The sequence below is a fragment of the Phyllobates terribilis genome, unplaced genomic scaffold (assembly GCF_046119375.1).
Source record: "Phyllobates terribilis strain yellow unplaced genomic scaffold, ASM4611937v1 Scaffold_142__1_contigs__length_4687701, whole genome shotgun sequence".
Classification (NCBI taxonomy): domain Eukaryota; kingdom Metazoa; phylum Chordata; class Amphibia; order Anura; family Dendrobatidae; genus Phyllobates; species Phyllobates terribilis.
In genome coordinates this window covers 3,243,889-3,315,977 of record NW_027362902.1, presented here as the reverse complement: position 1 = coordinate 3,315,977, position 72,089 = coordinate 3,243,889, and the positions used below count along the sequence as shown (strand labels likewise).

General features: G+C 46.4%; 1 protein-coding gene across 1 annotated transcript; it reads right to left on the bottom strand.

Moving 5' to 3' along the window:
- Positions 1-30,894: 30,894 nt before the first annotated feature.
- Positions 30,895-51,009, bottom strand: LOC141205567 (SH3 domain-containing kinase-binding protein 1-like). The gene is made up of 7 exons (XM_073664136.1): positions 50,976-51,009; positions 50,797-50,902; positions 50,709-50,712; positions 41,705-41,830; positions 39,793-40,046; positions 36,719-36,782; positions 30,895-30,936 (listed from the first exon to the last, which is right to left on the bottom strand). The coding sequence occupies exons 1-7, from the start codon at positions 51,007-51,009 to the stop codon at positions 30,895-30,897; spliced, it is 630 nt and encodes a 209-aa protein (XP_073520237.1).
- Between the last annotated feature and the right edge of the window lie 21,080 nt (positions 51,010-72,089).

The window sequence follows — 72,089 nt, the reverse complement described above, 5'->3', positions numbered from 1 at the left end:
ATGGTCACCACCACCAGTGAAACTCTGGGACAAAGCATCAGCCTTGACATTTTTGACCTCTGGATGAAAAGTGACAACAAAATTGAACCTAGTAAAAAACATGGACCATCTGGCTTGCCTACGGTTGAGACGTTTAGCTGACTGGATATATGACACGTTCTTATGGTCAGTAATAACAGTAATAGGATGGACAGCCCCCTCCATCCAATGTCGCTATTCATCGAACGCCAATTTGATCGCCAAAAGTTCCCTATTACCCACGTCATAATTTCTCTCAGCCGAAGACATTTTTTTTTAGAAAAGAAGGCGCATGGACGCCATTTACCAGGGGACGAATCCTGAGACAACACAGCCCCAACCCCGACATCAGACACATCAATAAAGAGTTGAGAAACATCGGGTTGAATGAGTATAGGTGCAGTGGCAAAATGATTCTTTAAGGAAGAAAAAGCCTGGATGGAAGAATCCGACTATTTGGAAAAATCAGACCCCTTCTTAGTCATGTCAGTAAGGGGTTTCACAGTAACAGAGTGATTCTGGATGAATTTCCGGTAAAAATTAGTAAAGCCCAGAAAACGTTGTAGAGCCTTCAGGTTCTCGGGACGTTCCCAGTCAAGGACTGCATGGATCTTCTCCGGATCCATCCGAAAATCCGAAGATGACAACAAGTACCCCAAAAACTGCACCTCCTGAACAGCGAAAACACATTTTTCTAGTCTAGCTTAAAGTTTGCTATCCCTTAATATCTGGAGTACCTGCTCAACATGCCCCTGATGAGTCTCAAAATCAGTGGAGTAAAGCAAAATATCGTCCAGATAGACCACCACAAACCTCCCTATCAAATGATGGAAAATATCATTTATGAAATTCTGGAATACCGCAGGTGCATTGGCCAAACCAAAAGGCATAACCAGACTCTCGAAATGTCCTTCCGGGGTATTGAACGCTGTTTTTCATCCGTCCCCTTCTCTGTTTCTAACCAGGTTGTAGGCTCCCCTTAAATCTAACTTGGAGAATACCTTAGCTCCCACAACCTGGCTGAACAAATCAGGAATCAGAGGAAGAGGGTATGGATCATCGATGGTAATTTGATTTAATTCCTGGAAATCTAAACAGGGACGTAGACCGCCATCTTTTTTCTTCACAAAGAAACCTGTAGCCACGGGTTAAGATGAGGGTCTGATATGTCCCTTCTCCAGACTTTCCGCAATGAAATCCTTCATGGCTTGTCTCTCAGGGCCAGAAAGATTATACAGTCTGGACTTCGGTAGTTTAGCTCCGGGGGTCAGGTTAATAGGACAGTCATAAGCACGATGAGGGGGCAAATACTGACATCCCCTCTCAGAAAAAACATCCTCAAAACCAGACAGAAAAGCAGGTAATATTTCCATAGAGACAGTAGCAAGGGAAATATCTAGACAGTTGTCATGGCAGTAATCTCCCCATTCAATAATCTCCCCAGTTTGCCAATCAACCAACGGATTATGTTTAACAAGCCAAGGGATACCCAAGACAATCAGTGTGGGAAGATTGTCCAGAACATAGCAAGGGATGATTTCACAATGAACTGACCCCACACTCACTTTTACATTATGTACAATCTGAGTAAATGCTCTCTCTGCAAGGGTCGCCAAGTTGATGGCGAAAATGGAAATAGGTTTATCTAAAGTACAGCAAGCAAGACCATGAGTTTTCACAAACTCAGCATCCAAAATGATGACTCCGGCTCCACTGTCAGCAAACACAGAAATTTTTTCCCCACAAAAAAAAACATGCCTTTTTTCTTGTGAATCTCCGGGGAGATGTATGATGCAGATACACCCCCTTACTGCATGGGTTCTTCCACCTCCCCCAATACTGGTTCACCCCAGACCGCTCCCCTGGCAGAGATACACAACCCCAACAAGAAGGCCCCGGAGAAGGTGGTCTCACCTGTCAATCCCGAAGGCGTCTATAAAGACGTATGGCCAAAGACATGGCAGCCTCCAAGGACTGAGGGGTTTCATATACTGCCAAGGCATCTTTCAACCTTTCAGTAAGCTCCTTACAAAATTGACTTCTAAGGGCTGAGTCATTCCATTTGGAATCCGTTGCCCATCTGCGGAATTCCGAACTGAATGTTTCCACTGACCTATTTCCCTGCTTAAGGCGACGTAGCCTAGACTCAGCCAAGGCGACTCGGTCAAGGTCATCATCAATGAGGGCCAGAGCCCCGAAAAACCCCTCCACAGACTGGAGACAAACAGAGTCCTGCGGTAAAGAAAACGCCCATGACTGAGGATCTCCCTGTAATAGAGATATCACAATACCAATCCGTAGCTCCTCATTACTAGAGGAGTAAGGATGAAGTTTAAAGTATAATTTGCATGCCTCCTTAAATACAAAAAAATGTATCCCTACCTCCTGAAACCTGTCCAGGAGGACAACCTTGGGTTCAGGCTGGACCGGCCTACCTGCAGAGACCCTCAGATTGGCGACCTGTAATCGCTGATGCTGCTGCTAAACCTCACAGCGGAAGTCATTCACCTCCAGAGACAGACTGTGAAACTGCTCTGCGAGCTCTGCAACTGAACCCGTACGAAGAGAGAAAGGAAAAAAAAAGGTCCACGCCCAAAAACACACAGAGAAAGAAAAAAAAAAAGGCAGATTTTTTTTTTCCTTTTCAAAACGTGCTCGGCCGGTGATAATGTCGTGCCTGGTGTGGGAAAGACTAGTGCAACACAAAAGGAAAAGTGAAAGGGAGCCCAGATTCTTAGCTTTAGACGACTCCAGACAAATGAACACACGGCCTCAAGCTCCAGAGAGGATGAAGTACCGCTCTTGCTAAAGCCTCACAAGTAGTAATGAATATCGCCGGCACCTCCCTCTCAGACACAGCAGTTAATTATACACCCACACGAGGGAGATAATTAGCCAGAGGGAGGTAGCTGCTGGGTCCTAGAGACAGCCAGCCTCTAGCAAGTTGTCTGTAATGCCAAATGTAGAGATCTCCTGCAACCAACTGCAGGGCGACTGTCTGTCACCTCTGACACACCCATGACACTCGCTCTCAATACTGTGTCCGCATACATTTTCCCCTTGCTCCTCATACTATGTCCACACTCATCCCCCCACTAACCATACTGTGTCTGCACCAACCCCACACACAGTAAATGCCCTCACACACACAGCAAATACCCCCCTACAAGCAGTAAATACACCCCCCAGGCAGTAAATATCCCCCTGCAGTAAAACCCCTCTGAGGCAGTAAACCTCTGACTGGCACCATGCTTGACCCGAGCCTCAGTAATAACAGGGCACTCCCTGTAAATGTCTGAAATAAAATTACATTGAATATTAATTGAACAAAATGTACAGCAGTCCTTTAAATCTCCGTATGCCACTCTAAAGAAAATCATTATACATAACCGCATATTTAAATAACCCTCCACAGGAGCACAATTATGATCCCTAAGGTGTCATTTGTCATTAGAGATGCCTCATATGGTCGTCAGCTAGAACATTGAAAAAATGTTGGGACATCTGAAATGTAATCCCTCTTAAATGGGAAATGTATACTATCAACCTTCCATTTATCCTGTTGCCTATAGTTATACTGACCTATTCTGTAATATGTGTGTAGATATTGTAATCTTTTGGCAACTTTACCTGCATATAAATATACTTATACGTTTTTCTGTGCTACAGCGCTATGTGCTGCTTGGTCTGGAATACGTGAGCTGCGGGGACTTTAACACCTTCCTACTGACGAAGGGGCGGCTTGACATCCCCAGCGCAAGGTACATTTTATGTTACCTACAATCCTGATCATAACTGTACATAAATGTCTAGGGTTGGTTCTGCTCACTTCGGTGCTGTATTATATGCCTTTGGGTTCTGGTGCTTTTTATATCAAAAATATTGTAGACTGCAGCGACAGAAACCTGAGTGGCTTCATTATTCATCAGTGGGATCTGGCAGGATTTGTTGTATGTCCTGTATATAGTTATCTTGTTCTGGTTGATCATGTAGATAATATTGGCTGGATCTTGGTGTTTCTTGTCTTCTCCTCGGGAAGCTACACTCATTCATGTCTTTCTGTCAGATTCTATGCCGCTGAACTGGTCTGTGGAATCCAGTACCTCCACTCCAAGGGCGTCATCCACAGAGACCTCAAGCCCGAGAACATCCTGGTGGCTGAAACGGGCCATATTAAGATCACAGATTTCGGTCTCGCAATTGACAACATGCATGGAGACTGAACAGCCACCGAATACGCTGGAACACCGGGCTACATGGCTCCTGAGGTGCAGACAATAGTGCTTTCCTATTTAATTTTCACAAAAATTATAGTCCATGGGGTGTTAACATTTTGACCTTTCTGTTCTCTCTTCCATGATAGATTTTTCCTGGCAAGGAGTATAACGCTGGAGTAGACTGGTATTCTTTTGGTGTCATCTTAAAAGATATGGTTACCAGTGAGTGTACGTTCCATCTGACACTCGATGAGGCATCCTCCGGCATTGATGACATCATTAAACAGGTCAGTATAATTCCAAGTTATTAGTACTAGGGGTTGTATAATATTCATTTAAATGGTGATGTCGTGAGAATTTTTTATTGTCTCTACCACTTACCTTCATGGGTTTTACTTTATTGTTTTTAGCTCCTACAGAAAGATCCAGCCAGACGCTTAGGAGTCCATGGTAACATCAGAGAGCAGGTGTTTTTCCAGTGTATTGACTGGGTCTCTGTGGAAGCCCTGAAAGTGCCTCCACCACACATCCCTGTAATAAGTATATGTCCAGATCACATTGCACCATCATCTCTGCATAGGGGAAACAATGATGGGTAGAGAACACTTATTGAAAGCTTATAGTTGTTTCTATCATTTTTTGGTGTTGACTTTCTGTTGAGTATTATTTACCGCTGACACTAACATTGTTAAACCAACATCATCCAGAGCTGCTGGTCCTGGTCTGATGGTTCAGATCATTTCACTTTTCACTTTCAAGTTAATGTGGACATCATCCTTCTCCAGAAGGATTAAGATTTTGGCAATTTTAGTGCAGTTTAAAACCAGGAATGTGATAAAAAGTCATATTCTTAATGTTATGATTCTTTTTTTGTTTTATAGCCAACTAAAGCTCATCACCGTTCTCGACCACACCATCTGGAGAAATTAGAAGCAGCGGAGGCCAAAAAGTCACCTCTATCAGCAAAGGACCAGGCCATGTTCAAGGGATTTTCTTTTGTCAACATGGAAACCCTTGACAAGACACCAGCTCCATAGTCACCAGAGAGAGCTGTCTTCCTCAGCCTCCAGAAGACCTTGAAGAACCGAAGAGTGAACATCACTGATCATCTGGAAAAACTGCTGGAATGAAGATAACCATGGACACAACACTGAGGGACCCCAAAGACAGACTCTAAAGATGGAGAAGCCAGATATTGTAATCATATGCTGGCGGTAAGTATAAGCGCCACAACACCTGCGCTTCACTATAATCATAGACATGTGCAGAACTTTTTACACTAACCGGTAATTGGATTTTCCTCTTGCTCATGACAGCTCCATCTTTCGGTGCTGTCTTGGGCTGAGAAGAAATAACATGTTGTGCGATGGCCGGCTATTAAGGGGAGGAAGGAGGCCGGATTTTTTTTTTAAACAAACATCATTGCACATGTCTATGATCATTTTTACCATTACCGGTAGTAAGATTTCCTCACACTCATGAAAAAGCTGTCATGGGTGTTGGGAAAAGGTGTGTAATGGCCGGCTATTAAGGGGAGGAAGGAGGCCGGATTTTTTTTTTTTTTTTACAGGTGAGCATAAAGATGACAGTGGATCCCAGTGGAAGAAAGAGATGCCAGCAGATCTACTCATATGCTGGCATAAGTATATGTAGCACCCTGAGGATTCGGCTGCTACAGGGGTATTGCACCTCAACCCAGAGGTGTGATATTCCACTCCCGGGTAAGGATGGAGAGTGGAACTGAGCTCGGTAGGCTGCATGCACTACACACATCCCATTTCCGAGGAACAGGCCGACGGTACTCCCACTTAGAAATGTGCAGGTACGACCGAGTCTGTTCCTGGCTGGAGTGGGAGGGGGGTGGTACATCCCATGTAGTGTAGGGGCAGATAGGGGGAGCAGCCTGGGTAAAGTTAGGAGCTCATTGGGTGCTGGTCACCTGAGCTCACACATAGAGGGTGTATATAAGGTGGGCACCAACTAGAATCAGGGTCAGACGCAGAGAGTCAGATGCAGAGAGGATCAGCTGCAGAAAACAAGTTAGGAGAGGAGAGAAGAAAGACCAAGACCCAGAGTGAGAGAGGAGAAAAGAGAAAGACCCAGAGCACAGAAGAGAAGGGACCCAAGAACCCAAATCAGAGCACCGGGTGAGGAGTCAGCATCAGGGTACCGGAACCCAAGCTGGTGGGGGTAAAAACAATCCCCAGCCAGAGACCGGAGACCGTGGGCAGTGTCTGTCACGGTCACCCACCACATTCACCCCGAAGGCACACCACATGAAGGGTCAGGGAACCCAGGGCCAAGGGTGTCCCAACAGAAGGCCCGAGGGAGCTGGACCTAGGTGGATCACTGGTGGGGACGGCTGAAGAAAGGACAGAGGGAGAGCTCAGGGCCACGCTCCGGACTTGTTTGGGGGTTGGCTGGATCCAGGACCTGGTGGACGCAGCACGGCTCGGGTGGTCACTAGCAGCTGGAGTGACCAGTACAACATCTGCAGTAAGTAAACACCCTTAACTGCACAACCCGACTCTGTCTTCACTGCCGTCTGCACTACACCACCACAACCCCCATCCTCTGCGCCTGTCCCCTCTGAGGCTATACCCCTCCCGTTGGGGGTTATCCCACCAAGCTGCGCACCCACCATCAGCCTCAGCGGACCCTGCTGCAGCGGCGGCCACAGTGACCGCATCACAACGGGTGGCGTAGTCGACACAAAAGAACTTTAGTAACATCTGTAGAACTGCCACATCACACTGAGCTTGACGCCCTGGGCACGGGACCGGGTCACAGCCGCTCGGAGACTACAACCCCCCCCATCTGATCCGGTGCCGGGTATTCCCCTCAAAAAGGAATATGTCCCAGGGGGCGCGTCAACTTTGGCGTAGTCGGCAGGATTACGTGCCCGCAACACCCGGGTACTGCGTGCCTGAAGAAAAGTGCAAGTTTACCTCAGAAAGAAGTCTCCCGCCGGTTCCGGAGGGTCCACGCCATCGGACTCCATCACCAGTCGTTTCCCGCCGATTGTCCGCCATTTCCAACTTGTTCCCGCCATCTGCAGAGTTTCCCGCCACTGGGCGACGCTTCCCGCCAAAACCGCAGATTTCCCGCCTTGGAAGGGCAGCGGACGCCATTATGGGCGTGCCAAAGGAGGGCAAGAGGCCACCTCCCATCGTGGGCCGGGACAGAAAATGGCGCCAAAAGTGGAAACCGCCCCCACCAACAGGGACTGTGATGCTGGAGGTGTCTGTCAGCGTGAAAGAACTACCCCTGGAGCTGACAGTCACCGAGTTGCCCCGGGACCGCCCTCGAAGTGGGAGGAGACGAAAGAAAAGAACGAAGATGGGTGCCGCCTGGAGCAGTCTGGAGCGAGCGCACCCGGAGGCAAGAAGTCTAACGAGGAGTAGCGGAGAAGCTTACCCGGATATGGAGAAAAAGCAGAACAGCACCGGCCCGCTGGCCAGGAGTCTGCTAAAGACCGAGGAAGGAGAGCAGAGCAGCACCGGCCCGCTGGCCAGGAGCCTGCTGGAAGAAGAGCAGAGCAGCACCGACCCGTTGGTCAGGAGCCTGCTGGACACCACGACCCCACTAGGCCTAGTGGAGGTCCTTGCACAGCTCCCCCGAGACCGGGAGTGTGCACAGACTGCCCTGGAGGGCCTCGCACGGAGGATGGCCCGGGTGCAGCGCGAGATACTGGCGGAGTGGAGCCGGGAGATGACCCAGCAAGCTGAGACCAGTCAACGGAGCACGCTACCCTGGAAGAGGAAGCAGACCGCCTCTGAGGATGGCGCGGGAGGACCCAAGGCCGGAGACGGCGCCGAGAAGGGAGCCGAACGCATGGAGGCAGGTAAAGGGGACGCCTATACCCCAAGCCGTGACACCGCTCAACTGCCCCAGCTCCCCGTCGCAGAGCCCGAAAGTCCCCCTGCTGTGCCCGTAGCCGCCATGTCACCGCTATGGACTAGGCCCCGACCGGACGCCGCCGCAGCGACCCCTGTGACGTCACGCGCTTCGATCCGGAGCGTGACAAAGCAGGAATTACCACCAGCCTGGTCGCAAGGCCTAGTACCCCCGGGCGCCGCATCACCAACAGCGCCCCCTACCTCCGCGGAGCCTCCGGCCTGGCCGCAAGGCCAGGTAGCCCAGGGCGCCGCCGTCCTAACGGTGCCCTTCACCTTCCAGGTGCCCCAGGCCTGGCCGCAAGGCCTGGGCAACCCGGGCGCCACCACCACCGCGCCCGCACCCGCAATACCAAGGGTGCCACACCTGGGGGAGGACCTGTTCAGCCAGCTCACATGGCCGGACGGGCGGCCCTTCATCTGACCCGAAGGATACCATGAGCTGGAACGGCAGCAGAGACTAAGACCCCTGGATGAACCCCTGATTCCGGCTCCGAAGCCCGTGGCACGGATCTCGCCCCCGCTAGCGGAAGCACAGTTTGAGTGGGACCCCACCGGAGAAGATTTAATGGGGTTCACTCAGGAAACTCGGGCAGTCGCCGCTGAGCGTACTGAGTGTTGTCGTCAGCAGCTAGCAGAGTTTACGAGAGAACGGGAGGAGAGGCGGGTCAGAGAACAACAGGCCCAAATCCGGAGCGCGGAGCAGAAGAGCCGGACTAGGAGGAACCCCCGTGCAGCGCACTGTCCCCGCACCATCGGGACGGTGATAAAGTTCAACCCGCAGCATGGGTGGGGCTTTATTCGGGACCGTAACAACCGCGGTGACGTTTTTGTGACCCGCAGAGACGTCGAGTCCCATCTGCCGGAGGGGCACAGAGGTCGTGACCTCTACGTCGGAGACGAGGTCACCTTCACCCGGCACAAGTGTGCCAAAGGACCTTATGCCCTCCACGTACACCGCCTGACGGAGGAGGAGTTGCGGTGCGAGGAGGAGGAGCAAGAGGACCCGGACGGGTCTGAAGTAACAACCAGCTGTAAGCAAAGAGCAGGAGGAAGACGCCGTTGAGTGCGGCAGAGAAGTGATGTAAATAGTTACCCGACCGGGTACCAAAGAAACTGTTGATATATATATATATAGTCCCCGTTGGGACCAGCTGAGTGAACTGTTTACCCGTTAACCCCTTCATCCTACAGGCTGAGGACTGTGAGCAGCCATTCCCTTCCCTCTACCTGGCCGAGGACTGAGAGCGGCCAACTTCCCCTGTAAATAGTTGCGCGTCCTAAAGCGCCCCCTACCGGTTTTATAGAAAACCAGATTTTCAAAGAGACTGTCGCACTTTTCCCGGACACACGGTGCACAGTGTCCGGAGGAGGAACCGGAAACAGGAGACGACGAGAAAGTTTTATCTGCTAAGATATGTTATTTATATAATGTTTTTTATATGTTTTATATGTTTATATGAAAAAAAAAAAAAATTTTGTATGTTTTGGTGTTTTTGTCTTACAGCCCGAGGACGTGCTGTGATTTACCAGGGGGGAATGTAGCACCCTGAGGATTCGGCTGCTACAGGGGTATTGCACCTCAACCCAGAGGTGTGATATTCCACTCCCGGGTAAGGATGGAGAGTGGAACTGAGCTCGGTAGGCTGCATGCACTACACACATCCCATTTCCGAGGAACAGGCCGACGGTACTCCCACTTAGAAATGTGCAGGTACGACCGAGTCTGTTCCTGGCTGGAGTGGGAGGGGGGTGGTACATCCCATGTAGTGTAGGGGCAGATAGGGGGAGCAGCCTGGGTAAAGTTAGGAGCTCATTGGGTGCTGGTCACCTGAGCTCACACATAGAGGGTGTATATAAGGTGGGCACCAACTAGAATCAGGGTCAGACGCAGAGAGTCAGATGCAGAGAGGATCAGCTGCAGAAAACAAGTTAGGAGAGGAGAGAAGAAAGACCAAGACCCAGAGTGAGAGAGGAGAAAAGAGAAAGACCCAGAGCACAGAAGAGAAGGGACCCAAGAACCCAAATCAGAGCACCGGGTGAGGAGTCAGCATCAGGGTACCGGAACCCAAGCTGGTGGGGGTAAAAACAATCCCCAGCCAGAGACCGGAGACCGTGGGCAGTGTCTGTCACGGTCACCCACCACATTCACCCCGAAGGCACACCACATGAAGGGTCAGGGAACCCAGGGCCAAGGGTGTCCCAACAGAAGGCCCGAGGGAGCTGGACCTAGGTGGATCACTGGTGGGGACGGCTGAAGAAAGGACAGAGGGAGAGCTCAGGGCCACGCTCCGGACTTGTTTGGGGGTTGGCTGGATCCAGGACCTGGTGGACGCAGCACGGCTCGGGTGGTCACTAGCAGCTGGAGTGACCAGTACAACATCTGCAGTAAGTAAACACCCTTAACTGCACAACCCGACTCTGTCTTCACTGCCGTCTGCACTACACCACCACAACCCCCATCCTCTGCGCCTGTCCCCTCTGAGGCTATACCCCTCCCGTTGGGGGTTATCCCACCAAGCTGCGCACCCACCATCAGCCTCAGCGGACCCTGCTGCAGCGGCGGCCACAGTGACCGCATCACAACGGGTGGCGTAGTCGACACAAAAGAACTTTAGTAACATCTGTAGAACTGCCACATCACACTGAGCTTGACGCCCTGGGCACGGGACCGGGTCACAGCCGCTCGGAGACTACAACCCCCCCCATCTGATCCGGTGCCGGGTATTCCCCTCAAAAAGGAATATGTCCCAGGGGGCGCGTCATATAAGCGCCACAACACCTGCACTTCACTATAATCATAGACATGTGCAGAACTTTTTACACTAACCGGTAATTGGATTTTCCTCTTGCTCATGACAGCTCCATCTTTTGGTGCTGTCTTGGGCTGAGAAGAAATAACATGGTGTGCGATGGCCGGCTATTAAGGGGAGGAGGAGGCCGGATTTTTTTTTTTAAACAAACATCATTGCACATGTCTATGATCATTTTTACCATTACCGGTAGTAAGATTTCCTCACACTCATGAAAAAGCTGTCATGGGTGTTGGGAAAAGGTGTGTGATGGCCGGCTATTAAGGGGAGGAAGGAGGCCGGATTTTTTTTTATGCAGCTGAGCATAAAGTTGACAGCGGATCCCAATGGAAGACATCGAAGATAAAGGAGTCAGCAGATCTACTCATAAACTGGCGGTAAGTATATGCATCACAATATCTGCACTCCATTATAATCATACCTATACGCAGAACATTTTACACTGTCAGTCAGTGCCGGTGCGCGGTTAGAGCAGCCGATTACTATGTACTGAGCAGTGACTGAAGCCGCGTCGGCTTTATTAAGATCTGGGCCCCAGTCACTCACAGCCGCAGCTACTTACACTGTATGGCCGCAGCAGAGTGGGCTGGCCTCATCTGACATCAGTGACGTCAGACACTGCCGACCCGCTCTTTGTTCCCAAGCTGCCGGCGCTCCCTGGTTCTTGCGGCACAATAGGAGTTGAGGGCCCCAAAGTGATGAGGTGCACGCACACACCCACTCGTAAAAAGAGGGTGCAGCTATGCCAACTGGTGCAGTAACAGAAGAATCTGCGGAAACACGGTCCAGTACCATGTCACCAAAGAGTCCTTCTCACAAAATGCTCCCTCCCACTGTTTTTATGGAGATGGAAGAAGAGCCAATGCCTTCATGTTCATGTTCCATTTTAGAACATGTATATGAAGGACAATCTTGCTGCCAAAGTGCAGATGTAATGCAGTTGCCGGAATGCAACGCACAGAGACACAAGGCAGGGACAGTCAGAGATGATTATAAACAGTTTATGTATATATAAAACAGGTATTTTGAACAAGGGGATAGCAACAAGGGTATTGAACGGTAATTTGAAATATTAGCAAAATACGAAGTCTCTCAAAGTAATGTGGTGCACCCAGTCAGGGGAGTCACCACGTCAGTTCTTTATCTCTATATATGGCTCTAGCGAGGGTCACCGGTTATTCCCGCTAGGCCGCAAGTCTTTTCCGGACAAAATCAATTAAAGCAAGTTTAGCTTCTTCCGCCCCAACTGTTCCCCTCCCAACCTGAGTACCTAAACCCAACTGGCCCCGGTACCGTGAGTGAACAGAAGAAGTGACGGCCCTGTTCACGTATGCAGCTCTTCTGCTTTCACTGGCGTGACTTTCCTGGCTCAGCAGTCTCTCAACTCCTCTCTTCCTGGCCGTTGGAGGCAGTCTCTCAAGCCGGGGATATGGGGGTCCAGACCTCGTCTGTCGGCGGGCGACGTCGGGTTCCGCGAACTCACTCAGCACCACAAGCAGGTTCCGACTCTTCTCAGTAGGTACAGAACTCGGGTCTCATCGGTGAGGGATCTGGAGCTCATTCACCGGCGTCCGGCTATGGCACCTGGCAGGCCTCCGGCTTAGGCCTGCCACGCGGGGCTTCTCAGCATGGAGGAAGCACGTCTGCTCCTCTCTGCTGCTTGGCGCCAAAAACTCCTCAGGCTTGGCGCGGTGGCCTCTTATCTCCAGGAACTCCTTCCTGGAGGTCACCTGACCGGGTCCAGCGTCTAAATCTGTTCTCTCTTCACCTTCTCTTGTATATCTTGGTTCCGCTTGACTGTGTCTGGCCAGCAGATGCCAGTCTCTCTCCATCTTTGAAGCATCATGTCAGAGTTCTCTTAAAGGCTCTCTTGCCTCTACTACATTCCTCCCTCCTTTTTGTTCGCCAGTCCTCGGGCAAGTGGATTTCTTGCAGGATTGACGTCTCTTTCTAGACAATGCAAGTTCAGACAGGAGCTGGGCACACTCCTGCGTTTTCTGTTGGATCTGAGACCAGATAAACTCTTCTTGAGCATACCGATTAGGAGGAATTCCGGCATTAGCCCGCTCAGTTCTGCGGGGCTCCTCCTGCGGAGGTGACTCCGGGATATCCGATGAATCAACCTCTGGGGATTGCAAGTCACTTCTTGATTCATTCTGGGTCCCACTCGGGGTTGGCATCGACGGTTCTGACAGGCCCAACTGCATTGTGGCCCATCCTTCTTCATCCCCCAAGGTTCCGGTATGCGGCACCTCAGCCAATTTGTTTGAAGGCCCAACTTCGTTACAGGCCTCTGGTTCAGAAGAGCAAGGTCGCAGCATATTACGGTGCAACACCCTGGGTGTCGCAGCATCATCCCCTTCGGGCCTGACCTCGTAGACTGGGTTGTCGGGGTGAATTTTCTTCACCACCCAATATGGTATCGCCTCCCAATGATGGTCCAGTTTACTCCCAAATCGTTTGGCCCTGACCAGCACACGGTCTCCTGGCTGGAGTGATCCACCTGAGGTCGGGGGCCGATCTGCATGCTCTACTTCCTGAAACTTCTGAGAGACCAATCTTCTCACCGTATGAAGCCGGCGCTTGTGCTCTCGAATCCAGGTACTTGGGCTACTGCCCGGGCCGGAGTCTTCTGAGTCTAGCTCTGGTTCAGTAATTTCTCGTCCACTCCATCCAAACAGCAACATGTAAGGGGTGTAGCCAGTAGTCGCATGAACTCGATTATTATACACCCACACCAGTTCGGAAACAAATTCGGGCCACTTCATCTTTTTGTCCGCTTCCAGCATTCGCAACATTTGCAACAGGGTTCGGTTGAAGCACTCGCATGCGCCGTTCCCTTGAGGGTGGTAAGACGTTGTTCGGGATCGGTCGATCCCATAGATACGGTATAGTTCATCCATCACTCGTCCTTGGAAGCAGGCCCCTTGGTCAGAATGTATTCGCTTCGGACACCCATAAATCCGGATGAAATCCTGACAGATGGCCTTAGCTGCGGCTTCTGCTGTCTGGTCTTTGGTAGGCTTCAATACTGCGAACTTGGTAAAGTGATCAGTCATTACCAGTGTCCGTAACCATTGTATGAAGTTCCGATCATCAGATAGTCAATCATCAGGACTTCCAAGGGTGCAGAAGTTCGGATGGCCGGAATGGGAGCCCTTTGTTCCGGGGGTTTGCTCAACTCACACTGGCAACATGTTCGGCTGACCCCTTCAACTTCTTGCCGCAGTTGAGGCCAATACACCAGCCATTGCAACCACTGAAAGGTCTTCTCCACACAGAAGTGAGCACCTCTTCTATGAGCCTCCTTGGCTAGCTGTGTTACCAGCAGCTCTTGAACTACTACCTGCCAGGTAACATCAAACTCTCGAGGTAGCTGGATTCTTCGGCATAGCAAGCCATCCTTCAGGAAGAGCCTCTCCCACTGGCCTAGGATTTGTAGGGTAGTTGGTAGGGAAGCGGCCCTGGCCTCCTGGTCGGGTCTTTGACCAAGGGCGACCCATTCTCTCAGCTTTGCCAGCTCTGGGTTGGATTGTTGCAGAAGTATCCACTCGTCTCTTGAGCGGCCCAGGATTTGAGTGGGCCTCAGCTCCTCTCTCGTCTCCTGGGCATCGACCACAGCAGCAGCAAACTGGCTGAAATCCGGAATCTCGTCACGTTCTAGCTCCTCATCTCTATCCCTCTTCGAGCCCGTCTGAGTAACCCGGGACAGGGCATCTGCATGAGTGTTCAGAGCCTTGGACTGATAGGCGATCTTATACTGGTATTTGGACATCCTTGCGACCCACCGCTACTCTAGCGCGCCCAGCTTGGCGTTCTCCAAGTGGGCCAAAGGGTTGTTATCTGTCCGCACTTGCACTTCTGACCCCCACAAGTACTCAGCAAATTTCTCGGTCATGGCCCACACCAGTGCCAGTAGCTCCAGCTTGAACGAACTGTAGTTGTCCGGATTCTTCTCCGTATCGCGGAGCGACCTGCTGGCATACGCAATCACCCGCTCTTTTCCTCCTTGCACTTGAGCCAGCACTGCTCCCAGTCCATGCAAGCTTCCATCAGTGTACAACATGAAAGGCTGCGAAAAGTCAGCATAGGCCAGAATTGGGGCATCCGTTAGCGCCATTTTCAATGCTCGGAATGCCTCTTCTTGTCGTGGGCCCCACTGAATGGGCTGCCGCTTGGCTCCCCCAGCTGTTCCTCTCAGCAATTCATTGAGCGGGATCGCAATCTTAGCGAAGTCTTTAATGAATCTGCGGTAGTATCCAGCGAGCCCCAGGAATGCCCTCAGTTCTCTTAGATTGGCGGGTGTGGGCCACTTCTGCACGGCAGCTACTTTCTCCGCAGTGGGGTACACTCCCTCACTGAACACAGTGTGCCCCAGATATTCAATTTCCTGCTTGAAGAGACGACACTTACGAGTCTTAATCTTCAGGCCGTGCCTCCGAAGCCGTTCTAACACTTGTTCCAGTCGGCGAAGATGATCTTCCAACGTAGCGGAATAGATAATGATATCGTCCAGATATATTAAAGTGGCTTCAAAGTTGAGGTCCCCCAAGCATCTCTCCATCAGTCTTTGGAAGGTTCCCGGCGCATTTGTTAGCCCGAATGGCATCCGATTGAACTCAAACAGGCCCATAGGGAGAAGAAAAGCTGTCTTCGGACGATCCTTCTCAGCTACTGGGACCTGCCAATAGCCACTGGCCAGGTCGAGGGAAGAGAAGAACTTGGGGCATCCTAGCGCAGATAGAGACTCTTCAATTCGGGGGAGTGGATAGGAGTCCCGTACTGTACAGGCATTCAGCTTCCGATAGTCTACACAGAATCTCAGGGTACCATCCTTCTTTCGGACCAGCACGATAGGAGCCGCCCAAGGACTCTGACTTTCGCGGATTACGCCGTTCCGCAACATGTGGGCCAACAGCTCTTTCACCTCCTGGTACATTTGAGGCGGGATCTGCCAATATCTCTCTCGAATGGGAGCAGTATTTCCGGTGGGTATTTCGTGCTGAATGTCCCGAGTGCACCCGAAATCGTCTTCATGTTGTGCAAACACTCCATGATATCGCTGTAGAAGTTGTTCGATCTGCCTTACTTGTCCAGCAGAAAACTCAGTAAGATTAGCCTCCATTTTCTCCAAGAGGTGGCGCCCAGCCAACGGTTCTCTTCCATTCTCTTGGCTGTTGAGGGACACCTACAGGGTCCATAGCTCTCCTTCCACAGGTGCCAGCCCTATAGTGTCAGCTCTGGTAAGGGCCTCTGGCATTATACAGACTCACGCCACCTCTTGTCGGGGCAAAAACTGTAAACTCGTGCCACTTAGATTGATGCAACGCACGGGCACTCGACCCTGCCGCACGGTGGCCAGGGTCCGAGCAACTTGGAGTCCTGAGGGCGCTTCCTCTCCCTCCACTGGTTCAATTTGAATGTCCACGCCCACTAAGGACACATGTTCCAGCACTGGTAAAGTGAGTACAGTCTGTCCCACTGGCAGTGTCATTGTGGCTTCAGGTGGTATCGATACCTTACCAAGGTACTGAGAGGTAGTGGGCAATTTTTGAATTTGACTGACCCGCACGAGATGCTGGAATACTCTCTTGTTAGCTGGGTCACGAGTGGCGCGGTCCAGTTGTTTTTGTTACAGCCCTCGGCCAGGAACTGTCCGACCTCCTTCAGCACATTCATGCCCAGGGTTACAATGGGCCCATCGCCTTTGGGCCCTGTGGTCAGTACTATCCCCTTCCGACCGAGGTCCTTTCCACATGCTCGGACAGACATCCATACTACTCCCGCTACTGGGATAGGTAGTTGATTAGCAGCCACCAGCTTGACAGTGGGATCCTGCCAGGAACAAGCAACTTCAGGAAAGTGGCTTTGGAAATACGCCTCAGGCATAGTGGTCACCTGAGACCCAGTGTCCATTAGGCAGTGGATCCGCTGCCCATTAAATTCAGCCCAGATAATGGGCCTCTCGGAGACAATGTCTTCAGAACTCCCTCTTCCACTCTCTGAATCTCGAGACCCCACAGTATGCTCCACAGCCGTGGGGCATCTTAGTTTAACGGCTGCCCCCGCCTCCTCCTTTCTCGGTTTGGACAGTCTTTGGAGATATGCCCCCTTCCAACACTCTGGTCCTCATTCTACCGATAGGTCGGGTACATGATGTGTTGGGGCCTGGTAGGAACGTCTTTCTCGCTCTGGTCTCCGCCCATGTGGGGCAGTAGGATGCATCAGCAAGGAGGCAGTAGGGGCCTTTCTAATAGTGTTCAGCTCACCCCGAATATCTCGAATTTCCTGACGTATCTCCCGTACCCAGTCAGGCTCCTTGTTGGTGAATCCAGGGGTAATTGCTTCATGACTTCTAACTGTGGCTTTGAGAACAGGAACTTCTTTCTCCAGGACTCTAGCTTCAGCCCCTACCTCCAGGAAGCCCAGATCAGGGCTCAAACGCAGCCGCTCCTTCAAGATCTGCCTCAGGAAAGGGTCTTTCAAGCCAGCAATCAGTTGGTCACGCAACACTTCATCCAATGGTCCCAGTCCTTGGTTCCCATCTCGAGCCTTCTTAGTGATATGGGCCGTCACTTCCTGTAATGCATTAACATATTGATTTATGGTCTCATTTTCCCCTTGGACCCGCTGAAACAACCGTAGGCGCAAGTGTCCCAGATCTGTGGTGTCACCGTGCATGTCCTCTAGGATTTTTATCACTTTGTCCACGGTGTCATGGTCCCCAGGTGGGCGGTACATCGCAGTTTGCCGGGCCTCCCCATCAAGGGTTAGGAGGGCCAGTTCCGCCTGGGCTGGGGGATTGAGGGGATAAATACGTAGCATACTTCTCAGTCTTTCTACCCAGTCCCACAGTGACATGCCATCCGCCGTGAATTTGGGAAGATGATTGAGCATAGCCCCCAGGGGTATATGGTTCCGGCCAGCCCCAGCCCCAGACTGATCTGCCATCTCTGCGTCTGAATGTTGCATCCTGCCGACTACGCCAAATGTAATGCAGGTGCCGGAATGCAACGCACAGAGACACAAGGCAGGGACAGTCAGAGATGATTATAAACAGTTTATGTATATATAAAACATGTATTTTGAGCAAGGGGATAACAACAAGGGTATTGAACGGTAATTTGATATATTAGCAAAATACGAAGTCTCTCAAAGTAATGTGGTGCACCCAGTCAGGGGAGTCACCACGTCAGTTCTTTATCTCTGTATATGGCTCTAGTTGGGGTCACCAGTTATTCCCACTAGGCCGCAAGTCTTTTCCGGACAAAATCAATTAAAGCAAGTTTAGCTTCTTTCGCCCCAACTGTTCCCCTCCCAACCTGAGTACCTAAACCCAACTGGCCCCGGTACCGTGAGTGAACAGAAGAAGTGAAGGCCCTGTTCACGTATGCAGCTCTTCTGCTTTCACTGGCGTGACTTTCCTGGCTCAGCAGTCTCTCAACTCCTCTCTTCCTGGCTGTTGGAGGCAGTCTCTCAAGCCGGGGATAGGGGGGTCCAGACCTCGTCTGTCGGCGGGCGACGTCGGGTTCCGCGAACTCACTCAGCACCGCAAGCAGGTTCCGACTCTCCTCAGTAGGTACAGCACTTGGGTCACATCTGTGAGGGATCCGAAGGTCATCCACCGCTGCCCGGCTATGGCACCTGGCAGGCCTCCGGCTTAGGCCTGCCACGCAGGTCTTCTCAGCATGCAGGGAGCACGTCAGCTCCTCTCTGCTGCTTGGCGCCAAAAACTCCTCAGGCTTGGCGCGCTGGCCTCTTATCTCCAGGAACTCCTTCCTGGAAGTCACCTGACCGGGTCCAGCATCTAAATCTGCTCTCTCTTCAACTTCTCTTGTATATCTTGGTTCCGCTTGACTGTGTCTGGACAGCAGATGGCAATCTCTCTCCATCTTTGAAGCATCATGTAAGAGTTCTCTTAAAGGCTCTCTCGCCTCTACTACACAGAGTCGTTTTCTTCAGAGGAGTGCATTCATGTAACATTACAAGGAGAAGAAATCGATTGGAAAGACCCAGCAATGTGGCCAGATGTCATCATGGACAAGGAAAGGGAGAAGATTGTATTTTCAGGGCTTTCTAATAACGAAGTATTGAAGCAGATAGTACAATCTCTGCCTAAGGATGTTGATGACCGTTCTTTTAGTGACTTTCTCCTATATGCCAAGTCATCTAATGGGCGTGAACATTTTTTCAGGGATTGGCTAACATGGAGCCCAAGTAAGAAAGCAATGTATTGTGTAGCGTGCATGGCATTTTCTGTTGATCAGAGAATCAAGAGTGGGAGCAGACTTTATCGTAAAGAAGGTTTTAATCCTTTGGTTTTCAAATGGAATCGCCTGTACCTCAAGTTACCAGAGCATGAACATATTGCACAGAACAGGAAGCACTACTGGAGTTGGAGAACCCTCCAAAATGCCCTAGGTGGCCATGCTGTTGACTTTGAGATGCAATGAAGTTTAGCGAAGGAAGCGGAGAAGCTCGTGACTCTTCTAGAAAGACTTTTGGATGCGACACTGCAATTAGGTTAATGCAACATGGCTTTCAGGGGAATATTGCAGAGAATTTGAGATCTACATAACGGCAATTTTCTTGGAACTTTGGAAATCCTGTCACAATATGACAGTGTACTAAAAGAGCATCTAGAAAATTCAAGGTTAGTCAAGAAAAGCAAAAAAATTCCAGCTCATTATCTATCTTGGACAATACAAAATAAATTTATAAATATTTATAGAAAACATGTCCTGGATGCCATATTTTCAGATAGGAAAGAAGCTATTTATTTTTATTTGTGATGCTACTTCAGATGTCTCACGCACTGAACAGAGCGTTGTACTTTTGAGGTATGTCTCCAGAGAGACATACATTTTTTTTTCAGAAGACACGAGAAGAAATTGAGGACATGGTTATATCAAGACTGAATGAGCATGCCATTGACCTAAAAACTGCAGAGGCCAGGTATATGATAAAGGAGCAAACATGTCTGGTAGGATTAAAGGTGTAAGGGCCAAAATTCTAGTGAAATTTCCAAGGGCTCTCTTTTGTCTTTGTACTGCCCATTCTATAAACTTTGTGGGTGTTCATGCTGTTGCAAGCTGTCCTGAAATGAAGACTTTTTGGAAGCCTAAACCGGCTATACATTCTGTTTAGCAACGGTCTTCCAACTTGATGCAGTTGGAAGGCCTTTACATGGTCTAAGTGACACCCGGTGGAGCTCAAGAATAGAGGCTGCCAAGCATTTTGAAGTTTTTTGATGAAGTTCTTTCTTACGGAAAACTTACAAATGATGCACATTCAGAAGCTGAAGATGTCTAAGACTATTTATTGTCTTTCAGGGCAGTGATTTTAGCAACATTTTGGGTAAAAGTTCTTACGACTTTTGAGGAGAGAAAAAAAATACTACAATCTAGATGTCTCTTTTGGAAGTTGGAGCTGCCAACCTTAAACCTCTCTCTGAAGAAACGATATTACTCAGGGAAAAGTGTCCCACTCTGCTTTCTGAAGCTGGTTTGGTAGCAGATTCCAGATTGCAAAGGACCTATTGAATGCTCAACAATAATGCCAAAGAAAGTCAAAGCATCATGAAGCTGCAAATCCTGAAGAGCACTTCAAAGCTAATGGCCTTCTTGTGGCAATGGACACTATAATTTCTCATTTTCACCAGCGCCTCAGATCAATGGAATATGTCTGCAAGTTGTTTGCTCCAGTTCTTAAGGTGAGGACAATTAGTGAAAAAAAATCTGGTGGCATCCACTGAAGAATTGATCTCTGCATACCCTAAGGATCTAAACATCATCGTTACTTTCTGAGCTGCAACATCTTCGGAAAGTTTATGAAGGTACATTTACAGAAAATATGGGTCCACTGGATTTACTAAACGCCATCTACAAATTCGAGCTTCAAGGAATATATGGAGAGGTGTGTATTGCACTCAGAATTTTTAGCATCCTACCACTTTCAGTAGCAGAAGTACAGATAGCATTTAGCAATCTCTCATTGGTAAAGAACTATCTGCGTCCTACAATGACAGAATAACGGTTGAACAGCCTAGCCCTTCTATCAATTGAGCATGAGCTCTCCAGATGCCTGAATATTAAAGACCTGATTAATGATTTTGCTAACCAGAAGGTAAGACGACTGCCTGTTCCACATATGTCAATTTGCATCTTCACATCTTCTACATTGCAGCCAGTTTTACATTAGTGTATTTATGCCATGAATGTTCCCCTGTATTATGGATGAGTATCCTAGCCTGACTGCCGGATTACTGACCCAAAGTCCTAGTATTAGAGAGATGTAACAGATCAGTTAGTAATGTTTCAGTTGTGGGACCTGCACCTGACTGACCCTGCGATGTACTATCAGTGCCCCAGATGGGAATACCCATTTATTATTAGGGCTCAGTTCTAAGGATAGAGTGCACTATTGTCTGTTGTTCTTAGATTTATGGAAATACATCTTTATTATTATGGTTCAGTTCCTTAGATCGTGTGCAATACTGTTTGTTGTTTTTATATTGCATTTTCCTGACCTCACAAAATGACCTTATTTTCATTGTATTAATTGGTTATACATGTTGTCATTGTTTTGTTTTCTGTTTGTTTTGTTACTGACACTATAATTTGCACTTTACATAATTGACCAAAGGATTTAACTAAATGACTCTTATGAAAAAGAGCGAAATGTTTAGTGGGAATGTGTTCCGAAGCTTTTATGTTAAGGGCATTGACCACTCTCTGGTTATTGTTAACCAATGTGTTTGTGAGAGGAATAAAAGGCACTTAGTGACAAAATTCAACATAGACTATATTTCTATTTCCCATATCTCATATTTAGTGCCAAAATTCAAGAAAGGCCATATTAGTAAGTGCCTTATCATCATCTCAAACACATTGGTCAACAATAACCAGAAAATGGCCAATCCTTTTAATCATAGCTTAAAGTTTTGGAAGAATTTACTTTAAAGTTTGTCACCCCTTATATCACAAAATAATAAATATTCAGAAACTGCTTTTCTAATAGACTGACACATCCAGAAGAGATCCATTTTCATCAGTCACCTCATTATTATAACAAGCAGGATTACAATGAGAGATAACAGAATCCACCATTCACATTAGGTAGTATCACAGCTCACCTCTTCCCCTTTCCTGCACAATGACATCTGCATGTCACTAAATATAAGAACATGTAAAGAAAACTGTCCCAAGGAAATACATAGAGTCCCCTATAATGTCTAATGTCCATATCTCCAAATAGGCAAGAGAGCAGCTTCCATAAATGTACAGAAAACAGAATACAATAATCTGCAGTCAGAAATACAGATTATAAAAAATTATCACAATCTGATTTCAATTAGTTTAAAAATGTATGTGACACATTCCCTTAAAGAAAAATAAAGAAAAATATCACTAAACAGAGAATTGGATATTTTAAGAAATGTTTAATAGGTTAGAGTAGAGTAGGGCCCTGCCAAAGGAGTCTACCTTGTCGTGGTGGCAGGCTTAAAAAATCTTTTGGCCAAAACAAAAGCTGCTGGCTATGTATGTGATATAGTGTTTGATGGGAACTGTTAATGTGTGATTGGTAAGGACGTGGTGCAGAAGTGGAGTTTTTCCAAGATTGGGTGGTGGGAGTGTGGAAGATTCAAGAGATGGAGGCGGAGCTGGGGTGGAGTTTCAAGGGGGCTCGAAAATTTTGCCAGAATGGGGTGCTGAAATTCCTGATGACAGCCCTGCTTCTTTATATATCAAAAATCACAGTCTCCTACTCTCCATAGGCTGGTGTTCAAAGGAGTACTGTCATGACAAGCACTGGCGTGTTCAGCAGACCCAAGGCTGTCAAGGCAACCCTACGTGTCATCTATTTTGGGAAGAAGAGGTTAAATATAGGGGGAGAATCTCCCCTATTTGTATCTTAATCCGCCTGTTGGTAGACCCAAAATGACATAAAAGGGATTTTGTATCATAAAATATAAATTTTATTGAATGATATTTAAAGTTATACAAAGACAATAAATAAGGAAAGGAGGGGAGGGGTTGGGGATAGGAGAGGACAGCTACAGAGGCAGGATGAGATGGTAAAGATCCTGCAAGGAGACTAACATCCCTAAACCAGCATAGATTGTATCACAAATGTGAGTGTAAGCTGCCGGCCAGGTAATATAATGGTAAAAAACCAAGCATAGATCGTATCAAAAGGTACCTTCACATAAGGAGCATTGATAGCAAAGGTAGGTATAACATGTGGCTTTCAAGGTAATAACCTTATAAGGTAAGTCAGTGACAATAGTAGGTATAACATGTAACAAGAAAAGGTAATAATAGACAATAGATTCAGAGGTTACATTATAAAAGATATCGTCATTGTCAAAGATTTCCATTACCTTGTGCCATAAAGATAAGATCTAAGGCAGCGTGCACTAAGATGCTGGGGGGGTGTAGCAGCCGCAGGTGGAGCTTCCCTCCATTCGCAACTGTTAGAAGCAGATGATAGCTGAATAACACAGCCGTCATCTGCCAGCTCAGTTCCCAAGTCCACATCAAAGAACAGGGATGTATGTTATTTTTTTTATAAACATTTTATTTTATTGTTTTACTTTTTTTATTTTAGTCCCTATACAGAACGTGAACCTGGTTGCTTCATTGCGCGATGCTGCGAGGCATGATTTAACATTGCAGCTGTGGGGGCCATTGTGTAGGTTTATTGACTAAGAAAGCCCCCTAACTTTATTTAGCAACCTAGATGCCACTGTTACTATAGGTTGCGGCATCAAAGAGGTAAATTAACGATAACAGCTAGGATCAAAGACATTGACTGCTCAGTTCCTGCAGGAGCCCCTCAGTGATCCAGCTGGAATGGCGCCACCACCGGAGGTGAGTATAGCTGCTATTACTTTACTTCGTGGAAACAGTAATTGAGAAGGGTTGGTCCTAGTAGTGGACAACCCTTATATAGACTAAGGGCTTGATTCATTAAGGGGTTTATGTTGGAATTGTGTAAAACTCCTTAACAGTGATGAGCGAGCGTGCTCACCACTGCTCGGTACTCGCCTGAGCATCACCCTGCTCGACATGCTCGGCGAGTATTTTCGGGGTTGCTCGGGCGGGAGCTATGTTCCCTGCCATGCATGTTTGGCTCTCTTTAGAGAGCCAATGACCATGCAGGGATTGTTTGCCACACACTGTAATGTCGTAGCCATGTTGGTTGTGGCATTACAGTGATTGGCTGGCCGAATAGCGTCATCGAGTCTATATAAGACCGGGCGCCGCTATGCTCATCAAAGCCTATCCCGGAAACAGGCAGAGTAAGGAGAGGTCCTGCTGTGTGAGGGAGAGAATTGGCGGTGTAATAGTTACATATAGGTAGTGGTACTCCAGGAGTATGTATATATATATATCCATCTGAACTAACAGTTCTTCTGAGGACTAATCCAGCTGCATATATTAATCCTGATAGCACGAGTTAGGCAGGCAGGCAGGGTTTGTGGCAGTGTACACAGCACAAGAGGGTCCACTGCACGTTCTGTCTGCTCCTGCTGTTACAGATATCCGTAGACATAGCCCCAGATATCAGGGGCCAGAGCTATTTTTTTTTATGTTAATCCTGATCATTTGCTTAAAAAAGCAATCCAGAGTACACCATTTTACTTCTCCATTTGCTTGTTAGCACTGCAGAATACAGCCAGATCTTTTCCATCATCAGACGTGATCCCATATTACAGCGATAAAAATTCAGAAATGTGTAGTGAACGTGGAAAATATTATCCTTCATTTACAGTTTGTAGCAGTTTGTCAGTGAAGCTATTCACACGTGGTCGCTGTGAATAATAGGAAACTACAAGCCCGCTATTTAAAACAGTAGGCGTCCATCAGACATATCACATATAACTGCGGTACAAATCCAGCCATTTGTAGCGAGCGTGTAAAATATTGTCTTCCATTTACAGTTTGTAGCAGTGTGTCAATGAAGCTCTTCACAAGGGCGCATTGAGGAGCATTTTTGTTTTTGGTTATTTATTTTGCCTTATATACAAGTCATTACCTTGGAAAGGATGTCCCTTGACATTTTTCCCACGAAAATCCATTTTGGTTTAGTTTTTGTATGTTTCATTGTGAATCCGTAAAAGTGGGGTAATACTCTGACAACATTGTTCACAGCAGTGACCTGGGAGTCAGAGATGCTTCCAGGGGTCTTCCCCAAGCTGTTCCCATGGCATTTGAGCACTGTTCCTATTGATTTGGACAGTTTTTGGCCCCCTGCAGACCTCCGGGGTGGGGGGGTGCCGCCGAAAAAATGCTCGAGTTTCCCATAGACTTAAATTAGGCTTGTTGCTGGGGTCGAGCACTCGAGCATTCCAATTTGCTTGATTCGAGCAACTAGTACCCGAGCATTTTAGTGCTCGCTCATCACTACTCCTTAATAAGTTGCAATGTTTAGCATAAACGCCAGCTCCACTATTATGAGATAGAATGTGCAGGATATGGACGGGGCGCGGCTACTCAAATCATGATACATTATGCCACTCTAGTGGTGTAACTTACTCCAGAAGTGTACTCCAGTCACTAATTGGAGGACACGTTTGGCTACAGCGCATGCTGGTTATCAGATACACCTAGTCCATGAAGAGTCATACTCTACTTAATGAATAAGGCACATTGTACTCCAGCAAGCCCCTTCATTAAAACTTATGTGCGTAACGCCAGTCTAAATGAATGTGCTTCTAAATGTACACAGAGAAGCCTCAACTGAATAAAACTTAAGGCACCAACAAAAAAGTATAACCAAATTTTAGTTTACAAGCAACTTATTACTTATATACACTATTAAAGGGAATCTGACGGCAGGTTTTTGCTATGTAATCTGAAAGCAGCATAATATAGAGCAAGAAAGCCTGATTCAAGCAATGTATCACTGACTGGACTGCTTGGTACAGTTTTGATATAATCCATGCTTTATCTGCTGTTGATATAGCAGCGCTATAAATGCTGAGCTCGATGTAACCCCTCCCCCACCGCTGATTGGCAGCTTCCTATGTACACTGTACAGTTTCAGAAAACTGCCAATCAGTGGTAGGGGCGGGGTTACACAGATTAACCTGACTGGCCTGCACATGAGACCTAGTCAGGCTGTGATAATCTCCTGCTGATAAATTAATAAAATTCAGTGAAACACATGTGGTGTCAACATGTGCACTATACCTCTAAATTCATTGAAGGGTACAGTTTTTTTTAAAATGTGGTCACTTTGGGGGTTTCTGCTTTTCTGGTACATCAGGCGTTCTGCTGATGTGACATGGCACCCCAAACCATTCTGGCCACATACTGGAGATTTGTATTTTCAGGAGAAAATTGTATTATGATTTATAGGGTCCAATTTTTCTTGTCATCCTTGCAAAACGTTGGGGCCAAACCAACATTTTGGTTGAAAAAATGTCATCCTTCAATTTCACCTCCAAGTGTTTAGTGACTTGTCACCCGGCTTAAGATGCTCACTACACCCAAAAATGAATTCCTTGAGGGATACAGTTTCCAAAATGGGTTCAATTATGGGAGTTTTTGTGGGTTTCTCACCTTATGGGCTCTTGAAATGTGACATGTCATCTGCAATCTATTCCAGGTAAAATTGTGAGCCAAAAGTTTTATAGCGCTTCTTCCCTTCTGAGCCCAAAGAGTAGTCTCCGACCACATATGGAGTATTGATGTACTCAACGTTACCCTTGTAAAAATGAAAATTTGTGGCTTCTTCAACATCTTAGTGGAAAAAAACTTTTTTTTCTTTTTCACGGCCTAGTGTTATAAAATTCTCTGAAATGCCTGTGGGTTCAAGATGCTCACCCCACCCCTAAATGAATTCATAGTGGGTGTAGTTTTTATAATTTGGGTAATTGTGGGAGGTTTTGGATTTTAGCACTTCAGGAGCTCCGCAAATGTAACATGATGTTTATAGTCTATCTCTTCCAAAATAGCTTAACAAAGGCCAAATAGCGCTCCTTTCCTTCTGAACCCAGCTATGGGCCCCAAAAATAGGTTTCAGCCTCTTATGGGATTTCAGTGTACTGAGACATTTGGGGCTAAAGTAACATTTTCATAGAAAACATTTTTCTTGTTCCAATGTTATAAACTTTTGTGAAGCATCTTTGGATCTAAAATGGCCAGCATACCCTTAGTTGAATTCCTTGAGGAATGCAGTAACTAACATGGGGCCTTTTCTAGGGGCTTTCCGTTCTTTGGGCACCTCAGGAGCTCTGCAAATGTGACATGGCATATGGAATCTATTCCAGCCAAAATTGTGCTCCAATGTAAAATTTTGCTCCTTGCCTTTCAAGCCCTGCCGTTTATCCAAAAAGTATCTTCCAGCCACATGTGGGGTGTTGGCCCAAAATTAATTGTCTATTTTCTTCTGCTCCGTTACTGAAATGACAAAATTGGGAGCTAAAGTAACATTTTTGTGCATAAAAAGTAATTTTTCATTTAACAGCATGAAGCCCTGTGGGGTATACAAAATTTCTCAATACAGTTTTGAATATCTTGAGGGGTACACTTGACATAGGCCCCTCAAAATCACTTCAAATGTGTAAAGGGCCCCTAAAAAAAGAGAGTTTGGAAATCTCATTGAGAAAAAGAAAAATTACTGCTAAACTTTTAACCCTTATAAAAAATCCTAACAAAAAAATATCAATTAAAAATAGAGCGTATTTAATGTAGACATATGGTAAATGTTATTTGTTTAAAAAAATTCTGCAGTATGGCACAAAAATAAAGTTTTTAGGGACATAAAAATTTCAAAGTTCAAAAATGGAGATTTTTTCAAAATATATGCATCAAATTTCTATTTCTTTAATATAAATGCCAATCATATTAACCTAAATCTACCACTAACATAAAATACAACGTGTCAAGAAAAAAATTATTACCACATAAAATAGCACATTGGTTTAAAAAATTTGGCCTGGTCAGGAAGGTGAAAACTACCTTAGACGGGAAAGGGTTATTCCCAATATATGTGATAACTCTGAAGTGGAGCAGACTCCACAATACAAGCTGTTCACATTATTACATAGATTTCTTAGACCCGATGAGGCTTGTTTAGTTACGTTGAAAATCCACTTGCTTTTGAGCTGAAGCATTTCCACCTGTTCACACGGGCCAATAAATACACCATTTTTGATGTAATTTTCTATAAAGTGCTGCCCTCTTTTTCGCTGACTTATGTGCCATAGCTTGGTGGGTTGCAGTCTGTGTGCTGGAGCCTTTCTTTATGCTTTTCCAGCTCCTTTTTTTGTTAATCTATCTATCATCTACATTTTGCATTAGTAACCATCCTCCAAATCCCCTTGTCCGGCCACTTTCTGAATAGTTTGGATATTCTATTTGGACACATCACGGCTCATGGAAGAAATAAATCACACAATGACAGCACATCCATATAAAAAACATTCTGTTTCATTATGAAGCTTACAACAGAGTGGCAAGTGACAAGACATAAATACCAGAGATATTATCAAAATCCAAGTTAAAAACAACATCACTAAATATGCAGGGAATCGATTGTACGAGCCAAGAGACTGTAGTTTTATTTGCTCAAAATAGGAGAAGGGGAGCAAAAAATGTAAAACATAATTCACACTTAGTTTTGGGTGATGAGTATAAATGACAGTGAAGTGGTAACTTATAATAAGGAACATACACTGGTAACACAATGACGTTCCTGTAAGTATAACATGTTGTAATGATGGGACATTCATTCCATGCTATGACAAACTAGCGTAACTCTCTCAGCAGTAATGTCATCTTCCACCTCTTCACATCGTCTGCACTGACTTGTGGTATTTGCCAATTACGGAAACAGCGAGTGACGGCAAAAACCAGTGCGTCGTTATACCGTGATATACAAAATGGGTTACATCTATATAAATGTCACCAATTCCTTATAACCCCATGCACTGCTCTCACTGAGATCACTTGGTTGCACATTAACTTTACATACAAATGATGAAATATATACATACAACAAAATCCCTTTAATCGGGCATCCGATAGTCCAGAAGTTCTGATTATCTGGCATCTGACCTGTACATTGGACTTTCTTCCTAGAGATTCTCTAGGTAGAGTTCATCCACAACATATACATGGCAGTCCAATAATCCAGTGTATTAGTTCATCTGTCACCTCTCAGGTCCCATCAAAGCTGAATTAAAGACATTTTATTGTATATATACATACAACACTCAAGCACCCAGATTTCTAGGGGTTTGTCCTGATTCTTAGACCCCATGTGGGGTGCAGCTTGAGAAAGGGCAACGTCACATATAAATATGGGAGGGACATGTCACATTAGATTTGTCTTCTATACTTTCCCACTTGCGTTCACTCGAGGATGACAGAAAATGAGACATATTCAGCATCTTCTTCATTCTTGCAACCTAAAGAGGCAAGTCTAATAATACAAGTGCAGCAACCGACCTCATGGCAACACCGATAATCCACACAATTGTCGCCTCCAACACAAGAAGCTATTTTGAGTAGAATCTTAACCAGTTTGTCTACGAATATGATTATTAATGCTTATTTTTGGGTTTTGTTATACATTTTTTCTATAACATGTTGGACATCAATACAGTATATACTTATATTGCTGTTTTTGATTTAAACATTTGCGCACTATGCAATTAAAAATATAGTCATTCGTATAACATGTCTTTTACAATTTGTACCACTAGAGGTCTCTGTTGTACTCTATCCAGTGGCTTCAAATACGCTGCACGCAGTACCAAACGTCACCACTAGAGTGAAATTCAGAAATCTCAGCTGCTTGTAAACAAGGGACGCCTTGGCTTTCACAATCATTGTCTTTCTTCATTGCTTCTTATTATTTCATTACTTGGAAAGATAATGTAAACTAATCCAAAGCCCTATCCTAAAATACATTTACGATCCCTTGTAATGCATACTTAACTATTGTAAAGTATTGTCCAATTAGAATTCCATTACTACTGAATCTAAAGAAATATTCAATGTGGTCACTTATTTCTCACCAACCATTTGCATCTTTATTTTACTTTTAGCATAAATCTATAATTCTTCCTCCATTACTAGAATGATAATCGTTTTTTTTTGTATTTTTAATTTGCATCCTGTCTCTTTAAAATAAATGTAACCGTACTTCCTAAATGATAAAGTTTATTTTTAAGTTATTTTATTGCATTTTCTATTATTATAATAGTCCTATGAACCTCCTGTCTCAGGTGACGTCCGGAGAAGGGCGTTCTTACCCTACAAGCTTCGTCTGGCCGGTCCGATCACCAGTGTAGTTAGGGCCAACTTGTAACTACTATGTTTCTGCAGGAATCAAGAATTAAAAAAAGGCACAAATTATCTGTAAACGCCATACTTTTCTCTCTTAGGGAACACATTCGTAAAGTACAGTGAAAAGCAAAGCGTTTCATCACATTGTATGAACAGTACTTTGCACATGAACGTTTCCAGTCAGAGATCCAAACCCATATAGTATGTCTCAGAAGGTAACAGAAAGGACAGGAAAGGGTTACTCAGCTGCACAGAGATTTCAGAAAATCCAAGATAAAAGACGTAATAAAAAAGGAAAGAAAAAACAACCATAAAATTATAAAGCTTGTAAACAGACAATTGGAAATACTCTTTATTCATGGAAAAATATCATAAAAAAGTACCACTCTGAAGTAAAACTGCCGGAGTTTCCTTCATGCGCAGTTTCGAGGAGGAACACTTGAGCACAACGTGGAGTCCACCGATATTCACGTGGGTGAGAGCTAGAAAAGTCACCAGGGCGTCCTTGGTAGGTGAACGGCTGTTGTGCTTGTCGCGTTTGAGGCAAATTTTAGATCGTTTGGCACCAAAAGTATTTTGGCCTTGGAGGGAAGAAAAGTTCATGATTGTAGGACTTCTGATGTGGGCTGTGACATGTCCATTGTTCTCATTTGGATTGTAGAGATTTCTTAATTTCATTGACATCCATCTGGAATAAAAATGGATAGAGAATGTTTAGAGCAACAACTGTTTCTTGTACAAAGAAAAGAAGAACCCCCTGGACCTTCAAGATAGTCCTGGACCCACCTCTGAGGCCCACCATCAAGATCCAATGGGACCACTACCTCCACCTGAGGTAAAAAGAAAGGAACTCACCGTGGGAAGCAAAAGCCCAGCGCTGACAGGAATCACTGAAGAGCAGCAGTGAGTAAACTCCCTCTACCCCGGAGCAGCACCGCACGCCTCACTAATGACACGGAGCGCCGTGCCAGCAACAGAGCGGGCAGCGCCAATGTCATTCAGAAGCCGGGCTACTTACCAGCTCAGGAGAAGTCCCTGCACTTGGAGAATCCCCTCTTGACAGACACTAGCAACGGCCGCAATCACGCTGTTTAATAGCAGAGCTTCTGGATACTGAGCATACAGCGCAGCTCCAAGATAAATGATGACAGGCAAAGATGAGGAACTGTCTGATAATATTATTACATATACTTCCCGTACTGCCCCTATTAATATGGACACATCGTTCACATTAGGTGGATCTCATACAAGGAATAAAGGAAAGAAGCAGGCAAGTGGCATAAAGGGTAACAATGATAATAAAAAGGACTTACACTCATCTGAAACAGATGATGGTTCAGAGGACATATCTCCCAATTTGACCCCCTCTAAACATAGAGCTAAAAGGGACCATACAACTTCTCCTGATATGTCTCCTATTCTGATACCCATTAATAGATATAGTGACAACGCAAACACAATTTTAATAAAAGAGAAACCTGTTAATCTTTCTCCATCAGAAAAATACTTGCTAGACCTCCATTCATCTTTCATTCAACAACTGAACATAATTATGGTCAATGGATTCCAAAGCCTAAATACAATACTGAAAAGATATTAATCAGAAAATCAATGACACAAATAAAAAAGTAAAATCCCCATATCTGGCACACAATACGCTTTGGAAAAGGATCATTGTTTACTTAAAAGCGAAGTTAAAACATTAAAATTAAAACTTACAGATTTAGAGGACCGCAACAGGCGGAACAATCTAAAATTTAGGGGAATACTTGAGAATGTTTCCCCGTCACAAATGGCTCCATATATTAAAGACTTAATATATAAAACACTACCATCGGTTCCTAATGCAGAACTGACAACAGACAGAGCCCATAGGCTACCAAAACCTAGTTTTCTGTCAGGAGACACTTCAAGAGAAGCGATTGCGAGAATACATTTCTTCCAGACTAAGGACCGGTCGCCTTCTGGACTATCTAAAGAAAAATTAATATCTACCTCCTCCTTACCAGTCAATAAAAATATTTCTGGACTTCTCAAAAGAGATATGCTAGGAAAATCCTTTGCTGGCATAACTAGCATCTTAAGAGCGAATAACATTTCGTATAGTGGTGTTTTTCTGCTAGACTCATAGTCTTCTTCAATGGAAAAGCCAACCTTATTCAAGACCCAAAGGACGGACGGAATATGTCCGAGAATGGTCACAATCCAGAACAAGGAAGAAAAGTAGACCCTCAGAGTAAATTCATTTTAAAGGTCTAACCATAAGTGGCTACATCATTATTTTATTGCGCAAATACTAGTATTTGAGATGTCCATAAGGCAGTACTTAGAGGGATCCTTATCCAACTCAATGCACAACACAAAAGGAAAACAAAAGAAAATATATAAAAAAAATCACCCAAAAGATTAGCAAGGCAGTGGCAAAACAACAACAAAATCCGACGGAAAAAAACTCACTTTGCCATAATAAGTCTTAGAGCTGAACTTAAATCCAAGATGGAATCAACTACATACACCCGCAAGCTATAGTGGAACAATTTGCTACATTTTATTCTTCCCTATACAATCTGAAAGACGATAAAGAAACTACCCAATTAAATATTAAATGAATAAATAATTTCCTTTCAGAAGAACTCCCGCAATTAAACTCAGAGCAAATTAAATGATTAAATTCCCCTTTCTCTACTAACAAAACTGATATTGCCATCAAGAAATTGCAGGAAAATAAATCCCCCGGACTTGATGAATACCCACCGAATATTATAAATTATTTAGACATCATCTCTCTAACCCCCTAACTTCTGTTATATCAAGCGACCAACAATGGCCTATTCTCAAATGAATCCCTAATAGCCACCATTGTTGTTATACCTAAACAAAATAGTAATTCTGAGGAGATGTCGAACCAAAGGCCGATATCTCTTCTAAATACAGACATTGAAAATATACGCTAAGCTAATATCTGAAAGATTCATTAAAATTATGCCTATACTAATTCATTCTGATAAAGTAGGGTTTTATTAAGGGAAGACAAGCCTCAGATGACACAAGAAGACTTTTAAATTTACTTATATATGTGGAAAAACAAAAATTGTCTTCCATACTACTATCTTTAGAAGCCGAAAAGGCATTTGTTCGCATCAACTGGGATTTCACGGTCGCCACTTTAAACGAATTTGGATTTCAAGAACAAATTCTTAAAACTATTACTGCTCTTTATTCATGCCCTTCAGCAAAGATCCAAATTAACAATTTACTCTCTAAAACCTTTACTATTACTAATGGTAAACGTCAGGGAAGTCCATTATCTCCACCCTTATTTGATCTCATAATGGAACCCTTTGCTGAAATTACCAGAACCACGACCTCATAAAGGGAATCCCACTTAATTTTAGACAACATAAAATTAGTTTATTTGCGGTTGACACGTTCATTTCCATTACTGACCCTATCAACTCTCTAAGAGTTATTACCCAAAATATCAAAGAAATTTCAGCGGCTTCCAATTATAAAATAAATGCCAAAAAAATCAAAAATGTTAATTTTTTTCTTAGATTATCAATTTACAAAATTAATGGAAAAATCCCATAATCGCTATTTTGGAATCAAATTCACTAACCTTTTACATAAAATCCTAGATGAGAACTTAAACATATTGCAAAAGCAAATCCAAATAAGCATTGGCAACTATGATAAATCTAACACTTCGTGGATGAGTAGGATTACTATCTACAAAATGATTATACTACCAAAATTACAATATATTTTCAGAACAATTCCTATCCTAGTCCCAGAAATATGGATTAAATCTCTTCATAAACAACTGTCAAATTATAGATGGCAAAAAAAGTTTCAGAGAATTGCAAAAATGTTACTATTCAAAAATAAAAGGGGGAATTGCCCTACCAAATATCCAGGCTTCTTCTGAAGCGAATATTATTATTCAAAGCAGAAAATAGCAGAAAACGAATCAATGATAGACTTCCTCTCCCTAAAAACTTTTCATAATCTTCCAGAAGAGGAATTGTACAGCCAGACTAAAGAAAGCCTTTGTGGACTACTCTGATTCATGTTGGAGATACTGTGGACAAAAAGCCAACTTACCGTATTTTTCGGACTATAAGAAGCCCTTTTTTCCTCCAAAATTTTGGAGGAAAATGGGGGGTGCGTCTTATAGTCCAAATGTTGGAGGGGGGGTTGTATATATATGTGGGGTGTGGGGGGAGCAGCAGCGGTGGAGGAGCTGGGAACAGGAGGCAGCAGCCGCCCGCTGCAGCCTACATTGTCCCCGCTGCTAAAGAAAATGAATATTCAGTGCTCCCCACGCTCCTTACTAGCAGCACACAGTATAGACGCAGCGCTGCTCCTGCTGTTGCCAGAATTGCCTGTGCTCGCTGTTAAAGGGCATGAATATTCAACCTCTCTCCACGCCCATGGGCATGGAGAGGGGGTGAATATTCATGCCCTTTAATAAGCAGGATCACGCGGTAGCCCGGCAGCAGCAGGAGCCGCAGCGCGGCTACGCTGTGTGTCGGCTATGAAGGAGCATGAAGTCACTGCTCCCCGTGCACACAGTACCGGCATTGGGAGCAGTGACTTCCGGCAGCTGATCTCTCCTTGCGCATGGTAGTGACGCCATGCGTGGCTCACATGGAGAGATCAGAGTGGGCAGGCAGGATGAAGCGCTGGAGGAGAGAAGAAAGGTGAGTAGGAGTGTTTTTTTTTTAATGTGCAGCATGATAGGGATTAGGGGTACCATGCATACTAGGATAAGGATGAGGGGGCCATACATACCAGGGTAAGGATGAGGGGGCCATACATACCAGGGTAAGGATGAGGGGGCCATACATACCAGGGTAAGGATGAGGGGGGCATACATAACAGGATAAATATGAGGGGGCCATACATAACAAGATAAATATGAGGGGGCCATACATACCAGGATAACGCTGAGGGCGGCATACATAACAGGATAAAGATGAGGGGGCCATACATACCAGGATTAGAATGAGGGGCCATACATACCAAAATAAGGATGAGGGGTGCCATGCATACCAGGATAGGGATTAGGGGTGCCATGCATATCAGGATGGGGATTGCTGTGCCATTCATACCAGGATAGGGATTAGGGGTGCCATGCATACCAGGATAGGGATTAGGGGTGCCATGCATACCAGGACAGGGATGAGGGGTGCCATGCATACCAGGACAGGGATGAGGGGTGCCATGCATACCAGGACAGGGATGAGGGGTGCCATGCATACCAGGATAGGGATGAGGGGTGCCATGCATACCAGGATGGAGGGATGCCAGGCATACCAGGATGGGGATGGGGACCACGTATAAAAGGAAGGGGAGAGACATATATACCAGGATGGGGGATATTGTCAGAATTGGGGAACATTACCCCTATACCAGTGTCAGCAGAAGACCCCCTCCCCCTTAAAAGTGCATCATGAACACATTTTTTGCTTAATTTTTTTTTTTCCTCCTCTAAAACCTAGGTGCATCTTATGGTCCGGTGCGTCTTATAGTCCGAAAAATACGGTATTTCATATCTTTTGGACATGTTCTAAAGCTGCATTAATATGGAAAGAGATCTTTAAATTGTTGAATAAAATCAACAACTCTACAGTTAATATTTCACCACAACTAGCCCTTCTATCTCTTGACTCAAATTTACTCCCACAGAAGATAAAACATATTTCCATTCATATATTGGCTATAACAAAGCTACTTATTGAATCTAAATGGAAGTCAGTTAATGTTCCTACTATCTCAGAAATTATAGATAAGATGTTAGTTCACAATTCTTTAGAACATTCCTATGCGTTAAGAAACAGCTCTCTTAAGAAATACTATTCTATATGGTCTTTCTGGATCTGGATACTGGATACTTTTCCCTGAATAAGAATACCTCTCCAAACAAATAACATCTTTTAGCCAGAAAGTATACAAATCATTTATTATTTTAACATAATTAAACTGAAATCCTGTGATGCCATAACAAGGATTTATACTATAGATGATCTATTTTGTTTTCACCTCCCTTTCCCCTGTTTTCCTCATTCGTCCTTCCCTTTTTTCCCCATCCCATTCCTCTCTCTCTTTCCTTCCTTTCTTTCCTTTCTTCCTCTCCGGCTATCCTTTTCCAGATTTTTCCTCCAAGTTAAAAGTTTTGTTAGGATGATGTAACTGTTGTAATACTACTATACTGTCTTTATCATATTTTATTTTCCCTTTCCCTTCTTTTGTAAAACATCCCTTAATAAAAAGTATATTATTGAAAAAAGACAACTGGATTTTCTTTACACCGTTTTAATGAGTAAGCCTATGATTGATGATGTACTAACAGGACTCTGAGAATTTCAGACTTTTATCATATCACTGGAACCTGTGGTCAGAGCACAACTACAGCATACATTTCCAAACTACTATTTCGGAAGGGCTTCAAGTCAAATATTGTGTACCTGTAATCGAAGACGAATCTTCTTTTCTTCATCCAGCTCGGACAGTAATTGTTTTATTTCTTTTCTAAAATAAAAATACAAGAACGATGGAATTAATTTTCTGGGGTAACCTCGAGTATACTAAACTATACTTTAAAAGGCAGCAAAGTGAAGAACAAGGACAATGAAACATGTGGAGAATCCGAATAACCAAATAGTTTGAGTAGGAATCTGACTCCTGAAATACTGCTTGGGGTAAGCTGTGCTGAGATCTGAGATGATATGTGCTCCACAGATTATCTATTTCACAGTCTTATTTGCATATACTGAATAATACATAGGGAGAAGCATCTTATTTTCAGATAATTTTCATCTAATATATCACCCTGTGCTTATATTGGACACAGACAAATGTTCACCAGAAAAGCAACAAATGTTCAGATGACAAATGCTCATTTGCAAAAAAAACAAATATATATAAAAAATAACAGTCAGCTGATGTGGACACATCATCCTGGGTTCCACATCGAGCCTCTTAATAATCCTAGGCCTACATATGTTTAAGCATAGAGCCCATGAATTTACTGCTTACGCATGGACCAATGTTTCAAGCCTAGTCTGGACAGGATCTGAATAATTCTGATGCTGAAGCCTCAAATTCATAGTTGAGCTCTCACCCCATTGCAAGATACCAGTGGTACAACCTACACCTACCACCTAAAAAACCCTTCATCTTTGGGTTGGAGTTTGGTTTGTTTGGCTTGCGAGACCTCTGAGGCTGGAAATACCCAAGGGGGCAGGTTCTGAGGAGACATGGCAGTGACAGTCCACAAAAGGATTACCCACTATGATGATTGTACTGGATCCCTAGGAGGAGATGCGACACAGTATTCATCTCCAGGAGAGACTCAGGCAACCAAGTGAGAATCAACTGAACCAATCAGTTATGTATTTATGTGCGTCCACTATAATCACACCTAGGTCAATCCCTGCTGTGCCATAGTTACATGTGCTACCCTATCATCTCCTCTACTCTGCCAGATACACCAGGCTCCTTATTGCTGCTCTGGTGATATGCTCAGTGACTATACGACCTGCTTCAGACACTACATCACATTAGCCAAGAGACTCCACTGTCTTATATTTCAATTTACTCCATCCTTCTCGCATTTTAATATGGCACTAAATATAAAGACGTTTTTGTTCCACTGACCATCCATTTAAATTATTGAAATTAATTACTTTGGTGCTACCTATCGTTGGCAAATAGAACTCACAGATTGTATAGATTATAATATATCATGCATCCCAGAATTTCACTACCAAGAAAGAACTAGTCTGTCCCAAATGCTCCACCATAGTGATGTCTACAGTCACTACCATCAAGAAATCTACCCCCCCTTTGCACTCAGGCCTGAGTAATTCTAGATCAGTGATCCCCAACATTTCTTACCTTGGGAATCGCATTCAGCTCTGAGAGAGGGTCATGAGCAACAACCAGAGCCCCCCGACTAGTGACATCCAGATCCCGCTCCCTATCCCACAGTAGTTACACCCAGAGCCCCATTACTGGTATAATAACAGCCAGAACTTCCCCATAGAAATAAAACCAAGGCAGTGTGCTTACATACAGGGGTTCTCACCGCACTCATATTCGGTATTCTCGCAGCAGGCACTCCCACCACATTATTGCATCCAACTTCAAGCAACCCTTTAACTAGCAGTATCATCTTATCTCCAGTCTCATCTCCAGACTTCATTTATCTCTCCAACTCTTAAAGGGGTTGTCCACTACTAGGACTAGGACACCAGTATTGATATGGTGCAGGGCTCACGTGACATAACCGCACGAGAGCCCCAGAACGTGAGTGCCGACACCACTGGAACTGCGCCAGCACGGGAGGTGAGGACAGGGGTTTTTATTTTAACGAGGGCAAACATTCAGAGTGATAAAGGGTTGTCCTAGTAGTGGACAACCTCTTATATATGAGCATCTAGACCTGCTCTTCTGTATGGGGTTATTCACAAACGTCAGGAACTAGAGACCTGCTCTTCATATCTGTTTGTTAGACATGGTGCTAAGGCAACAAGCTGACACACAGCCGCGAGCCACACATTATAGGTCTGCGAGCCACAGGTTGGGGAGCCCTTTTCTACACCTTGTACTGTACAAGATGTAATTTTTCTTTTTCTCCTCTTAGAGCACTGTCCCAATGTTTTAGATTCCCAGTGGATCTCACTATATACCAGCAGAAGAAAGATAGGTACATTCACGGAACTTGCAAACTGTGATGTACTAAATGTAAAAAAGTATGAAAAACTATAGCAAAAATATAGTCATATAGTCACACAGTCTGAGGCTTTATTCTGCCCTGTCATAAACAGCATCTCAACTCATTTCTTTTAATGCTGGAAGCTAATAGTAAATGGACCTAAGTATATGGCTGTACATTTGCTCACTGCACCTTTACATCCATCTAGAGAAAAGGTCCATTTTCTGAACGTATAGCAAAATTGTCTGCTTCCAATGTGCTGAATGAAGTCTTATAACATCCATTACAGGCTGTTATTAGATGAGTGTGAATAGTTTGTGTTAATTACTTCCTATTCTCTGCTAAATTGATATTTTGGACATAATTGCAGATTTGTTTTTCGTCTTTTGCACATTCTTCTTTTAGCCAGATGGAAATCACTGACTGTGACAATTATAGTGTCTCTTAGCACCGATCTGATGAAAATAAGCTCCGACTGAATTCACGCTCAGAGAAAAAATGGTATGGATTAATTATTAAGGCGATGAAATAAACAAATACTCCATAAATAATACAATGTATCATGACATTTTAAGAGTTTCTTTCATCAGGAAAACCTGTTAGAGAGGACAACCTCCAGGGAACCTCTTTTTTGAGCCCCGACAAGCAGTGGCTCTCCATCTTGTGGACTCGGGCTATCTATGTATGACATGATAGCCATTCATTTGGTTTGCACATTATAAAAAAGTCATCCATGACATTTTTGAAACTTTACACAAAAATATTAAATCAGAACAAGTCCTTTAATTCCCGGCTGCCGGCATCTGGTATAATAAAGCTTACTTTTGCTGGTCCTTCATTGTCTCAATGATGCTTCGAAGCTCCTTGACTTGTGCCTGCAGCTCTTCTAGTGATGACTGGCCATGCTCAACTGTGTGTCTTGCATCGGAGCTACCAAAGGACGGAGAGTTTGACCTGTGACTACTTGAGGTGACAATGTGAAATGCTGATGGGGCTCCAGGAGCGCCGTGTGAGAAACTGAGACTTGAAATCAAGCCTCCTGGTTTGGGGGGCAATGCAGCTCTGTTCTCTAGTACCTACAAGACAGGAATAAACTGAATATGTACAGAAAACTATTATTATTAAAAGGACACATGTAGTAATCATAAATGAATATTTCCCATATGCTGGTAAATCATTGCCTAAATACAGCGGTATTATATGTGCTATTAGGTGGTCTTCATTATTGAAAGATATTAAGAAAATGCAGGCACAACTGCAGCCACAATTACAGCTCAGTCATAGGCAATGCTCTGATTAAAGAGAAAAAAAACACAAAAAAAACACTTTCATTTAATATTCTAATGTATACAGTGACCCCCATAGATGGTACAGAGCTGACTTGGCTAATGCAGCATAAGCTATCTATTAGATAGGGGATAAATGTAAGATTACTGGGGGTCTGTTCGCTGGGACCTCCACCAGTCATGAGAACAGGGGTCTTATTTCTGCAATATGGAGCAGCAGTGCACCACAGTGTGTGACCACAGCTCCATTCACTTCTATGGTTTTGTGGAACAGCAGTATGTGTGACCACCTGTGCCATAGGCAGTCAACAGAGCAGCGGTCATGCATATGCCCTAATGCTCCATTCACATGTGAAATACAGTCCTCAGGATTGGTGGGACTCCCAGCAGTTGGACCCTGTATCATCATATAATCACCTGTTGTTTGTAGCACTGGTGTATACAGACAGAAAAGGGCCCGGGTACAAGAACAATATATGGGCCCTTTGCAGTCCAAGAGCTCCTAAGAATGCAAAATTGCACCTGCTTTGGAGGTAGAAATGGGCCCCCTTATCTCTTGGGCCCCTGTGCGGCCCCATTGGTTGCACCAATGATATGTCCGCACCTTGTTTGTAGGATAATTCCTTTGAAGGAGTTGTCCCAAGTAGCAAGTTACCACCTATGTACAGGATTTGAGTGATGGCTGTGCATGTGCACTGCTGCTCCATTCAATTTCTATGGCCTGCCAGAGTTCCACAGACAATGAATGGAGTGGTGCTGTGCTCATATCTTGAGAGTGTGGTAATCACAGCAGTGGGACCTCAAGCAATCTGCAATAGAGATGATCAAAAAGATTTGCGGGATCCTTATTCAACGACTACTTCAGTAGTCAATGGCCGCCGGAGCAGAGCTCTGTGAACCTCCTTGTTCTGATTGGCAGGCCTGGCTAAGCGTCATGTGTGCGTTGCACCAGAACAATGACAGTGAGCCAGGTCTACGGATCAGAAGAGACACTGGGAACACCAGCAGGTAGGAGGAGGTTCACAGGGCTCTGCTCTGGCAGTCATGGACTACCAATATGGCAGCTGGACTAGGGTCCTACAAATCTTTTTGATAATTTCTAATCAACAAATTATCACCATTCTATGTATGGGTAATAACTTAGTCAAGTTGGACAATACCTTAAAGGATGCAATCTATGATAAACTGGTAAAAATCTACTTCTAGAAAAAGGTTTTCCCACAATTACTTATTTAGCTTTTATAAGGGAAGAGAGTACACCCGTGACATTAGGGACCATCAGCGCAGCAGGAAATAGAGCAGCTACAGTAGGCAGCTATATTGCTATACTCCCCGATAAGCATGGATCATCTACACCTTTCCTCCATGGTAAGATTACAGATTGACTTTTAACCCTCCCAGTCCTAATTGTATTGATCCACAACAGAGAGCACGCTCCCCTTACTTACCTGTGATGTAAGACTACGTGGGGCTTTCTTGGATGAGTCTATAGGTCTCTGTGACAGGTGATTGATATCATCCTTGTCATCTTCTGGACTTGGAGAGTCAAAGAAATCAGGACTGGAAAGGGAGGACTACAAAAGATCGTAGTGAATAAAAGTATACTGAATGTAGCAATATTTCCTACATGACAAGAAGATGCGTAATAAGCCAGCCATCTCCATTATTACCAGCACAGCTATAAAGAGACTCTTGACCGTGTACGGCCAACCCGGGTTCCATTGTTCACATTCCCCCTCCCCTTTTCACCCATACCAAATAAAACACTGCACCTGTAATTTTCTCTTTGGATGAATTTGGCCACAGCGGCCGTTTTATTAACAAACAACAATATTAAACATATAAACATTATAATAACAAGGATAAGGGTTCTTGGAGTTAAAAAATTGATCTGGCATAAACCAAACAGTACTTGAACCACCATGTTACCCTCAGCCGTACCACGCCAGCTCAAGGGCACCAAAAGCTCCCAGGGTAAAACCCCGTCCAGAGCCCCCAAAACCAAAATGCCAGATCACCCCCCTTAATCAAGCCAATGCCTGTAACTTGATAATCTCCTTTTTTACCGACACTTCCGTGCCAACTCCAAGAACCCCAACCCCCCCCCGCCAGCCACTGCGACAAAGACATCTTAACACATCACTAAAAAATTTTTTTTTTAATATACATATATATAACCCCTCCTAATACACCCTATTAATTAGACCTTCCTGTTCTTCTTCCTACAAAAGCCGCCCTTTTCCAATGCAATTTAAAAGAAACTAACAAACAACCGAAAAAAGGGGTGGGTGGGTGGGACTTTTCCAATGCTTTCTTCTCTGAACTGACCGTTTCTCACCCCACCCTTTCTGCTTTATCTATCCCCCCCCCTCAAATGCCCGCCCTTCAACCTATATCCAATCCTTATCCTTTTAAGTTCAAATTACACCCTCCTGTCCCCTCCCGGTCATGTGGGGCTTCCATCTAGGTTCCTTGCCTCCAGCCCCCTTCTTGACCGTGTACGGCCAACCCGGGTTCCATTATTCACATTCCCCCTCCCCTTTTCACCCATGCCAAATAAAACACTGCACCAGTAATTTTCTCTTTGGATAAATTTGGCCACAACCCCCCCCCCGCCACAAAACGAACAGACCTGACCACCTCAGGCTCGTGAGCGTCCCAACACCGCCAAAGCCCTTTCAATCCCCCCCTGTATGGCCAGTGCCCATAAATCGATGCGTATATCATTCAAATGCACGCCATCCTTTGCCCAAAATTCTCCAACTCCCGCTTCCAGATCAAGATGCTGTACGCTTACTCCCCCATTCCTGTTAACAAAAGCTGATATGGCTCTGTTCAACTTTATACGTGTCCTATTAATTCCCTTCAATGATCTCGCCTCCCTCCATGTTTTTCTGGGCACCACCTCAGACCAAACAGTCAACACCTCAGGAAACGATGTCCATAGCCTTAAAAGATCAATTTTAATGTCCCTCATCAATTCCCTGACCGGTCGAGCCCCCAAATCATTCCCTCCCATGTGCAGCACTAAAATATCTGGTGCCCGATCCAAATGAGCTGCTTTATGGAACTCTGGCAGTACTCTTCTCCACACCATCCCTCGGAAACCCAACCACTGAACCACGGCTTGCTCTCGGCTGAAGCCCAATTGCCTACCGTCGGGCCTCACGTCCGCCCGCAGCGCCCCCCAGTGGACAAAAGAGTGCCCCATAATCCACACTAACAACGGGACTCCACCTGCAACAAGACAACCAAAAATATTTAAATCCAAAAGATAATTACATTAGACCGAATGCCTAATTCCTTACATAAGACAGGTATCGATCGGAACTCCATCTCCCAATGCGTTTTATCACTTCCTTGCCTAACCCCAAACCATCCGCTTCCGACGACGCGCCAATTCTGAAAGAATGTGACCCATATACCTCAGGGCCAAGGCCCAACTCAGCAATACCCTTCTTAAACACTGCTATAAACTGGAAACGCGATAAACATTCACCATTTTCATGACACAATAATGGGCCCTTCCTCCCTGACCAAACCTGCCAGTAAGCCATTAAACATGTCCTAGGACAAACCAAAGATCCCTTAACCTCACCTAAGACCACACGTTTTCCTCTGCCCAATTGATCTGTCTTCCCCCGTCTTATCCAAAATTCAATGCCCCATATCGACCGCTCATATCCTCAGCAAACAAACCCCCAATCTTATTCCTGCTTGGTGCCACCAATTCACTCACCCTTAGTGCACCAAAAAATGCCAATGCAAAAGCCAATCTAAACAATGTGGCCTCAAAAAATGAACAACAAATCCTATCCATTACCAAACCCAAACGTTCCAAGATACTAAAGGTTACCGGCCTACATTTATCCAACACTTTACCTCCTCTCCTAAAGCCCTTCAAAGCTTGCTTCACCAAAAAGGCCTTCGTAACATCCTTCGTACCCAGCAATTTAAAACAAAATGCTAATCCTGCCACAAACTTGCCAACTTTTGAAACCGACCATCCGCTCTCTGCCGCCCTTCCCAGCAGAAACAACACAGCCGTCTCTCTATCTACCTCACTCTCCACTCCACCCCACTCCCGAATCCAACTTTGCCATACTCGCCACGATGCCTCGTATGATGCCCAGGTCTGCCTTGTGATAGACTCTTGTATTAACCGTCCCGCTCCTCCATAACCATCTGCCACAACCGTGAAGGGCATTCTTGACCCACGTCCTCTGCCTCTGGTGCTAGTGCCCGAAAACGATCCCACTGAAAACGAGACAAGGCATCTGCTATGGAATTTTTTACACCTGGCACATGGACTGCTGTAATCCAAGCGTTCAACTTAAGACAACAAAGTACAAGTTCCCTCAGCAACCTAATCACAGGCGGCGACGAGGCCGACAAACTGTTGATGACCGATACCACTCCCATGTTATCGCAGTGAAACCGAATTCTCCTGTTGGCAAAACACTCCCCCCAAATATTCACCGCCACAAAAATAGGAAACAACTCCAAAAATGCCAAGTTCCTCGTAAGACCCCTCTCTTTCCACATATTCGCCCACTCACCTACACTCCATCGTCCTTTCCAGTATGCCCCATAACCAGCACCTCCTGCAGCATCTGTAAATATCTGACAATCATAACTGTTCAAAAACTCCTCCTGTATTAACGATCTTCCGTTATAATTTTGCAGAAACAACTTCCAAACTTTCAGATCCTCCTTGTGTTCTTTATTTAAGCGAATAAAATGATGCGGAGCCCGCACTCCTGCTGTCGCTCCAGCCAACCTGCGACAAAATATTCTGCCCATTGGCATAATCCTGCCCGCAAAATTCAAACGCCCTAACAGTGACTGTAACTCCTTCAGTGTCACCTTGCGCAATCTCCCGATCCTATCGACCTCCTGTTTAAGCAAAATCAATTTATCATCTGGTAACCGACACTCCATCCTTTCAGTATCAATTACAATGTCCAGGAAACTTAGGGTTGTGCAAGGGCCTTCCGTCTTTTCTACTGCCAAAGGTACGCCAAAATGCTGTGCCACCCACTCCATAGTACCTAACAAATTCCTACACAACAATGATTGCGGGGGACCTATAAACAAGAAGTCGTCCAAATAATGAATGACCGACTTCACAGAAGCCAGGTCCTTCACTACCCATTCCAAAAACTACTGAAAGTTTCAAACAAAGAACACGAAATTGAACAACCCATTGGCAAACATCTATCAACATAATACTCCCCTTCCCAAAAACATCCCAACAACGGGATGCTATCTGGGTGAACTGGCAACAACCTAAAAGCAGACTCAATATCAGTCTTAGCTAGCAACGAGCCTGGCCCATACCTCCGTACCCATTGTGCCGCCGCATCAAAAGATGTATATTGGACCGAACACAACTCCTGCGCAATGCCATCATTCACTGAAAGCCCTTTAGGGTATGACAAATGCTGAATCAAGCGAAACTTATTCACCTCTTTCTTAGGCACAACTCCTAACGGTGAAATAATCACCTTGTTGCTAGGCAATTCCTGAAACGGTCCCGCCATCCTGCCCAATTCAACCTCTTTAGCTAACTTCGTCTTAACCACCTCTGGATAACGGTGAGCCGACATTAAATTTTTAACCGAAAAAGGGACTACATGATCAGGAGCTGGTATTCTAAAACCATCCAAAAACCCATCCTCAATAACTTTAGCCTTCAACTGATCCGGATACCTATTTAGAAAGGGGGCCATCGCGTGAACCCTCACCGGAGTAACCCCCTTGACTGGTAACCACCGACGGCTTTCCTTTTCCTCTCTTAAAGCATTTTGATGCTCTATGTGAACTTCCATTACAATGGGAGCACACATACTTGAATTTACAGGAGTTCCCGTACTTGCATTGGCCATCATTAAGTTGCCAGCAGGTTCCCGCTTCCTTTTTAATGTTTTGCGCCCCCTGACTACCTCCCCCATGTCCCGCTGATTGATTCCCGCTACTGTTGTTCCCGTGAAAGGACTGCCCATACCTCACTGGAGCCATAACCCTCAACCACAACCCAATGTCTTTCTGATCCCATCTGATCTCCGGTCGGACTGCTTTTCTCTGCCGAAATTGCTCATCATATCTTAACCACGCCTGACCCCCGTAAGTCCTCTGGGCCTCCCCGATAGCATCAAGGTAGCAGAATAAGCCTGAGCAATTATCAGGAGTTTTCTCCCCAATAACACTAGCCAATATTGCGAAAGCCTGTAACCAATTTACAAACGTCTGAGGAATCAACCTCCACCTACGCTTCTCCTCCTCCTCTATTCTACTCTCATCCCTTTTTCCCTTATCCAGGTTAAACTTTTCCAATGGAAGAAGAAAAAAATCTCTACGTACTCATTCCGCCAAATTTTTTCCTTTACCTCTTTTTTTAGGTGTGCCCCCAACGGCCCCTCAAAGCACACATAAACTTCCCCTTTTGCCCTATCGTCCAGTCTTACATTATCCGCCTTGTCCTTCTCTGTCTGCACACAAACCGATACCCCAGAAGGTATAATGTCTGCACTGACCCCCGACCTGCCCATCTCGCTTCCCACCTGCAAAGACACCGGTTGACTAGGCACCCACGTCGCTGCCGCGGGTGCCAATCCACCCTGATTAACTCCCCCCACTATCTATTCTAGCCAAAAATTGACCCGCAACCTCCCCTAATATTTTGCCCGCTGGGCCCCGCCGACTGCCTATCAACTCCCTCATACAGTAATGACCCAGCGGGCGACAAACAAGACATAGAAGCAAACTCACCCAGCTGCGCAGGTGCTGTGTCCCTGACAGCCGAAATTCCTGTGTCCTGCCAAGGCCTGGATTCACCTCTATCCTCCCCACTCTCCGATCCGTCCGACTCCTGCTGCAGCGCAAGGCCCGCGCCCCTGGCCTCCTCGTCACCAGGGGGACCTGAGCACTCGCTGCCGTCTCCGCTGCTCATCCTCTGTCAATCCTGGCTCTGGTCCTTCCTGCCGTCCGTGACCTTCCTTGATTTCCAGACCCCGACTCTCGTGTCCGGCCTGTCGTGTTCCAAGTTTGACTGCCAGGCATCCCAGTGCTAATGCCCGCCGCTCCACCGCCTTGAATGTGTTGCATCGAGCCAGGCAGCAGATCTTCAAATTGCCGCTGCCTGCCTGTGAAATTCCGCTGCTGCATCCCTGTCCCGTTGTTTCTAGCAGGCACCCCGACTGGAGCATCGCCAGGCGTACCTGCCGTGCAAATGGTCCTTCTGCTGCTCCCCCCCGCTCTGCGTCCTCTGTGGTCACGGCGCTTTGAATTGGCGCCTTTTCTTGAACTGGGGGGCGTGTGCATATCTCCGTCGAAGACTTCCTGAGTAGCCCCGTCACGTGATGCCGGTTCCGGAAGTGACGTTGCTAGCACTTCCGGTGTTGTCCCGCCCACCGGAAGCTGACGTGGCTGTATCGTGGGCATTGCTTCCGGCGCGGCCCGGGCCCTGGTATTGCGGCGTGACACCGGAGCAGGCCGCACCACAGCCGACGGGGTTCTTTCAGTTGAGGACTGCGATACACTGCAGATGGAGCCCGCAGGGCGGCTAGGCGGATTCCTGCCGCGGCGGGCATGCTGACGGGGAGTTCCGACAACACGCTCACCGGACGCAGGGTCCCCTGAGGGGCTCCGCGGCCTGCGCCTGCTGCCCGCACTAACCGTGTCCGGAGAAATCCTAACGGGGGGCCTCGTCCTCCTGCTGGCCCTTCCAGATCTCGATGGAGGTACTTCTGCCCCATCACTCCCCAGCAATCCAGACAGCTGGGACTCCAGCCACCCTCCACTTCTGGATCTTGCAGCCTCCCTCAGTCTGGCGATCAAGGAATCTACAGTTTCCATATTCTTGGTAAGTGTCTTCACACAAAAGGACTTTCTCCAATGTTCTTGTCTCTGGGACTTTTCCAATGCTTTCTTCTCTGAACTGACCGTTTCTCACCCCACCCTTTCTGCTTTATCTATCCCCCCCCCCCTCAAATGCCCGCCCCTCAACCTATATCCAATCCCTATCCTTTTAAGTTCAAATTACACCCTCCTGTCCCCTCCCGGTCATGTGGGGCTTCCATCTAGGTTCCTTGCCTCCAGCCCCCTTCTTTAGTGAAAATGAATTGACTAGAGAACAACACTAATATGTTAGCTAAGTGCTGTGTTGCGCTTTTTATTATAGTCTACCCTTTGGGACCATTTGAGTTTCCTCCATCCCCAGCTTCCTTCTTATTTTCACAGCATTAAAGTGAAGGTGCCGCAGTTTTGTTTTTTTTGTATTCATTTTTTGTTACATCAGGTCTTATCCTTCAGTCACCTCCAGAACTGCACTCACTATTCTGCTGTTACATCTGGTTTTACATCTGGTTTTATCCTCCAGAACTGCACTCACTATTCTGCTGTTACATCTGGTCTTATCCTCCAGTCACCTCCAGAGCTGCGCTCACTATTCTGTGTCATCATGTAACAGAATAGTAAATTCTGATCTGGAGGTGACTGAAGAATAAGACAGCACGTCTTATTCTCTAGTCACCTCCAGAGCTGCAGTCACTATTCTACTGTTACTTGTCACTGGTACCTAATCCATAACATGAGAGGTCACATGACCAGCGACCCTTTATATTTGCATTAATAATGAAAATAGAAATTACTAAATAAAACTGAAACATTTAAATACATTATATACAAAATAAATAGTAAGAACACAAGGACAATATTCAGTCCAGGCCTGGGCCGCAGAGCTGACGCTCTAATATCAGACCTCAGTGACCGCTCTGTACTATATACTCCTATATATCCAGGCCTGGGCCGCAGAGCTGACGCTCTAATATCAGACCTCAGTGACCGCTCTGTACTATATACTCCTGTATATCCAGGCCTGGGCCGCAGAGCTGACGCTCTAATATCAGACCTCAGTGACCGCTCTGTACTATATACTCCTGTATATCCAGGCCTGGGCCGCAGAGCTGACGCTCTAATATCAGACCTTGCTGCATAAGGATCTGCATGTAGTTGTGTGTTGGTATCACTATGTGTCTACGGCTGTGCGCCCACATAGCGCTTAAGAGTTTTTTCCGCGTAAATTACGCAGCGCAAACACTTGAAAAACGCTAGTATATATGCCCCCCATGGTCCCCTATGTCAGAACGCAAGTCATGAGCACATGCTGCGTATTATCGCTGCGTAAAAACACGTAGCATGTCCATTAATTTTGCGGTTACGCGGAGTAATCGCCGCCTTATGAGTATGTCCATGCCCACCATGTGTATATTGTGCGCTTCAATATGTGTATGGTACCCGGGTCTGGAGGAGGGGAGACTCACCTCCAGGCCCAGGTACCATAGAACCTGTTGTAAAAAAATAATGAAAATAATAAATATCAATATACTTACCCTCTGTCAGCCCACAATCTCCTCACCGCCGCTGCCTCCGAACCCAGAGATGCATTGCGGCAACGGCCTGCGATGACGCTGCGGTCATGTGACCGTGAGGTCCTCACAGGTCCTGCCGCTCTGTATCTATGGGAACAAAGCTACCGGGGAGGAGCGGTGAGGAGACTTATTATTTTTTACATGCATATGCAGCATCAATAGTAAAAAGTTGGTCACACTTGTCAAGCACTATGCAGTGTGACCAACCTGTCAAGCACTTTTCCAAGTGATGCTAATATCGCTTGGAAAGCTCTTGACAATGTGCATGCTAAAATGCATGCAAAAACGCTGGATTTGCGCTTGTGTTTTGCGGGAAAATGCATGTGAATTAGGCTTGTGCTTTCCCGCAGCAGGGGGATGCGGAAATGATGCAGAAATTTCTGCTTAATTTACGCAAAGTGGGCACATAGCCTAATATCAGACCTTGCTGCATAAGGATCTGCATGTAGTTGTGTGTTGGTATCACTTTGTGTCTACAACAAAATGGCTCCTCACTGTGAGAGATCCTAATTCCTAAACTTCATTGTCTCTTATCCATTTGTAAACACCCAGAAAGGGAGGGGGGAGGAGGAGACATCAGACATGGGGCAAATCCAGCCCAGATTTTCAGCAGTCGTAATGCATGCCAGCTCTACACAAGGTTTTCATGCCAAATTTCAGTAGCGGCTCCCCCTAGTGTTTCAAAGTGGAACATGTCAAACTTTTTAAATTATTTTTCATATTTTACTCCATTAAAAAAATATGATAATATTGGAGAAACGAATTAAAACAATAATACTTTACGTTTTCGCAAATTTTGAAAACATTTTTTTTTGATGGCACCTTCCCTTTAAGGCATCTGTACTCATGAGAAGTCTTTACACTCCTTGAAAATTGCACGTGTCTATACATTTACCAGCTGGGTTCAGGAGAGTGACGACTTATAACCAGGACAAACAGAATAATGAGAAGAATGTATCAGGCTGGGTCTGTCAGTGGTGTAAAGTGATCCCTGCCGCTCAGGTCTCCTATTCTGTAGGACACTTCTGTAGATTGCATTATAGGCCGTCCCTTAGTCATGAGCAGCATTTAGTTGTGTGGAGCATGAATTGCGGCACATACATAGCGACGTCAGAGACTGGGAAGGTGGACGTCTCCCGCTGGATTTAGGCCTTGAAGCAGTAGGAGGACTAAGTTTCTCTCCAGTTGACACAAGGGAATCAAAGCCTTCAACATCTAACAGATAAAATACAGATATGGCAACAAATGTATCAACTAAGTGACATCTCTTTCTCTTCAAGTTGGATACGGTCAAACAGCTTCTCTGTCTTATACACGGCCATTTATTCTTTTCATCAGTATTATAAGTGACGCGCCCCCTGGGACATATTCCTTTTTGAGGGGAATACCCGGCACCGGATCAGATGGGGGGTTGTAGTCTCCGAGCGGCTGAGACCCGGTCCCGTGCCCAGGGCGTCAAGCTAAGTGTTATGTGGCAGTCCTTACTGATGTTATAAGAGTTCTTTTGTGTCGACTACGCCACCCGTTGTGATGCGGTCACTGTGGCCGCCGCTGCTGCAGGGTCCGCTGAGGCTGATGGTGGGTGCGCAGCTTGGTGGGATAACCCCCAACGGGAGGGGTATAGCCTCAGAGGGGACAGGCGCAGAGGATGGGGGTTGTGGTGGTGCGATGCAGCCGGCAATGAAGACAGACTCGGGTTGTGCAGTTAAGGGTGTTTACTTACTGCTGATGTTGTACTGGTCACTCCAGCTGCTAGTGACCACCCGAGCCGTGCTGCGTCCACCAGGTCCTGGATCCGGCCAACCCCCAAACAAGTCCAGAGCGTGGCCCTGAGCTCTCCCTCTGTCCTTTCTTCAGCCGTCCCCACCAGTGATTCACCTAGGTCCAGCTCCCTCGGGCCTTCTTTTGGGACACCCTTGGCCTTAGGTTCCCTGACCCTCCATGTGGTATGCCTTCAGGGTGGATGTAGTGGGTGGCCGTGGCAGATGCTGCCCACAGCCTCCGGTCTCTGGCTAGGGATGTTTTTGCCCCCACCAGCTTGGGTTCCGGTACCCTTGTGCTGACTCCTCACCCGGTGCTCTAATTTGGGTTCTTGGGTCCCTTCAGTCTTCCCCCTCTGGGTCTTTCTCTTTCTTTCTCCTCTCTCTCTCTCCAGGGCTGCTGTTTCCTTCTCTGCAGCTGACTTGTTCTCAGCGTCTGACTTGTCCTCTGCATCTGACCCTGATTCTAAGTTGGTGCCCTCCTTATATATCCCTCTATGTGTGAGCTCAGGTGACCAGCACCCAATGAGCTCCTATCACTACCCAGACTGCTCCCCCTATCTGCCCCTACACTACATGGGATGTACCACCCCCCTCCCACTCCAGCCAGGAACAGGCTCGGTTGTACCTGCACATTTCTAAGTGGGAGTACCGTCGGCCTGCTCCTCTGGAATGGGATGTATGTAGTGCATGCAGTCTATCTGAGCTCAGTTCCACACTCCATCCTTACCCGGGAGTGGAATATCACACCTCTGGGTTGAGGTGCAATACCCCTGTAGCAGCCGAATCCTCAGGGTGCTACATAAGTACTCAGTCGACTTCCCCAGAAATATAAAGAACCAGGAGGAACTTCTGTTCTATGATGAGATCGGCCTCGTGTTATAGATTTACTCCATTCAGGAGCAGAGGTTTCCCACAACGTAGTGATCTACTGCCATGAAGCTTCTACACTATTCTAATCATTGTATCCTGGGTTTTTATATGTATTGCTTGTATAAATAGGATTTCTAGTTGTAATGATGTACGTTAATCTATAACTGCTGGGCTACCGATGACCAACACAGACTAAAATACATCACATGCCGAAATTTCAACTTATTATCTGTCCCATCTACCCAGTTCTTTGCACAAAAGAACACAGCCAATAAATGGCCAAGGATGGTAAAAAAAGGCAGAATTTTACATTTGGCCAACAGTTTCTGATGCCAATTTCAGTGGGCTGAAAAACACAAAGCACTTTTATAAGACGTGATTTACTGTCATTCATAAGAATTTGCAAATAAAATGGTGAGCAAAAACAGATTGAAACTGAATGAGAGCGGCACTCACCACTAGTACATGAAAGTACAGCACTTTATTGTGGTTGTCACATGAGGAGACATAAAGACATAAATAAGCGACAGCTGTTTCACGTAAACTATGCTTTTTCCGGCTGAGCCTGAAGAAGTGTAGTTTATGTGAAACAGCTGTCGCTTACATTCCTCTTTATTCAGGCTCGGACTGGCCCATAGGGCAGCAGGGAAATCTTCTGGTGGGCCCCAACTCCACTATATGGGCAGTACTTGGCATAATTTACTTGGAACAGAAAAAAAGCAGCATACCATCATTCATTCACCAAAATACCCAGTTTATTATTATATAGAGGTATAGGTAAATTTGTGAACAAGGGTAGTGTAATATTTGCATGCAGTTGAAAAGTGGGTCCCCCAAAGTCAATGTTACTGGTGGGCCTTTGGCACCCCAGTCCGGCACTGTCTTTATGTCTCCTCATATGACGACCACAATACTGTGCTGTATTTTCACGTATCAATTGTGAGTGCCGCTCTCATTCAGTTTTTCATGCTGTTTTTGCTCATAATTTTGTACTGTTTTATCTCAAGATGAGCACCACTATATCTGGCAATCCGCTAGTTATGCTTGCCCTAATGCATTCCTGGAGGGTGTGTTAGCAGCACGCGAAATTCTGCTAATCTGTTATTTATTGGTCAAATAAAATGGTGCACAACATAAATTGAATTAAAGGGCTTGTCCCGTGATTTATTGTCGGGAGCGCACCGCTCTCCAGGCTCACAGCTACCTACTTGCTAAGAAGCAGTGCGCTCCTGCTTGATTGACAATTCAGGCCAGATGTGAATCTAGCGCTCCCTGATGTTATATGAGGCAGCATTAAAGAAGTGCAGTGGTACTGAAGCTGGCCAGAATCGGAACTAATAGCAAGTTCCAAAGATCCTGTCCAGTTTCAGTGCCGTGTTTGCAAGCTCACTATGTAAGAGCTTGTAAGTGCATCTTTAGCCACTGCTACTGTCTAGGCTATGAACAGTAAACAATAAAAAAATGCAATTTTAATTATCAGGGGGCAGATATTAAAGGGAATCTGTCAGCCCAATCTGACATTATAAAACAAAACCCTGTAGGGGATATAGTCACTCGAAAAATTACACCTATAGTTCCACATCCTGCCTCTATTCTGCAGTAATTGAAGCTTAATCAAATAAGCAAATTAGGGAGCTTGATGCATCCTTAGTGTGACCAAGAGGCTCTGCAAACCGATCTCCCACTGATTTTGCACCCTCACTGGTGACTGTCAGCCTGAGCTTTTTCTGCAGACAGTTCTAGCTCCAGGCAAGGCAGCGCTGTCGATCACTAATGAGGGAGGCGGGGCATGCAAAACCAGTGTACGGAACGGTGCACTGAGCCTCTAGACCACTCTAAGGGTGCACAGTGAACTATAATAAGCATATATGATTACAGAGAATCTATCAGCAGGTTTTTGCTACGTAATGTGACAGCTGCATGATGTAGGGACAGAGACCCTGATTCCAGCAATGTATAACTTAGTTACTGGGTCCAGCACTTATGATAGGGTCACAATTTTCTCTGCTGAAGTTCTAGCAGACCTTGAAATGTTGAGCCCTATGTAATCCAGCCCATACCACTGATTGTACACAGAAAGCTGCCAATGTATATTGACAAAAAGCTGCCATTCAATGTTGGGGTGTGTGGATGGCCTAGGAGGCATGCGGGCAGCTTGTCCTATAGTGATAATCTCCTGCTAATAAAACTCTGATTGTACTGAAACAGCAAAACACAGTCCAATAAGTGACACATCGTTGGAATCAGGCTCTCAGCCCCTACATCATACTGCTCTCCAATTACAGAGCAAAAACAGGTGACAGATTCCCTTTAAACTTCAGTTTCTCAAGAAAAGAGGCAGTGATTTGTACCACTAAATATATCTACCCGTCTATGTGCTAAGTTTATATTGTCAGTTTGAGCCGCATTAAATAAATAGTAAATTAGAAAGTTGCTTGTTTTTACAAGCGCTTTCCAATTATACCTGACTTTGAAGATGGGAATAACCCTTAAAATAGATAGAAGTTAATACTTGTGGTTGATGCTATATTTTAAAACATTTTTAAAGGGTTCATTATTGCATGAATGTAGGATTTTGTATGTTCTCCCTGTGACGCCTCTTCTCGGAAGCCCTTTTCTTTACCCTGGGAGATGGGGGACTCGGAGTCGGGTCCTAAGATGGAGAGATGGGGTGCAGCCGTGGCCCGGATCCGCTCCGTGCTCAGGGCCGTCACAATTTAAAAGGGATGGTATGGGCTTATCCGGGTTGAGTGGCTGATTACAACTACGCCACCTGTGGCACCTGGTGAAGGCCACCAGCGCTACCGCAGTCCGCTGAGGCCTGGTGTTAGGGCAGCTGGCGTTGTTACTACTCCCCACAGGCGGAGCAAGGCCTCAGGGCAGAGAGACAGGACGGAGGCGGGGTAGTAGTCTAGAAAGTCTGTGTCGTGCGGTGTAGCGCCGATTAAAGAAAGTCCGGAGGCCATAGGGGTGAACTTCCAAGGCTTTACTCACATAAGAGATGGCAGAAGGAAGGCGACTCCCTGCTCCTCGCGGAGTTCTGCGGCCACCAGGGACGGGGGTCCGACAACCTCCGAGCAAGTCCAGTGTTAAATCAGGATCCTGCACCAGAGTTTTCCTAGACTTCAGACCGGGTCCTTTCCCGTCTGTGTGTGTGTGGATAGGCCGGGTCTCCCTCTGAGCTCCTCTCAGAAAAAGGGTACGGGTGGCAGCTCCGCTCCTTCCGATACCCGGTGGGATCCTCAGGGCCTACCGGGCTTTCCCGACCAGGACGTGGAGTAGCAAGGTCGGGTGTCGGGGGCCGGTACCCCTCTTGCAGCCGGACTCCCTCTGAATATATCAAGTGGGCGAGGACAGGTGGCGTCTACCGCTCCGTCTGCATCCTCCCTGGGATACATTTGCTATGGAGCTACACTCTTAAGCTCTGGGCCTTCTTGGTCATGGTCCTTGACCGGGCTGAGACGTTCATCATCTGCAGCCAGCCCCTTGTCCCAAGGCCAAGGTACGAGGGCTGTGTCTCCATCCGCTGCAGGTCCACACAGGATCCACACTCAGGGTCGGAGATCACAGTGTTCACAGTTACAAGACTGATCAAAGACCAAAGGACCTCCCAAAAGACCATGAACCAAGATGGCTTTTTACTAAATATGAAATTTAAAGTGTCACTAAAATGTGAGTCCTCCACCCTCACCCACTAAATGGTTCCCCTAACTCTTGGTTCCCCAATCTCCCTGTAACCAGGAGGGCAGCACATAGTGCATTCTAGCCCCCTCTGGTGGGAGAAGTGTGGTGTTGGATGTGAAGGAAGGGTCCTGACCATCACACTGTTCTTACCTCAGAGGAGGAACACTACACTCCATTAGAGAAGTGCAGCATTCCTGTGGCGGTCGAACCCTCAGGGGCTCCACATCCCCGTGTTCACATGAGTTTCCTCCCACACCCCAAAGACATATTGATAGGGGATCTAGATTGCTAGCCCCCAATGTGGATAGTGTTGATAATTTCTGTAAAGAGCTGTGGAATTAATGACGCTCTATAAGTAAAATAAAAAAAAAGTTCACATGTTGCAGCTGCATTGCATTTTTTTGCCATTTCTATCTCGATTGCAGCAACAAAAAAACGAAGAAAACCCTGCAAAAGCAAAGTGTGAATGCAGCCTTAAATTCAAAATAAATGTCAGCTTTCACATATCTACAACAATCTTGCATTCAAAAACTCATATCCCAAGATAAACTTGTCCTGTTTCACAGAATATACCCATATCTTGTAAAATGCTACAGGCAATAAGAAAGCAAACCAAAAACTATCAGCAAGGAGGGGGCTGGAGACAGCACAGCTAGGGGGAAGCCACCCATGACTGGGATTGGTCTTGAGGTTTCACCCCCCCCCCCTTTTGAATGAGGCAGCCTTGGGGATTGGATAATGGGAAGTTGGGGGGTGGGTAGTGGGAGAGGCGCATATATAGGGAAAAGTGTGGGAAAACCGCCATTCCCTGAGGAGCAGCAGAGTGATTTACCCAGAAATGGCGTCCGTCGAATCCCTGGTGGGCCAGCTCAGAGACGTGACACCAGGGAGGCAAGCATCTGCGGGCAGGCAGCAGTCCAGGGAACCACTGCTGCCTGGCTCACATGGACGACGCGGAAGGGAAGGAGCGGCGGGCAGCGACACCGCTCTGCCTGGCAGCGTCCAGGCCTGTGCGTCTGGGTCTGGTTGCCGGAGGAGGCCCAGAGCTGCATCCAGGAGTGCAAGACGGTCTGGCGGGAGGCGATCGTCGGGGAGAAGCCAGTCTGCAGCATCCGTGACCGTTCAGGTCCCCCCTGGTGACGCAGAGGCCAGGGGCGCGGGCCTTGAGTGGCGAATGGACACAGAAGGATCCGATTCCAGGAGTGACCGTGACGGAAGAAGTGATCGTCAGGACTGAGGAATTCCGGCTGGCGGGAACACAGCACCTGCGCAACTGCGTGAGTATGATTCTATGTCTTGTTTGTCGCCCGCAGGGGCTGTTTTGCTAAGGGGAGGTAGTGGTCAGTTTGTAGGGCCAGGGGGGAGGAGTTTAGGTGGTCCCGGGGGTGCAGAGGTATCGGGGATTAGGGATATCTTGCATAGCATGTCACAGATTTTGCTTAGAATGGAGAGAGGTGCAGCGGGTGGGGCAAGGCCATCCCCCGTAGGAGCTTGGTTACCAGGCCAGGAGGTGTTGCTGCAACCCAGTTGCGTTACGGTAGGTGCTGCGGCGGGCACAGAAGTAGCATCTACGGGCGTTTCAGTATCGGTTCAGACGGAAAAGGACAAGGGCGATACGGTGAAGCTGGATGATAGGGCAAAGGGTGAGGTGTATGTGTGCTTCGAAGGGCCACTGGGGAAGAGGTGAAGGAGAAAATTTGGCGTGAAGAATATGTCAAAATTTTCTCCCTCCTTCCCTTGGAGAAGTTTAATTTAGACAAGGGGAGGAAGGATAATAGCAAAAAGGAAGAGGAGGATCCCTCAGACTTTTGCAAATTGGCTTCAAGCATTCGCTATATTGGCCGGTGTCATTGGGGAAAAGTTCCTGAAAATTGCTCGGGTCTATTCTGTTACTTAGACGCGATTGGGGAAGCGCATCGTACTTACGGGGGATAAACATGGCTGAGGTACGACGAGCAATTCAGGCAGAGGAAGGCGGTGCAGCCTGAGATTAAGTGGGACCAGAAAGATATTGGCCTTTGGTTAAAAGTGATGGCCCCTGCTAGATACGGGCAGTCCTTTCACCGGTGCGGGGGAAGCGGGAGTCAATCGTCGGGACAGGGGGGAGGTAGTCAGGGAACACAGGGAGGAAAAGAGAAGTCGGGAACGTGCTGGCAATTTAATGATGGCCAGTGCAAATAAGGGAACAGCTGTAAGTTCAAGCACGTTTGTTCCCATTGCAACTGGAGCTCCCATGGGGCTGCAAAATGCTTCAAAAAAGGAAAAGGAAGGATGTCGTGTGGTACCGGTCAAGGGGGTGACTCCAGTGAATCTGCTAGGGATGGCCCCCTTTCTAAGTAGATATCCCGATCAATCGAAGGCCAGGATTATTAATGATGTTTTTTTGGAGGGTTTCAGGATCCCGCCTCCTGACCATATGGTTCCATTCTCTGTTAAGAATTTGAGGTCTGCTTTGTTGCATCCAGAGGTTGTCGGTGTTAAGTTGGTAAAGGAAGTGGAGTTAGGTCGTATGGCGGGGCCTTTTGATAGTCTACCGGTTGAAGGCGTGATCATTTCTCCTTTGGGGGTAGTGCCTAAGAAGGAGCCAAATAAATTTTGCCTGATCCGGCATTTGTCGTACCCAAAAGGTTGTTCGGTCAATGACGGTATAGCGCCGAAATTATGTTCGGTTGAATACACATCATTTGATGCGGCTGTGTCATGGGTTCGTAGGTACGGGCCTGGGTCACTGTTAGCGAAAACTGACATTGAATCAGCTTTTAGGCTACTTCCAGTTCACCCGGCTAGCATTCCGCTATTGGGTTGTTTTTGGAACAAAGGTTATTACCTAGATAGGTGTTTGCCTAAGGGTGGTTCTATTTCATGTTCATTGTTTGAAACTTTCAGTACTTTTCTGGAATGAGTGGTCAGGGATGTTGCAGGTGTGCAGTCCGTTATTCATTACCTGGATGATTTTATGTTCATAGGTCCCCCAGATTCGTTTGTCTGTGGTAATTTGGGTGTCGCATTGGGGGGCGATAGAGAGTGACGAGGATAGGACGTTGGCAGTCTTGTTTTTGGTTGGTAAGGCTGCGGACTTAGGGTGGTCGGCATCTAGAATTAGTAAATTTGTTGCTAGGCTCGCATTCGGTTTCAAGTTACAGTGTTTGACTGATGTTACTAAATCCTTTTTGGTCAAGCAGGCACTTAGAGGTTTTCGAAAAGGTAGCAAGAGTTTGGATAAGTGTAGGCCAGTCACGTTTAGTATGTTGGAAAGGTTAGGTCTGGTTTTGGAAAGGATTTGTTGTTCTACTTTTGAGGCGGCTCTGTTTACGTTAGCCTTTTCCTTAGCTTTTTTCGGGGCGATGAGAATAGGCGAGTTGGTCGCCCCCAGCAGGAATAGGGCGGGAGGTTTATTAGCCGAAGACACGAGTTGCTGGGCCTGGGGTATCGATTTTTGGATTAGACGCGCAAAAACTGATCAGTTGGGTAGAGGTAAGCGCGTCGTTTGAGGTAGAGTGGACGGGGCTCTGATGTGTCCAAGAAGGTGCTTGGAGGTTTATTGGCAAGTGTGGTCGTGTAGATCCGGCCTACTGTTACGTCATTGCAACGGGTCATTTCTTTCCCGTTTCCAGTGTATAGTGGTCCTAAAAAAGGGGGTGCAAGAGTTGGGCCTTAGCCCGGGTGTTTATGGTTCACATTCCTTTAGGATTGGGACAGTGTATGAGGCTGATAGGCGCGGTTTGGGGGCGGAGGTGATAAAGCGGATTGGAAGGTGGAGTTCGGACCGTTATTTGACGTATGTTCGCCGTTAAATAACGCAGGACTTTGTTCATTTGTGAGTTGTTGAATATGCTTGTTTATTATTCTTTTAGGTGGCTTTCCCGTGTTAGCTTGGATTTTCGGACATTCGTACGTGCATTGGGGGGCGCTGCATGCTGACGTAAGGCGTGACGGCAGGCAATTGGGCTTTCCGATGGTACAAGTGGTTATAAGGTGGCTAGGTTTTAGAGAGATGGTATGGAGCCGGTTTTTGTCGGAGTTTCATAAAGCGGCAAGATTGGACAGAACACCGGATATTCTGGTTGTGCATTTGGGAGGGAACGATTTGGGAGCAAGGCCCGTGAGAGAGTTAATTCGGGATATCCGTTTTGATTTTTTGAGATTGTGGACTTCGTTCCCGGGGGTTCTGACGGTTTGGTCAGATATAGAGCCCAGGAAGAAATGGCGGGTGGTCAGATCAGAAAAAGGTATAAATAGAGCAAGAGTGAAATTAAATAGGGCCGTGTCTAGCTTTGTGTCAAGGAATGGGGGGATAAGTTTTAGGCACTTTGAGTTGGAATCGGGGGTTGGTAATTTTTGGTTGAAGGATGGTGTTCATCTCAATGATATCGGTATCGATCTTTGGGCCCTTGCAATACAGGAGGGGATTGAAGGGCATTGGTAGCTTTGAGGCATTCACGAGCCTAAGGTTTCAGGGCTCTTTGTGGTTGGCGGGGGGTGGGGTTCTTGGAGTTGGTACCGAATTGTCGGTGGAAGGAATTGGGAAAATTCCAGGTCGTTTAAATTGAGTGGGGGGTGATCTGGCAGTCGGTTCTGGGCTCTGGACGGGGTTTTACCTCGGGAGCATTTAGTTGGTTGGTCTTTCACGGAATGTGGAAGTTTTTGGTGCCCTTGAGCTGGTGCTGAACGGCTGAGGGTAACATGGCGGTTGATTTTTTAAGTTAATTTAAAGCCACATCTATTAGCTCCAAGAACCCTCCCTCCATATATATATATATATATATATATATATTTCATTGTTATTTTGTTTGTTATTTGTTGTTTGTTAATAAACGGCCGCTGTGGCCAAATTTATTCAACGAATAACAGGTTGTAGCGTCTTTATTTCAGGGACGGGATCATGGGATCCCTTGGTATGTTGGGAAGAGGGAAGCCATCAGGTAGGAAACCACATTGGCCGTAACAGGTCATGCGTAGTTATAGTTGTTCATTAAAGTCAGATGCTTCCTAATGAGTCACGATCACACATGGGTCAACAGTAGTGCTGAGCCACCCCCGTAGTGTTCGGGTTCGGTTCGGTTCGTCGAACACCCGTGTGTTCGCCGAACTGTTCGTCGAACTGTTCGTCGAACACCTTCGAACACCGTTAAAACCAATGGCAGGCAAATAAAAACACATAGAAACACATAGAAAACACCTTCAAAGGTGTCCAAAAGCTGACAAACTGCTCAGAAGACACAACTAACACATGGAAAAGTGACAAGTACATATAGTCATGCGAAAAGAAAAGAGGTGGAGGAGTAAAAGGAGGGGGAGACACAGATATAGGCATGTCATGCCCTTCTAAAATCCAAAAAGTGAGAAGGCGACACGGCCAGTCCGCTCCTGCCCGTGCCATCTCCGTGTCGCCGGGTTTGTGCCAGAGCCGCGGTGAACCCTGACGGCCAGCCCCCCTCTCCCAATATTGGTGCCTGTCCGCTGGTGGGTCGAGCGAGCCCCCCCTGTGGTGGAGGCAGCTCTAAGCTTTTTAATTTAAATTGTCCCTCTAATTTGAATGAATACACTTTAAATCCATTTACAAGGATCTATTGGAGGGCAAGTCTCATGCCAGCAGCCGCGTAATTCCAGCTCCAGTATCGTCCACTAAAGCTGCTGCAATTAAAAAGCTTTTATAAGGATCGAGCTCGGCTGTCCACCGCAAGGCATCCTACCGCCAGTCCCAGCCCCTATGCCTTGGGGTGCCTCCTGATGCTCTTCACTGAGTATCCCGTGGTCCCGAAGCATTTCCTTTGAAAAAATTAAGTGTCCAAACTACAGGTGGTGTAGCTTGCTTAACAGCCGGGATAATCCGCTGACTAGCAGACACTGCTACTAGGCACAAAGTATTTCCTGGGCTAGATGCAGTTAAAAATTTGTAATCAGATACTCTCGTTGGATGCTGAGAAAGCATTCCATAGAGTCTCCTGGCACGTCATATATGATTCTCTTAAAAAGCTTGGGGTAGGGGTCTAGGGGACCCTTTTATAGCCAAAATCACGGCCCTGTATCGCAATACATCACCTAGGCTGAAGATAAATGGAACTGTAGCACCCTGAGGGCTCGGTTGCTACAGAGGTATTCCACCTCACCCAGAGGTGTGATATCTCACTCTCAGGTAAGGATGGAGTGTGGATCAGGACCCTACACCTGCATGCATTACACCACATTGCCGTGGGGCAGGGCGACCAATATGCCCCTGAGATGGGCACGACAGTCCCTGTCCCTGGCTGGAGTGGGGGGAGGGAACACTGAGGAAGGGGAACCCTGTAGTGCAGGAGCAGGGAGGAAGCAGTTCCTGGGTGCATTGAGAAGGGAGTATAAAAGGTGGGCACCATCTTAGTTCAGTGCAGAGAAGTCTGAGCAGAAGTGACAGGGAGCAGGGGCTCTGCATGAGCTCTGCTCCTGAGGCGGGCCTAGTAACAGAGGCCCAGGCCTGGAAGAGGGAGAAGGAAGGAAGAGGAGCGGAGAAGGCTCCAGGAACGAGGAACGAAGGGATCCCAGGGGTGCGGACGGGCGAGTCGCCACCGCACGCCCAAATCCACCTGCGTGGAGGGGTCAGGAAAAAGGGGGAGACCGGTCCCCGAAACTAGTGGAGGCAGGAAACGACCCTCAGCTAGAAACCGGAGGCTGTGACATTTTATGTGGCGCAGCCCCTCGCTACACCCGCTAGGAAGGCACCACATAGGGTCAGGGAAACTGGCGCCAAGTTTACCAAGAGGATGCCCGAGGCAGCCGGACAGAAGGGTTGGTAAGAAAGGCCAGACAAAGGACACACAAAGGGGGTCCTGTGAAGCGCTCCAAAGTTATCTGGGAGTTGTCTGAGTCCCTCACCTGGTGAGCACAGTACGACGTGGGCAGCCGTTACCTGCAGACGTGGTCTGGATAATAAGAACTGTGAGTAAAGGCCCTGGACTGCATCACTGACTCCGTGTCGTTACTGCTGCTGCCCTACACCTTCACCCCCATCCTCCGCATACACTGCCCTGAGGCTATACTCCTCCCGTGGGGAGTTATGCTACGCTCTGCTGCACCCACAACACCAGCCTCAGCGGTCTGCCCTGCAGCGGCGGTTCACTCTGACCGCAATCCACGGGTGGCGTAGTCGGACATTTAAACATCAAAACCACATAAATAGTTCCACCACTGGTTTGACCACCCTGAGCCACGGAACCGGGTCGCCGCCACGGAGACTACAACCACCAGCATCCACCAAAAAGGGTCCGGCTCCGGGTGTCCCAAGGCCCAGGGGGTGCATCAGAACATTTTCATCACCTTTCACAATCACCAATAGGACAAGGCAGGGATGTCCTCTGTCCCCTCTCTTATACATCCTAGTGACGGAGCACCTGCTCTCATCAATTCGCCATAACCCCAATATAAGGTGGATTGAGGTGGGAGGCACTGAGTACAAGTGCTCTCTATTTGCTGATGATGTCCTAGTATATATCACTCAATCACATATATCCATCCATGCTGTTATGGCTGAAATAGATCACTTTGTTACATGGTCAAATTTTAAAATCAATGCAGCGAAGTCTGAGGCCCTCGATGTCTCCCTCCCCAAATCCATACAGGATTCCATCCAGTCCAACTTTCCCTTTGCCTGGCCCTCACAGGGTATCAAATACTTAGGAATTCCTATTCATAGAGACCTCTCCCATCTATGTTATCTTAATTTTGGGCCCTTTATTGAACAACTCCATACAGACCACGGTTGGCAAGTTAGAACTGTAAGATTCACTACGTGAACCACTGGTGTTTTGTGGAAAAGCACATGTACACTGTGTTCCAAATTATTATGCAAAAAAGTGTTTAGGAGTGATAAGGGAAGAATTTGCTTGTTTGTCAGTTAAACTCATTGATGGTGATGTGTGTCAGGGCTCTTTATATCACTGTAAGCAATTGCAGACACCTGTGCTAATTAGTTTGGCAGGTGTGTCCAATGAAAGGCAAGACTACTTAAGAAGGCTGTCCCACATTATTAAGCAGCCTACATTTTCTGCCAAAATGGGAAAGAAAAAGGATGTGTCGGCTGCTGAGAAGCAAGAAATTGTGGAGTGTTTAGGTCAAGGCATGACTACAATCAACATTGTGCGATGATCAGGATGAAGTGTCTTGGCAATCAAGTAGTATGTAGCTGATTCACAGTACCAACGTGTGCGTGCTGATAAGGACAAATTAAGGACTCTTTCCTACAGGCAATTACGTCAGGTTAAAAGAGCAGCGGCAAAAAAGCCTTGTCATAGCAGCAGACAAGTTTTTGAAGCAGCTGGTGCCTCCAACATCCCCCGAACAACAAGATGCAGGGTCCTTCAGAGGTTTGCAGCTGTGCATACGCCATCCTGTCGACCTCCTCTATCCACTTCACACAAGCAGAAACGGCTCCAGTGGGCCAAACATTACATGAAGACTGATTTCAAAACTGTTTTGTTCACGGATGAGTGTCGTGCAACGCTCGATGGTCCAGATGGATGGAGTGGAGGATGGCTGGTTGATGGACACCCCCCCGCAAACACGGCTACAGCGCCAACAAGGAGGAGGTGGAGTAATGTTTTGGGCTGGAATCATGGGGAGAGAGATTGTCGGCCCCTTTAGGATCCCTGAAGGGGTAAAGATGAACTCCATAATGTATGTGGAGTTTCTCAAACAGCACTTCCTGCCATGGTTCAAGAAGAAGAACCGTGTATTCCACAGCAAGATCATTTTTATGCATGATAATGCACCATCTCATGCTGCACATAAAACATCTGCATCTCTGGCTGATATGGGCATAAAAGGGGACAAACTTATGGTGTGACCCCCATGCTCCCCTGACCTCTACCCCATTCAGAACCTCTGGAGCATCATCAAAAGGAGTGTCTATGATGGCGGGAGGCAGTTCACATCTAAGCAACAGCTCTGGGAGGGTATTCTGTCCCAATGCAAAACAATTGAAGCAGAAACCATCCAAAACCTGACAAATTCAATGGACGAGAGAGTTCAGAAGCTCCTTTCGAACAAGGGGTCCTATGTGCAAATGTAACATCACCTAGAATAAAGTTTTGAGTTGAAAACTGTTTGATTTCAGTTTCTAATAACCTGCTAATGCTTATAATTTCAAAAATGAACATTTTTTTGGTCTTTATTAAAATGAAAAGGTTGATCGAAAAGTTTGGGGGATCTAAGAGTGTGGCAACCCAGTAGTCAGGATTACTTCGAATTCTGACAATATGAGGGTCATATTGCAGGTAGTGCAGCAAGAAGGCACTTATGTGTCTTGCGCATCTCGGAGCCCCAAAATTATTTTCCGGGCTAGATGCAGCTAAACATTATTATTAATTTTAAATCTGGTGGAGCTTAGTATAGATGGCCTAATAGGATCAGTGCTGCACACTGCTACAAAGCCCAAATTATTTTCCAGCCAAGATACAGATAAACATGATTAGTAATTTGAAAGCTTAAAACGGTTGGTGAGGTGATTTTAACCAATCATCAAGCTTTTACTCTCCCCAGGATGACACAGGGGTAGAAAAGTCGTTTCGGATCCATGATTTGTTCATCTTTATGAACGTGAGTCTGTCTACATTATCAGTGGAGAACCGCGTGCGCTTATCTGTCAGCACACCACCAGCAGCGCTGAACACACGTTCAGACAGAACGCTGGCTGCGGGGCATGACAAGATCTCCAAGGCGTAAGTGGCTAGCTCCGGCCATTTATCCAGATTGGAAGCCCAAAAAGAGCAAGGGTCCAGTGACACAGTCATGGCTTCAATGTTTACTTGGAGATACTCCTGTACCATCTTCTCTAGGCGTTGACTATGTGTCAGACTTCTTGTCTCCTGTGGCCTTGCAAAGGATGGGCTAAAAAAGTGGTGAAATTATTCCGCAAAATTGATGTTACCAGCAGATACTGTGGTTCTGTTACGGTTTGAGTGCTGAACACTCGACGGTCCCACGGTTGGCAAGTTGGAACTGTGAGATTCACTACGTGCACCACTGGTGTTTTGTGGAAAAGCACATGTAAGATTCTGCAACAGTCTCTGCTGATACTCCTGCATGCGTGCATCCCTTTCTATGGCAGGAATAATTTCTGCAACTTTACTTTTGTACCGGGGATCTAACAGTGTGGCAACCCAGTAGTCAGGATTATTTCTAATTCTCACAATTCGAGGGTCATGTTGCAGGTAGCGCAGCAAGAAGGCACTCATGTGTGTTGCGCATCCAGGAGCACCAAGTCCCTGTTGTGTTGGTGGCGAGGTAACAATCATGCTTCCTTCTTCTGTCCTCTCCCCCCAACCTCGCACAACAGAAATGTGATCAAGGTCTCCCTCATCTGATGAGTCTTCCATCAGTTCGTCCTCCACTTCTTCCTGGGCTCCTGCACCTTCCTCACTAGTTTGGCTGCTACCATGCGCCCTGGTAAAACCATCTCCCCCACCCTCACATGCCTGCCGCCTTGGTGCTGCCGACCGTCTGGACCTTGCAGATGTTAGCCCTTCCGCATACAACTCCTCCTCCTCTACTTCCTCCACCTCCTCTTGTGCCACCACCTGACTCCGAATTCTGTTTAACATGTGCTCCAGCATGTAAATCACCGGAATACTCATGCTGATAATGGCATCGTCAGCACTAAACATCTTTGTCGCCATTTCAAAACTGTGCAGAAGGGTGCATAGGTCCCTGATCTGAGACCACTCCTCCAGCGTGATTTGCCCCACCTCTGGATCTCGTTGGCCCAGGCTATACGTCAGAACGTATTGCACCAGGGCTTGTCGGTGCTGCCACAGTCGCTGCAACATGTGCAGAGTTGAATTCCACCGGGTAGGCACATCGCATTTTAGCCGGTGAAGTGGCAGGCCCAACGACTTCTGTAGAGATGTAAGTCGCTGAGCTGCGGGATGCGAACGGCGGAAGTGAGCACACAGCGACCGTGCCCTCTGCAGAAGGCCATCTAGTCCGGGATAGTGGGCTAAAAATTGCTGGACAACCAGGTTCAACACGTGAGCCATACAAGGCACGTGTGTGACATTGACCGGCGAAGGGCCGCACCCAGGTTTGCAGCATTGTCGCACACGGCCTTCCCTGGTTTCAGGTCCAGTGGAGACAACCATTCATGAAATTGGTTCTCCAGAGCTGACCACAACTCCTCAGCTGTGTGACTCACATTTCCCAGACATTTCAAAGTAAAAACCGCCTGATGACGTTGAGCCCTTCTGCCAGCATAGTAAGGAGGTGTGCAGGATCCCTTCTGCACAGTTAGAAAGCTTGTGGCATGACCAGACAGGCTTTGGGTGCAGGTGGAGGACCGAGAGGAGGTTGAGGAGGCAGAAGCAGTGGAGGAACTTTGAGATAAAGAGGATTGACGCACAACTCGTGGGGACGGCAAGACTTGGACAGCAGCCCCTTGTCCTGCTGTCACCATAGTTACCCAGTGCCCAGTCAGCGACATGTAACGCCCCTGTCCTTGCCTACTCGTCCAAGTGTCTGTGGTGAAATGCACCCTGTCACACACAGAGTTTCTCAAAGAAGCGGTGATGTTGTGTGCGACATGCTGGTGGAGCGCAGGCACACCTTTCTTTGAGAAGTAGTGCCGACTGGGCATCTGGTACTGGGGCACTGCGACGGACATAAGGTCTCGAAAATCCTCTGTGTCCACCAGGCGGAAAGGCAGCATTTCTGTAGCCAAGAGCTTGCAGATGGTAAAATTCAACCTCTTAGCTTTCTCATGGCTAGGAGGAAATGGTCTTTTACTTGTCCACATCTGAGGGACCGAGGGCTGGCTATTGTGCTTAGACGGGGTTGATAAGGGTGTCCCCGGCAAACTGCCGGTCTGTGAGGAAGATGCAGGCGGACATGTTAGGTTGCCTTGATCCAAAGGTGGTGCTATCGATGTCGGACAGCGCTCAACACCAGCTGGTGTTACCACCTCCAAAGAAAATGATGACCTGCCAATCACGCTGGCTGTTGCGGGTAAAGAGGTGGCAGGTCTTCGCCCCAAAACAGGTGTGACTGCTGTCCCCCCAGTCACAGAGGATGAAGAGGCCGCGGATGCACAAGATATGGCAGACGGTGGTTGGCCCGGCCGGCTAGGCCGCATTGTAGCACAGTGAGCTTCCCACTGCAACTTATGCTTCATGTCCATGTGCCGGTTCATGCATGAAGTACTCAAACTATGTATATTTTGGCCTCTACTTAGCTTTTGCTGACAAATGTTACAGATAACACGAGTTGGGTCATCTTTATCGATCTGAAAAAATGCCCAGGCTATGCAAGGCTTAGCACCCATGCGACCTGAAGAGCCACCACGACTTGTGGTGAGAGGCAGAGTTGTGTTTGAGGATGCAGTTGTTGACGTGCTTCCAGTACTACGTCTCTGTCCAGGAAGGCGCAACCTGACCTCGTCGTCACTAGCATCCTCCTCCACCTCCTCTGCTGACCTCATCGACTGGCTGACTGTGGGTTGACAGTAAGTGGGATCTCCAACCTCATCATCATCACCCTGTGCGTTATCACACCCGTCGTCCTCAGAGCCAACCTGTTCCTGCCCTGACAAAAAACTAAAGTTGTCGCTCCAATCAGGTATTTGAGTCTCATCATCGTCTTCCTCATTGTCTCCACCAACAGGAGTTACAGTTTGGGAATGAGGGTCTACATTATGGTCAGAACCTTCTGCGTCTGGTCCTGGATCCGACTCATAAAGATTCTGGGCATCAGTGCAGATCATTTCCTCGTCTGGATTCACAGAAGCGCTGGAGTCGACCTCTGATTCCCAGGCTATAGTATGAGTAAACAGCTCTGCAGACTCAACCATCTGTTCTACCTCATACTCAGACGGGCAGCTGGAGATTTGGGAGCTGTGAGGAAGCAAGTGCGATTGGGGTGACACCTCTGAGGACTGGAGTATTTGTGATGTTGAAGTTGAGGTGAAGGAGAGCCCACTTAAAGGAGCACTTGATATCCATTGAAGCACCTGCTGTTTTTGTGCCTCATCTGGAATTTGTAGCGATTGGCGTGGCCGTAAGAAAGGGATCTTATCGCATTGTCCGCTAAAAGAAGTAGACATTTTAGTTTGGCTGGAAGATGGTCTTTCTTCTGCAGATGTTACTGTTGCTTTAACACCTACCCCACAGACACAACCTTTTTTCCCCTTCCCAACACGCCTATTCCCCTTTCCACAAGCAGCAGGCCTTTTTCCACTCATTTTGGTGGTTAACTAATTCACAACTCTGGAGTTGTTTGCACAAAAAAACAATGGATGGGAACCGAGCAGAGCTGAGTGGCCAAACTGTGGTATTAGGCCAAAACTATTGGCTGGGTTAGATGCAGATAAAAATGATATTGAATTTGCAACCTGATGGAGGTCAGTATAGATGGACTAATAGAACAAGTCCCACACACTGCTAGAAGCCCAAATATTTTTTCAGAGCTAGATGCAGAAAAAAATTATATTCAGTTTGCAACCTGATGGAGGTTAGTATAGATGGACTAATAGAATGATGCTATGCCCAAAAGGTTTTACTTCACTAGGTGCAGTAAAAAAAATGGTATTCTATACACAGGTGGTGTAGCTTGCAACAAAGATAGGCTACTCCACTGACTAACACACTCTGCAATAGGCCAAAAAGGATTAGCTTTGCTAGATTTAGCCAAATGCTGTGAAAAAAACTTGCAGAGCACTGGCACAGACCTGCCTGGCAAAAACTGATAGGAACTGATCTAACTTAGTCCTGAAAAGGACTGCAATTACAATTAGTCTTTACTCCCAATCTATCTATTTAAGAGCACAGACCTGCCTGATAAAAGTCGTAGGAAATGCTGTAACCTAGTCCTTAAAAGGACTGCAATCACAACTCTTCCCTACTCCCAAGCTATCTGTAGATTTGTGCTAAAATTGGCTTTAAATTAACAAGGTATAGCGCACACAGCTACAGCGGTGCCGTCTAACACGCAGCTGCAACAGTGAGAAAATGGTGGCGACGGGGAAAATGGCTGGGTCTTATAGGGCAAGGACATGTGACATACACTGCCAATGACACATGCCCTTGCTTGTGTGAAAAAAAGCACTTCGCTCCGTGTGTGCGCTGCTGATAGGCTGACAGACTGCACCTCCCCACTGTAAATGCGGGAAAGAGAAAGAAAAATGGAGATCTTCATTATTCCTGCAGAGATCCATCCCCTGCCCCTCCCCCCGCCCCGCTGTACACTCAAACTGCGTATTAACATTCATTTTCAGCATTACTGAGAAAAAATCCAGTTATGATTTTGGTGCACGAACAGTTATCGAACATAACCTCGAACAGTCGAATTTTTTTCAAATCGTTCGTGTTCGCCGAACGGCTCGAACACCGCCCAAAACAGCTCGAATTTGAGATTGGCGAACAGTTCGAGTCGAACAACGCTCATCTCTAGTTAGGTCTTCAGAAGCTTCAAAACTCGGGAGTCATTTCACCAGTGCATCCATGGAACAAGGAGAAGGACACTATTCTCGGGTGTTTCTGCTAAGGAAGGTCTCAGGTTCTTACAGGATAATCCTTAATCTGAAACATCTCAACCAATATGTGAAATACAGAAGGTTCAAGATGGAGTCGATAAAGTCCACGATTCCGTTGATTGGAAAAGGATTTGTCGTGGCAACAGTAGACCAGCCAGAGGCTTACTACCACGTGCCAATTCATCCGGATTACAGAAAATTTCTCAGATTTGCTGTAACTCAGAACCGAGAGGTACTTCATTTTCAATTCAATGTACTCCCCTTCGGCATTTCGTCAGCAACCCGCCTGTTTACAAAGATCATGGCAGAGGTAGTAGGTTTATCTAAGGAAACTGAATATCTGCATCGTGCCATATTTAGACAATTTTTTGGTGATGGTTCCCTCGGTTTCAAGTTTGGAAAGAGACCTCCAGATGACCCTCCAGATCCTGGAATCCTTGGGATGGTTGATAAACTACCAAAAGTCAGATCTGATTCCCTCCACCAGGAAGACCTTCTTGGGAATTCTCCTGGATTCTCAGCAACAAGCCTCTTTTCTGCCAAAAGAGAAGCAGATTCAGTTGAGGTCGAAAGTTTATGCACTAAAGAACCAGAGCGGAGTGTCATTAAGATTCGCCATGTCCGTCCTCGGGTCCATGACCTCATCTATTCAGGCGGTACCTTGGGCTCAAGCGCATTCAAGGGTCCTTCAAAACTACATCCTTTCCTGTTGGGACAGATCTCCAAGTTCCCTCTCCAACAGAATTCATCTGCCAGAGAAGGTGAAAGCATCTTTAAATTGGTGGCTCTGTCCAGGAAATCTGGAGAAAAGTTCAGCATGGATTCAACTTCCCTTGTTATCCGTCAAAACAGACGCAAGCAAAAGGGGATGGGGAGCAGTAGTCTCCCACGTGGCCTTCCACGGGGTCTGGTCGCAAGAAATAGCAGAGCAGTACTCAAACTTAAGAGAAATGAAAGTGGTGGAAGAAACCCTATGGGCAGCCAATACTGTGCTTCAGGGGTCGCATGTCAGAGTCTACTCGGACAATATGACAACTGTAGCCCACTTGAGACATCAGGGAAGTACAAGAAGCAGGAGGTTACAGATGATCTCCGAAAGGATCTTCCACTGGGCGAAGCATCATCTACTATCCTTATCGGCTCTGCATCTGAAAGGCTCCGACAACTATCATGCAGATCTTCTGAGCAGAAAAGACATTCATCCAGGGGAGACGAGCATGAACTCGAAGATATTTCAGATGATTGTTCAAAAGAGGGAATACCCAGATGTGGACCTGTTTGCGAACCAGGAAAACGCAAAAGTAAGAGCCTTTTTCTCTTTGAACCCCGAGGATTCAGCAACAGGGATAGATGCATTCGCTCACCCTTGGAAAGTTGGGCTCGCTAATGCTTTTCCCCTGATTCTGTTAATACCAAGGACTTTACAAAAAATCAGGTCGGAAGGGGTCAAGACTATCCTAATAGCTCCAATGTGGCCAAAAAGAGCATGGTTTGGAACATTGAGCAGTCTAAGAATGGAGGATCCATTGATGCTTCCTCGAATCCACGATCTGCTGCATTAGGGCCAGATTTTCCATCCGGCCCCTCAGAATTT

What these genes read in the sequence shown, in the direction of transcription:
- LOC141205567 (XM_073664136.1), bottom strand. Translation starts at nt 51,009, where the DNA reads ATGGCCGTGTATAAGACAGAGAAGCTGTTTGACC. An exon ending in GACAGAGAAGCTGTTTGACC is followed by an intron (nt 50,903 to 50,975) that starts GTATCCAACTTG and finishes TTTATCTGTTAG; the next exon opens with ATGTTGAAGGCTTTGATTCC. An exon ending in AGATTCGTCTTCGATTACAG is followed by an intron (nt 30,937 to 36,718) that starts GTACACAATATT and finishes TTTTTATTCCAG; the next exon opens with ATGGATGTCAATGAAATTAA.